Source organism: Protomyctophum bolini (assembly GCF_963924005.1).
Source record: "Protomyctophum bolini genome assembly, chromosome: 19".
Classification (NCBI taxonomy): domain Eukaryota; kingdom Metazoa; phylum Chordata; class Actinopteri; order Myctophiformes; family Myctophidae; genus Protomyctophum; species Protomyctophum bolini.
The window spans coordinates 7,653,749-7,725,837 of NC_137880.1; the positions used below are offsets into that span (position 1 = coordinate 7,653,749).

The 72,089-nt window shown below is 42.7% G+C and overlaps 3 protein-coding genes across 5 annotated transcripts; 2 read left to right on the forward strand and 1 right to left on the reverse strand.

The window, feature by feature from the left end:
• Window positions 1-11,639: 11,639 nt before the first annotated feature.
• tnfaip2a (tumor necrosis factor, alpha-induced protein 2a) lies at window positions 11,640-27,728 on the forward strand. Of its 3 annotated transcripts, none has more exons than XM_080790443.1 (15): window positions 11,640-11,695; window positions 12,246-12,441; window positions 13,286-13,405; window positions 14,564-14,862; window positions 15,656-15,783; window positions 16,187-16,351; window positions 17,289-17,403; window positions 18,222-18,344; window positions 20,051-20,145; window positions 20,528-20,620; window positions 20,824-20,950; window positions 23,585-23,710; window positions 23,921-24,076; window positions 24,522-24,643; window positions 25,459-27,728. In XM_080790443.1, the coding sequence occupies exons 2-15, from the start codon at window positions 12,276-12,278 to the stop codon at window positions 25,634-25,636; spliced, it is 2,013 nt and encodes a 670-aa protein (XP_080646569.1). In that variant the 5' UTR covers window positions 11,640-11,695; window positions 12,246-12,275; the 3' UTR covers window positions 25,637-27,728. The 3 variants fall into 3 exon arrangements, with proteins under 3 accessions (XP_080646569.1, XP_080646567.1, XP_080646568.1); XM_080790441.1 differs by having other exon boundaries at window positions 13,286-13,384; window positions 14,507-14,862; XM_080790442.1 differs by having other exon boundaries at window positions 11,663-11,695; window positions 12,249-12,441; window positions 13,286-13,384; window positions 14,507-14,862.
• Window positions 27,729-38,278: 10,550 nt separating this feature from the next.
• On the forward strand, window positions 38,279-46,564 carry LOC308334531 (extracellular calcium-sensing receptor-like; the record flags this gene model as incomplete). Its single annotated transcript, XM_080791329.1, has 9 exons — window positions 38,279-38,481; window positions 38,929-39,208; window positions 40,764-40,850; window positions 41,450-41,719; window positions 42,203-42,409; window positions 44,398-44,673; window positions 45,111-45,338; window positions 45,436-45,559; window positions 45,651-46,564. The coding sequence occupies 9 exons, from the start codon at window positions 38,279-38,281 to the stop codon at window positions 46,562-46,564; spliced, it is 2,589 nt and encodes an 862-aa protein (XP_080647455.1).
• A 2,159-nt stretch (window positions 46,565-48,723) lies between these two features.
• On the reverse strand, window positions 48,724-62,192 carry ckbb (creatine kinase, brain b). Its single transcript, XM_080790863.1, has 8 exons — window positions 62,094-62,192; window positions 57,608-57,821; window positions 54,344-54,498; window positions 53,343-53,475; window positions 51,855-52,026; window positions 51,259-51,382; window positions 50,854-51,043; window positions 48,724-49,145 (listed from the first exon to the last, which is right to left on the reverse strand). Exons 2-8 carry the CDS (start codon window positions 57,798-57,800, stop codon window positions 48,967-48,969), a joined length of 1,146 nt encoding a protein of 381 aa, XP_080646989.1. The 5' UTR covers window positions 57,801-57,821; window positions 62,094-62,192; the 3' UTR covers window positions 48,724-48,966.
• Window positions 62,193-72,089: the final 9,897 nt, after the last annotated feature.

Genomic DNA, 72,089 nt, shown 5'->3' on the forward strand with positions numbered 1-72,089 from the left:
CAGCTCACAATGTGCCACACTATTTTCAGAATTTGGTTAAAATTGTCATGATTTTGAGGCTATGAGAACCTCTTTGTTTACCCCCCCCCCCCTCTTTTTCCCCTCTAGACCAAATATCCAAATAGCCGATGCAAAAGCTCACAAAGTGTTGATTTGCAATACATTGTGAGCTTGTAGATTGCCTACTTTTTGTGGATGTGGTTAGCCATTTTGTAAACTATAAACTATACCATGACACTCTGTAAAAGGACAATGCTCTGTGCAGACAGGGATCTGGAGACTCTTTGGGGGTGTTGCCAGTTCTAAACATTGCCTGTGCAGGTTGACAATTAAAACGTTTGACTTGGAATATTGATAGTCCTTTTCTATTACAATCTATAGGCATTTAGCAGACACTCTTAATCCAGAGCGATCTAAAGTACGCAAGAACAATAACACATGGTAATACATCAAATACATAGAAACAGACAGTCATCAAGTAGGCTATCATAAGCAAGCCAAGAACCTAACATCTGTCAACAGTAGAATATCTGTACAATTAAACTAGGACTATACAGAGTGTTAGGTCTACATACTATGCTATCTAAATTAAATAAGTCTAGCCTTTGCAAACGCCTGTATGGTCACCTGCATGGCGAGTGCTGCAGGCTAAGATGGAGTCTGAATATTTGAGTTTTCAGACCATTTAAAGGTAGAGTCAGTGATTTCACTTAATTCAAATATCACTTATTTTTTTGTTTTGTTGTGATAATCCTCTCTACTATAGAGTGTGCTGACCATAATAAGGAGTTCCTCCCTGTCCCCAGTTAACCCCTGGGGGTCAAAAAACCTTAGGTTTCGTTTTTGTTCTCTATCCTGATTGGATGAAAGCTTGTGTCCCAAGGCAAAAACGAAACCTAAGGGTTTTTGACTGAAATCACTGACACCCCCTTTAAGTTTAGATTTGGATTGCGTCACCAATTTATACATTGCATTTAGCATGGGATTCGGCTCATATGAAAGCCGAGACATAATTGAATGTCAAACACCAGCTCAATGTCCACACGGAACGTTGAGGACGTGCGCGCTTATACCTCAAAGTAGGTGCTGAAGGAGGCCAGCACAATCCGATGACAAGGGAACTCCTTTCCTCCACAACGCAGAGTCACATCACATAATTCCCCTTTGAGCCAAAGCCTGTTTAGACTCTCCAACATCTTGTTGGGATTCTCCATGAACACAAAGTCATCCATGTTGTCCAAGTCTATGCAACAAGAGAAAATGGAATACATTGTCAGAGAGCAGCCATTGTTTGCACTTTGTTTAATTAACAGAATAATTAATTACAATTGGGACGACAAAAACTAACAATGGGAATCCAAACCCGGTTTTGAATCCCAGGCATCAATTACAACATTGAGACAGTTTTAGCAAGTCAAACAACCATGGAAGTATTAGAAATCTAGTCATTTAATTCAATTGGAATTCAGTGAATTGTCAACCTTTTCTGCATGAACAGTGCATTCTGCCATGACGTGCAGCCCTCACTAAGCCACTGTCAGAAGAACTAAAGTCTTCATTCTTTCAGTATTCAACATATTAAAGTAGTGAATACATGTTTTAATCATCATAATATGTCATGTAACAAAGTAGTTCTAAATTGCAGTATTGGTACTTTTACGTAGGTAAAATAATTGAGTACTTTTTCCACCACTTTTCAATCATGTCCAGATATATTTCTACTTGCAAAAAAGAGATTTCTACCTTACTACTACTATAGGACTTAAATAAAAGTTTGATGAAACTGTTATGCACATTTATAATAATTATATAATAAATTAATCATTTACATTTGGGGGATATCTTTCACAATAATGAATAAAACATGTTCTATACATTCTAATGATGTCTTTCTTTTATTATTTAAAGGTCAAATGTCATAGGTTCAAAATTGTGTCCAGAATTTTTTAATTTGTGTGAATTTCAGCCTCTGTGGGGGGTAAGCAAATATCATGACCAGTGGCATTGCAATGGCATTGCAATGAACATCAATGATGACGTTTAGGTGAAAAAATAACAGAACACAATAATAATTAAGTAATTAATTAAAATAAAAATGTTACCGAAAAGCAACGCTGGGTCTTACAGGGTTTTAAGTCAAATCTCTCAATGGTCACACGGAAATAACAAGCCCCCACCCGTCTGTGAACATTTCTCCAAGTTAACTGCCTATACACATTAAAATTGGTGGCCACACCCCAAACAACTATTGGGCAGGAAACCTTGAATATACTGTCTACACAGAGCATACAGCAACAAGACCTGACAATTAAAAAAACATACTCTCAACAAAGCCCATAAAAACGAGGACACATACACAACAAGCATAGATAGGCTTACCGAGAGACAGGCCATGCAGCAGTCAAACATCCCCACCTTCTCAACAACACACTCCCTGCAGTGTTGCAGGGCCCACAGCTTTCAGACCTGCTACCTGCCTGCTCAGAAAGGCTTTAAATACCCTTGCCACTTAACCTCTGCCTCCCTCTAGGGGCAACACTATTTTCAAAGTAGTGTAACAACAGGTTAAAATACCACGTTGTTGTAAATACAACCAGTAGGTGGGAAATGGTGCAGGATTTACTTGGAACGCCTTTTTTTTCCCAGGAAGGTTATGGGGACTTGAATGAATTTAATGTTTTTGTCAAAGTTATTACAAAACATGGCAAGGTTCTGATCCCCCTGACAGAAGTATAGGCTAGGATTACATGTGAATATTCCTCCGAAAAGTCAAATGTTGGGAGGACAAAGATTGTCCCATAGCCGCAGGCTGTCACAGGGACGTGAACAAACAGTCTCACAGAGAAGAACAGTTTACTTGTATACAGAGTGTGGCAAAATGTTTCATTTAGACGAATATGAAGAGACACTGCAGGGCCATTTTCGTATACACGGACAAATGTGCCCATGGCAAAGACCGCCGTGTCCGTGGCAAGTCTTTTGATTTTCTGTTTTACACACCATTATAAGGTTCTTATTTTGATCATGACACCCACTTACTGAATGTCAATCTCCAGGTTTTTTTTTATTATGACACTATGGCATATTTGGAGTCCAATTTAGTGGTTCTCAAATGTTTTATTTGCAAGGACCCCCTTAACTATGAGAGTGAAGGGTCCGTTTGGTTCTATTTGAACACTCAGAGTTACAGACCTGTTATTCAGTTATCTATTTATGTGTTTCTGGTAATATTATTGTCCACTCATTTTGCATGTCTGTGGGCAAAAAATATATATATGTTGACAAAAATGTCCACGGCAAGCCAACATGGCAATGACCCCTGAGAGACACACAATGATCCATACAGGGGGAAACCCCTTTCTTGTACAATATGTGGTAAATGCTTTGATGAAAAGGCTTAAAGTAAACACACAAAGACTCATATAGGGCCCCTTTCTTGTACCGTTTGTGGTCAAAACCTTTCAGAAAAGGGTTAACAATTAATACACAATTGCAGGGGGAAAGCCCTTTGCTTGTGCAATATAGAGGTTTGTCTCCAATCTCTGCATTCATGTGAGGTTGCATGCTCACATCTAGCAACATAGGCCTGCACATCCACACTACTTTGCCCCCCCCCCCCCCCCCCCCCTTCTATCATCGCACAAGATGACACATCTTTCTACTAAAAACAGCTCAAAATGACAACTTATGCAAAGCTCAGCCAGTCACAGCACCCAGTGTTTTGGGAACCAGTGTAATAGTGTAGCTCAGTGGTGAATATTGCAACATCTGTGCTTGATTAAAGTTCCAAGTTATACAGCTGTCCACAAACAAAATGATTACACTACAATTAAATGACGTGATAATGACAACAATAACATTCTATAAACTTTGTATGTTGATTGGAGGTCAGCATTTCTATCATTCTATCATTCATCAAAAGTGAAAGTGATGCCAATCCTATTGTTCACCACGACTTGCTCTTGTTATAGTTGTGTGTTGACTCGGCCTCCCACCAAGTCCGCTTGTTCCCACCAATGTTGGCTTGTTTTTTTTTCCCCTGAGTCGTGAGTTGCAGGTTTTTGGGCTTGTGTGAATCACAGTGAGTGACAGAATCGGTCTGGTGTCTGTGTGTCAATAGTATAATAAATCACTAAAACATTAATATTTAATAGTATTATAATGTTTTGTGCAATAAAAAGGTCAGTTTAGACGACAAAAGTCAATGATCTGTTTTATTGACATTCTTCATGATACAAGTTCTTTTTGGAAATAGCTGTACAGCTCACAATGTCATGTGCCACACTATTTTCAGAATTTGGTTAAAATTGTCATGATTTTGAGGCTAAACCTCTTTGTTTACCTCCCTCTCTTTTTCCCTCTAGACCAAATATCCAAATAGCCGATGCAAAAGCTCACAAAGTGTTGATTTGCAATACATTGTGAGCTTGTAGATTGCCTATGGTTAGCCAACCGGTTAGCTATTTTGTAAACTATAAACTATGACACTCTGTAAAAGGACAATGCTCTGTGCAGACAGGGATCTGGAGACTCTTTGGGGGTGTTGAGACGATAATGTTTTACATCTCCTCTGTCTTTTTCAGGATGAGGCAGAGTAGAGGAGTGTTTACTAATGAATGGCACTGTTTAGGTACATGTCAACCACATGAGATGCATCATGCACAAAACATGATCAGTACTATATTCTAAATTTGCTTCTCAATGTAGGGTTTGGAGACCTCTGCTGGGGGCCTTGACAGGGTTCCAAAGGGTTCCCCTGCTAAATGGGGAATACTTAATCTTCATGATTCCAATATATTCAAGTGGACTATTTAGAATGTATAGGCTATACAGTATACACAATGTTATAATGGATCGACAATATTGGACTGAATTTTGGGCCCCAGAGATAAACATCTCCAACTAGCCAACAACAACCAAGTCTAGATACTAGAATGTGTACATTTGAGGATACTTGGAGACATGGCAACACCTCAGTGTTTGTAGATTATCTGTGGCCTACTGTGCGAAGTGGGCCGCGGCCCTGTACATTTAAAATGCAAATAGGACAACACAAAGGTGTGTGTGTGTGTTTCAATGTGTGTGTTTCAAGCTCCGCCCCAATACCAGCCTCACTTGAGACAATAAAAGACTGACCTTCAGTTCAGAATCAAACACAACAACTGGCAGTGAGTGAGGACAGACTGTCTTTCCACAGCTACAGGACAGGACAGGAGCCAGAGATCTTCACATAGGCCTCTACACACCTCTTCCATCAGGGTTCGAAAGGAATTAAGGCAGAAGTGTATAGAAACGTGGCAAATGGAGTCTGTACGGCTTAAGATAAATGAACACATGGTGTCGGTGGGAGAGGACATATTGTGTGTTTTGGACAAACCGCAGCTGAAGCTTCATGTCAGAGTGTTTGTGTCGGAGCGCCTCAGTGCTGCTGCGGTGTTCGTGTGCAACCTTTTCCAGAGAGAGATGGAGACACTAGAAACACTGCTGGAGAAACAAAACAAGCTGGACATTGATATGTCCACTGATATGGACATCAATCTACACACTGCAGGTAGCCTATGTCTGTTATGCACACACACACAGTTAAAGTCCTTATAGCGACCGTATGTTGCATTTTCTATGAAAAACTGCATCTCCCGTCGATCAGTCAGTTAGTTAGTCACAGCACGTCTTAAAGTGTGTATTCCTTCATTACAGACCAGCGTGTGGAGTCCAGTCTGCAGGTGACGGTCAGTACTTCTCCAGCCAGAACTGTTTATATTAAACAGGAACCTGAAGACATGCACATGGATCTCAGTAAGTTTCAAGCACTCTAACATTTTGTTGCGAAAGTGGGCAGATACTGAGGGTGTAAAGATGAACCGATGTGTGTGTGTGTGTGTGTGTGTGTGTGTGTGTGTGTGTGAGTGTGTGTGACTGCTGTACATTGTGATGCATGGTTGGACCCCTGGATTTATTCTAAATGTGCCATAAATGGGAGGATGGTGGTTATAACATGGGCCTATGAGTGGAACTACCTGTAGGCCTATGGGTTGAGGGTTCACTGAGGCTTTACAGTTAATATTACTTCAGTATTAACTAACTGCGACATACTCACTGATCTAACATTTACAAGTCATGACCTTCAGAAAGAAATAGGGACCTCCTCTGACTCCGGCCGCCTCACATCTTCTATGAGAGCGCTGCAATGTAAACAACGACCACACTATTTACAGTGCCTAGCAATGTAAGATCTAAAATGAGTAGTGGGGCAAAGACCAACCTATTGATACTGTTTCTCAGTCTCTGCTCTGCAATTGGGTACTGCAGTGGCGGTACAAGATTCAAACCTTTTTCAGAGTCTTAATTGCATCTCTTTTCCCTAGACTTTCTGCATGTCCCTGTGTGTAAAGAGGAGGTTACACCCGAAGAGGAGATGAGCCCCAGTCTGGACCAGGAGGAACCTCTACAGATTAAAGATGAACACGAGGAGCTAATTGAAAGACCAGGAGAGGCTAATGGGTCAACTTCGACATTACTAGCACTGAAAATTGAAGATGATAATGAAAACAAAGAGACAGAGCCTGTAGCCAGCACCTCACGTGAACACATGAAAACGCAAGCTGATGTAGAGGACTGTGGAACATCACAACCAACTGGTGTTGTTGGTGATGACCTGAAATCATCTAAACAAACTCACTCTATGAGTCACACGGGGAGCAAAACTTTTAGCTGTACAGAGTGTGACAAAACGTTTAATCACAAGGGACATCTGAAGAGGCACATGATGATTCATACAGGCGAAAAGCCCTTATCTTGTACAGTATGTGGTAAAGGCTTTGCTTTGCAGAGTCATCTAAAAACTCACATGACGATTCATACAGTTGAAAAGCCATTTGCGTGTACAGTTTGTGGTAAAGGCTATGCTAACACAAGTATTCTAAAAACACACATGATGACTCATACAGGCGAAAGGCCCTTCTCTTGTACAGTATGTGGTAAAGGCTTTAATCAGAAGGGTGGTCTAAAAATTCACATGATGACTCATACAGGGGCAAAGCCCTTTTCTTGTACAGTATGTGGTAAAGGCTTTGCTGAGAAATGTTCTCTTGATACACACATGCGGACTCATACAGGCGAAAGGCCCTTTTCTTGTTCAGTTTGTGCCAAAGGCTTTTGTAAAAAGAGTAGTCTAAAAACACACATGATCGTTCATGCAGGAGAAATGCCCTTCTCTTGTACAGTTTGTGGTAAAGGCTATGTTAACACAAGCTATCTAAAAGCACACATGAGGACTCATACAGGCGAAAAGCCATTTTCTTGTAAAGTTTGTAGTAAAGGCTTTGCTGACATGTCTAATCTAAAAAGACACATGAGGAGTCATACAGGGAAAAGCCTGTTAGTATAAATTAGTCATACGCAGACACATGACACATTCATACACCAATGGCGGCAGAAAATATGCAAGGCACAAACCAGCACATCAGGAGCAATTAAGGGTTCAGTGTCTTGCTCAATGATTCAAATAAACATATATATATATGGCACATAATCACTTAGTTTGATTACGTGTTGTCATTGTACAGAGTGTTGTGTCTTTATAGAGGTGTTCTTATTACCTCAAAGATCCCATTTTATCCCTTGACAAATTATGTTTTGTTGAATAAATTAAGGTTTCACCACTACAGGTCCTCATGTGTGTTATTGTCATTCAAAAACAGACATCTTGTTTCATCTTGTGTATGGAGCTTGTTTTCAACATGACGGGGTTCATTTTCTTTCTATTTTTGAGGGGTGATAGCCCCTCCTATAAACAGCTATAGTGTAGATTCTGTCTGAACACAAATATGAAATGCCGTTGACAATGAATGGAGAATGTATACGTCATATGTGCCTGAGCGAACACCATTCACAACACACACATTTATGTTATAGTTGTTGTGAAAGATTATGCCACTTCAATGACACAGTTACAATCAGTTACAATTCTTACTCCTTGCTTTATGTGTGAAAATAGACAACTTAATGTAGTGCCTTGATGATGTATGAGTATAAACAGTAACACCTCCTCCCAGTTAGTTCTGCAGTCAGGCGCCATTTCAATGTGAAAGGCTCATAACAAAAGACACCTATAGATGACGATACCAACCCTAGCTGATGGGCCATCAGCTAGCTATATTTGCATAGACACAAGTTTCATCATCAACATGCTGACTGTTTTGTCTTTGCCAAAGAAAGCAAGCCAAGTGTTATGGACCACGGTCCTTCTGAGTATTTGTTATTGTTGGTTATTATGATGGTGATTGGTTAAACTGGGAAGTCTTCTGTTGATTCTGTATTATAATGTGTTTCTTTCTGTGTTTCATGTAAGGCAGGGGTAGGCAATTAAGTTTGGCCTGGGGCCAATATCTGACCAGGGCAACAGGTCAGAAATTGTTCAATTCCATTAGTTTCTTTATTTTGGCAACATAGGTGGACTGTTTCCAGAGAGAAGGCACCTTCTGCAGGGAGAGGGATAAATTAAAGATATAATAAAAAATGGGGCCTAGCTGGTCAGCACATGTATTTAGCAGGCACCCGTTGAGTTTATCAGGGTCAGGACTTTTCCTGGGTTTGACACCTCTTAAAGCACTTGGTTACGTCAGTTTCATTAAAAATAAGGCCCTGGCTCACAGCTCTCCCCTGATGTTCTTCCCGGCTAGCTTCAATTTATACTGAACTCTCCCTCACCTGCAGCATGTCTGCTCTTAAACAGCTGGGGAAAACCATCCCCTAATCAGTAAGTGGTAATACATTTACTCAAAACAAGGCCTATGAGTAATCTTACACATTACTATACTTTAAAGGATTATACTATTCAACTATTTTGTCACAGGCCCAATTAATTTACAGTGCCTAACATAAATAAGACCAAACATAATACAAACATGAACAAACACCCCTCCTCCTCTACAATACTTGGCACCCTCCAATCTAGAGAAGAGTGCCAGGCCAGCACTGCAGAGAGTGACAAATGATTCAACCTTAGTGTCAATAAATACACATATAAACATATTTAAACCTCTTTCATTGTGTTAATTACTAAAAATGCAATTTATTCAATGTATGAACCATCACTTTCAATCCAGTTATAGTTTGTCGATTGATCAAGTTGACTTAGCTGTGTGGTCTGTGTGCAACGTCCTTGCTATTATCCATAGGGCACGGGCTTCCCCGTGACCAATTTTTATGGGTCATGACTCCAGTAGACCAAACAGAATTTCTTCCAGATTCGGTTTTGGACCAATAATGGTTCTGTTTTAGACTAGGCAGTGGTTTTCTTTTGGACCAGTAGGCTAGAATGTGTTTTGGATGAGTAGAATACGTTTTGGACCAGCATAATTTGTTTTGGATTTGGACATGTATATAATGGACCAGTTTAATAACATTATTTTATTGTGATTGTATTTGTTTCAACTGGATTGTTTGGATTGGTAGATATTTATTTTTCTTTCGTTTTTTTTGTTACACCTCTTAGTTCTGTCCATCAGGGGGCAGCAAAAGACCACTGGTGAGAATGACACGTATACACTTAAGCCTGACATGCTGTGAGCTTGTCATGGTGTGAGCTTGTAGATCTGCTGCCATGCAGTGAGCTTTTAGATCTGTCATGTTGTGAGCTTTTAGATTTTCTTTTGGTGAATATGGATGCTAGGGCTCAAGTGACACCATACGGTACAACTAGGGCTGCAAGGAGCCTTGAATATTTTATTAGTGATTAAAACATTTTGGATTATTCAAAAATTCATCGTTTTTCATAACCCCATAACCCTACTTCATAGCTATAGTGTCTCGCCCCAAAAAAATGAAAAATAAATAAGCAAATAGCCAAGCTATACCCTCACAAATTAATGATGTGACACGAGAGCTTGTAGGCCTATAGTTACCATTTTGATGAGTTCCATGACATCAGACTATATAAAGAGAATGATTGATTGGCAGGACGACTCTATAAACAACATTGTTTTAATAAAGTGGACTTGCAATGTTACTCATGTAGAGATCTTTATAATTATGCCTATAGTTTACACCTAAACAAAACGTAAAGATATAGAATTACAGCAGCGACACAGACACTTAACATGTGGCTGTGATGTGGCTCACATGTCACTACTAGACTGGTGTTGTGTTCTATAGTGGCGCTTCAACAGATCATAGGGTACATTTTGGCCTTTAATGAAATATGTAAGGGACTGTAAGAGAGCTCAGCATGCTAAGATTAAAAAATACTGGAATGAGAGAAGAAGATCAATGCATACCGGTAATCGTTCATACTTCATACGGAGCAACAATATAATAATAATTTGATCCCAAATGGCCAAGAATCAAATGAAATGCATAGTTCTCAAGGTTGTGCCCGGGTTACACATTTGTATAGGTCCTGAGTTTTTTCGGGCATATTTTTGTTTTTGTAATTATTATTTAATTGTAGCCTATTCATTCACATTGAAAAAAATGAATCTTTATTTATTTTAATATAATAATTTCATGAATATATTTTTTTTTAAACAAAGGTGAACAAAATATACAAGCTCACGGTGCATTATGTCACATTGTGAGCTTGTAGAGTGTCTAGTTTTGCTATAGTTTGTTTCCTGGGCTGTTAACGAAGTTTAAAAGGAACCACTGAGTCTGATCTAATGCATAGCCTAATATCTGGGGGTACTGTTGGTTTATTGGTTAAAGAGATCCAATGATTATACCCAGTTGATCATATTATTTTCTAAATCATTCATGTTAAATAACGAGCCATTTATGTAAAGGCATAACGTGATTAAATACAAATTTATTCTACATTTTGAATATATCAGGATATTGATTCACCCATGTTTAACCTTTAATCTATATGACCAAAGGATGACAGAGACACTGTATGCCCATAAACTGTGTTTTCCCAAAACAGCATCAAACGCTCCTCTGATATGAGCTGGTTGATAAGAAATCTAAAAATGGACACTCACAATGGGAGTATCAGAGGAGAGGTCAAGAGGCCTCTGCATCACAAAGTTGTTCCATATTTTCTATATGTTGTAGGCCTATGGTTCGTCTTATGCTTTGTCCTGCAGGCTAACTCTCTGACCAAAATGACCATCGCATAACCCCAGAGGAAAAGCAGAAGTATCGAGGGGAACATACACAGAAATCGTCATCTGGAATCCACCGTGTTTGGCTTTATATGTTAATGTAAAAATGGGCAGGGAAAGCATTTGACCAGTGCGCAGACTTCACAAACTGTCACTTGGCGATTGTATCTGCAAGGGGATATAATTCTGACGCCCATGAGATCTCATGTAGTACATTTCATATTCATTCTATTATTCAATCTGTAATACTTTTAACTTTATGCAGTTTGATTAAATACATGTTAAATCCTTAATACCTTTGTCCGTTCTTAAACTTCACCAATTAAAGGACGCGCAGAGATAGCGTGCTCCAAGAGGGTTTTTCTAAAGTATCTCACTGCACAATTTGTTTGTTGTTATCAAGAGCCTATCTCCAACAGTATACACTCCTCCCTGAGAGTGGCTGTTAGTGTTCTGCATGGAAAGGCTGTGCATGCTGTGCTGCCTTACACCGACAATAAAGGCAACACGATCCCCTATGCCTCTTGTACTGTAACTGTAGAAGCAAAAGTCACTCAACCCAACACTACAGCAAAGCAGCAGCACGCAGAAAGGTTCGTTCTTTTCTTTAACCCAGTCAGCAATCATTTTACATAATGCCTATAGCAACATACGTTTTTCCACAAAAGCTGTTAGGATTTAGAATAAGTATACTTTTGTACCTAAAAAATTACAACACAAATTGAATAGAATCATTTTACTAAGTAGGCTTATGTCTGCATTGGGCCGAATGGAAAAGTTATTCGTACTTTTTACTTAGGCTAAAGTCTCAATATGTAACTTTTTTAATGAATACAATGTCATTTTGTCTAATTCTGTTGGGGTGGTTGTATGTTTATGTCCCTATACTTTTCTATTGAGACATTTATATCATTTCAAAGGTCATGTAGCCTATCACCTAGACTAGAGACACAGGATCTGACTAATTCTGACTTGGTCAAGATTCAATTAATCCCCTGAGCAAGCAGGCCGGCTCAATTGGTAAATATTTCAGCACTTAACGCAGAGAAACCGCGGGTTCAAATCCAGCGTAGAAGAAGAGGAAAGTTACATAGTGGTGCTTTTATAGAAAGCAATCATTATTGACTGATTCATTTTCAACAGAAGAGCCACAGCTGGTTCCAATAAGAGATAATGACGGACGTGGAAACGGAGCCGCTTGGGAAAGCCAAAGGGATGTGTGGCAAATACCTGAACAAGCTGAAGCTGTCCGAGCTGGTCAAGAGGACCAAGAGACATCCCGCAGAGGACAGGAAGTCCAAACATCACGCCTGTCCTTCTGAGGACAACAGGCCACCCGGTGAGTTAACACACCATAGCCTTCTTTTTTTTTCTTTTTTTTAGGGTTATAGGGTTACTTTTAAGAACCTCAAAAATCATTGGCCAAATTGTCAAATAATATTTAAGAAAGAGGCAACAATTTAGAAAATACATCTACGTGCTTGGTGCTTGCAGATCTGCTATTTTCACTATAATATTTGTCTGTCAACTCCTATAATTCCAAATGCTTGTCAGGGTGACTGGGGTCCCCAATTAAAATATGATTATATTGGGTGGGTGCAGTTCAAATACAGTATAGGCAAGCATTCACATGCATACACTGAGTGGCAAATCGAGTGGCAAAGTGAGATTAACGTCATTTAATGTTGTTTAATGCAATCAGATATAGGACTTTCACTTTTCTGTTTGGATGTATGGGCTGTCAAGGCCAGAAAGTAGTTTTCTTTTAAGTATTCTTTTGCCACAGTATTTCCAGCATAACTTCCACGTATGATGACGATGATGTGTACAGTTGTGTATAGTAGTACCCTCTATAATGATTATTTTTGGCTAGGTCCTCAGTTCAAATATGATTATTTTGGGGGTCCTCAGTTCAAATATGATTATTTTGGGGGTCCCCAGTTCAAATATGATTATTTGGGAGTGATAACCTCAGTTCAAATGATTATTTGGGAGTGATATCCTCAGTTCAAATATGAATATTCTGGGGGGTTTCCCCCATATTTTGTCTACTCTGCATGGCTTTTGTGCCGCACCGGCACCGCAGACCATTTTCTTCAGTTGCTTGATTCAATATTTAAGATATTTGGGTCTTAAGCCGTAATACAAATGAAAACCAAGTGAAACTCCACTGACCTTTGCAGCAGGGGAGGAGGTGCTGAGCTTCGAGGAGAAGCTGAAACAGGGTCTCCTGGAGGAGGCCTGCAGGGAGCTGCTCTGCAGGGAGGAGCAGCTTTTTGGAGGTATAGGCTGCTTGTCACACTGTAGTATTATGTAATGCCCCGGGAATCGAACTCAGGTCAGCCCGCATGAAAGTCCAATATCTTAAGGGTTATCCCTTCTTAGAGTATATGAATAGAGAAGGCACCCATGCAGCGGAAACCCTGAGGCGAAATGGACATATAGGTGCCGAATTTGATATTGCAGCCTGACACATGAACGCGCTACCGTTGAACGAACGCGCACGAGCACGAGCGTGCTGCCGTCGTGAACGTGCACAATGATAGTCAACGGACCAGCGCGTTCATTTGTTTGGGGCAAATCCATCCCAGAATGTACTCTGTTCCTATACCCGGAAGGAGGAGTGAAATCGCCTCATGCGCTTTTGAGCAACTTAATGCAAGTGGATGGGAGGAGAACTCGGACGTCATCTCTCTATTCATATATACTCTAAGGGTTATCCCTATAGACCGGGGGAGATTTTGGACTTTATTTTTAGTGGTGCAGGAGGTGCACGCACGTCCCGGGTCAATTCGACGGGTGCTCGAACAAAAAAAGAACAGACTGCAAAAGGAAGGATAAGTCTGCACGCCGTTTTGAAAGATCCCCGGAAACTGTATTAAACAAGGCGGAGTAAAAACACAACATTTCAGCCTCTGTGGCCTTCTGTGAGCTTGTAGATCTGCATGCTATTTTCAAAAGTTATACTTATACATTTGAAAACTTGAAATGGGACATGCTGCAATAATGACTACTTATACTTTAGGTATACTTTAAGTACATTTTGACGTCAATACTTTGGGAACTTTTACTCATGTGCATTCCGGACTTTTACTTAATGCAACGGTGTTAAGGCCTATTCATAGTCTGGATTTTTGGTGGTGAGGTGACCACCACTCCGGTGGTGAGCTGACCACCGGAGCTGAAATAACGTTGAGCGGTGGTGAGTAAAAACAGAGAGAAGGGCTGGAGCGGTGGCGGTGGTTTGCTCTTCACCGCGGCTCGTGACGTCACGTTGTAGTTCTGTGGTGCACCTAACCACCGAAAATCCAGACTATGTATGAGCCTTTATAGTTCTACATTGAGGCATTGATACTTTTACTTAAGTAAAACATTTGAGTGTACTTTTCTCCACCCATGTGCAGCTCCTCCTCCAGGAAGCTGCCAGCAGGACGAGGAGCAGGTGGACAGGCTGCACAGAGACAACGAGGAGCAGGTGGACAGGCTGCACAGAGACAACGAGCTGCTGCTCCTCCGCCTGTGGACGGCCGTCCACGACTCCTTCTCGCCCCCAACGGCGGGAGGAGGAGGAGGAGGAGGGGACCGCCTGGAGGCGCTCCGCAGGGCCGTGAGGGTGGTTCAGCGGCAGGAGGAGCACGACACGCTCTGGGGGGAGCGGCGCGGTGCCAAGGAGGAGGAGGAGGCCCCCGCGTGGCGTCCACACCGGTGCCTGAACACGCACGACACGCTGCTGCGGAGCACGGTGGAGTCGAGGCTGAAGGTACACACACACACACGGCCCGTTGATGACCTGAGGCCGATTCCTAGACATAATGATAATTTAGTTTAGTTTAGTTTAGTTTAGTTTAGTTTAGTTTAGTTTACTCTGTCCTTTCTCTACCGTTTCGGCCATGGGGCGGCACGCCCAGAACCGGCCCCCTCATGGGCGCGTTCCTGGGGGTCTGGAACTCCCCCCCCCCCACCCCCGGGGACCCCCACGTGGTAATTGGCATTCCTCTACCGTTTCTGACGCGGGGCGGCTCGCCGGAACCAGGCCGGGAACCCTGGGTGTGTTCCTGTGGGTCTGGGTCCGAAATTGTCTCCCGGGACGCTCGTCAGGACTGCAATGCTCTATAGGGCGGCAGTGGCTCGCAGGGGTAGAGAGTGGACTGGACTTTTACTAACTTGGAACAGAAAGGCTAGTACTTTTAACATATAAAAGGGAGTATCTCTCCCACCACTGCCCCGACTGCAAGAACATGCTGTTTTTCTGTGTATACGTGTGGGATTGTTTTGTTGTTTTTCTGTGTACGTGTGGAATTGTCGGGGTGCATACTTAGTTTAGACTAGTCATTGGTTAGACATGGGTTAAGGTTAGGTTTAGGTGTGCTGCCCCGTGGGAGGTTAGGTTTAGGGTGAGGGTTTGAGATAGGTTGTAGTTGTAGGAGTAATGACTGGTCTAACCAATGACTAGTCTAAACCAAAAACTGTCTAAACTAAGTACTGCACCCGAATTGTCATGTTGCATTTCTGTGTACGTGTGTGTGTGTGTGTGTGTTGGACTGTTTTTGCAGACAGCAGCAGAAGAAGACGTGTCTCTGATGGCCTCGGACGCGCGGCTGTCCTCCCCTCTGAAGAGAGAGCTGTGTCAGGTGGGGAGACGGCTCAAGGAGGACCTGCTGACCGTGGTCAGAGACATCAGGTGGGTATATATGTAGGGCTAAAGCTCTATCTATCTATCTATCTATCTATCTATCTATCTATCTATCTATCTATCTATCTATCTATCTATCTATCTATCTACTGTATCTATATAAATTCACCAAGTCTCTGTACGTGTGTAATCCACGCAACTCGAGGACCGTTCGCCCCGCCGACTTCAAATTCGACACGCACGTTCCACACCACCGTGTGGTGTGGAACGATGTCGGGTCGGTCGGACCCACGGTTGTCCAGAACCCCCCAAAAAGGCCTTATAGAGCAACTTAACGCAAGTGGATGGGAGGAGGAATCCGGTGCCGTCTCTCTATTAATATATACTCTATGAGGTGTTACCCCGAGGATATTAAATGGTTGACCGTTGCACCCCTTATCCCGTATAACAGGCCGTGTTACCCCGAGGACATGGACGTGGTGAACCTCTACGCTGGACTGTACCACCAGGTGTTCTCCAGCAGGCTGACGCGGCGCGTCCACTCGGCTGCAGCGCCGCCGCTGGAGCCGGACGACTGTGGATACCTGCTGGTCTGGGTCAACCACATCTACCCCGAGTACGTTATCCTTATATAACCCATTCTGACCTGAGATCAGATTCTAAAAGAAATGTCTTCTCTACATCCTGACAGTTTTCCATTCTGACCCGAGATCAGATTCTATAAAAAATGTCTTCTATGTCAGTCGCTCTTCGATTTTTCAAAAATTGCAGACCTACAAGCTCGTAGCGCGCCACTCGGTGGCGCGCTATGAGCTTGTACATCTGCTATTTTTCAATAGCTAAAGCATAACATAATGCTAACACCAGAATGGGTTAAGCATGTCATCCCTTCACAATAAAGTGTCTCCCCTTTACCCCCCCATTAATGCTGCCCATTTCACCCAGGTTATTAACAGGAAATATAGGTTTAACTTAACACGTTTGACTCAATTGACTGTTTGGACTGGCTGGTGCGTGAATGTTATAGTCAGTCTCTGTGAGCATGAGTCATGGTTTTGACCATGAAGGGTCTTAACATTCCACTGGACCTTTGTGCTGTGATATAGGGGGCTTATATACTCGGCGAGGAGCAGACCCCTGAGTCATACTAAAATACTTACAAAACACCTGACCTGAGCAATTGAGCATTAACCCCCACAAGCTCTGTGCGTGTGTGTGTGTGCGCGTGAGAGAAAAACACGGTTTACAGACCCAACAATAGAAAAATCTAAGGCAGGATAAACTTTGTTTTTTGTTTTTTGTTTTTTAATCTAACCTGCCACTGTGGTCATATAGTCCACCTATGCTTTCTATGGCATAGGCAGCTCCCGGCACGATCCGCCGGGATAAACTATAGAAAAACGACAGTTTTGTCAAAGCTCGTCAAAAATAGCAGATCTGTAAACTCACCACAGCGTGTTGTGATGTCACACGACGTAGCATGTATAGCTCTGCTATCTGTTGCTATATATGGATCTGACCATGTGTTGCATCTAATCATGTTGCACCTGCAGGGACATCCTGGGCCATGCGGAGCTGTGTGCTCACATAGACACACACGCACTGGGAACGCTGCTTCCTGCTGACGACCACTCACGGCTGGAGGAGCAGTACCTTGCGCACAAACAGGTACACACGCACGCCCGCACACGCACAAACACACACGCACAAACACACACAGACGCACACACACACACGCACGGACGCACGCACGCACGCACACGCACACACACACACACACACACACACACACACACACACACACACACACACACACACACACATTTAACATCTATTTACATTTACATTTTTACAAGAACTTTCTTGAACACAAACAATAGTGGATGCACAAACTTGAAAAAAAGAAAACTCTACAACAAGTGCTTCAGGATACAGATCACGGGGTACAGAAAGCATCGCCTTCTCCATATATGGCGACTGCCAATTATTGCAGACACTGAGCTGAATTTTGCCGATGCCTTCATAGCTCTCGGCTTATTGGGCATGCCTGCAATCTGCAGGCCCCCCATCACCACTGATTTATGGACATTACCGAGGCTTCCAAATATGAACACGTAGTAGTTTACATTTGTAGCCAAGCTGTATAATAGCATCCTTAAGACGCTGGTACTTAAGCACCTTGGTAAGGAATGCCTCTTCCAGACTGCAGTGGTCAAATGTACATGCCACTTTGTTTTCCCATTTCCTGAGGTTTGAACAGCCTCAGAGTTACACAGCCATACCTATTATGCTCCAAAGATGCTTCTATACCACCAGCCAGCGCATGGTTACAAGCAAAAGTCCTGTATTCTGTTGAATACATGTGAATACATATGTTGAAATGTTGAGGTATGTTTTACTTCCCCCGCTCTCCTCTCCTCTCCTCTCCTCTCCTCTCCTCTCCTCTCCTCTCCTCTCCTCTCCTCTCCTCTCCTCTCCTCTTTCAGGACCAAGTGAACAGTTGGGTTTCCACGGCTCTGAAACAGGAAGTGGAGCATTGGCAGAGTGGGCGGAGTCCTGAGATGATTGACGGCTACTGTTTCAGCCCTCTGGCAGTGCTTGTTCTGGAGGTGCATCATTCCTATCTATCTATCTATCTATCTATCTATCTATCTATCTATCTATCTATCTATCTATCTATCTATCTGTCTGTCTGTCTGTCTGTCTGTCTATCTGTCTGTCTGTCTGTCTGTCTGTCTGTCTGTCTGTCTGTCTGTCTCAGCCCTACTCAACAGGTGTTTAGGGTGATTGTAGGACAGACAGACACATGAGCTGCAGGTCATTCACAGTGTAACAGGATATCACAGAGGACTCCACCCGGGTGCCTTTATATAGTTTGACCCCGCATGGGACCATGTGTTACAATGCCACAATGAACGCACACTGCACGCACGTACGCACACACAAACATAATTATGTAGTGCACTGCACGCACAAGAGAAGAAGGGGGGGGGGGGTGTAAGGAGATCAACGCAGAAAAATTAAGAAAGTTTGAGCACTGCAGGGTAAAGGGTTTTTTCTTCTGTTCTGTGTGTTCTTAGATATTTACAAAGCGTTTGACACAAATGGTGCAACCAAAAGGGTCCTCTTGGTTTTTTTTTGATATTTTCAGATAATATACAAACTTATCATTAAAATAAACATTCTCTGAAAATGCACACGGCCCACCCCATCTTACCGTGTGAACAAGATTCTCAGGGATCTGTTCCAGAAAGGGTAAGTGTAAATCGTGTATACAAATGCACTCAGTTACAGACCCCAAAAATCCATTGGAACCTGCACCCCCCTGGATGGTTTATGATATGATGATGTTATGATATACATTTTCAAGATTTTTCAACAATAGCAGATCTACAAGCACTCGGTGCCACCCTCTGAGCTTGTATATCTGCTATTTTTCAACAGGTAAAGTTTTAATATCATGGTTAAAGTGGTTAAAAGCTATAAGGCGAGGGCCGCCGATGCGGCCTCGGGTCTCAATGGGTTAATGTCATAGCCTATACTGATGAGGTTTAGAATTCATAGCAACAATAATTTCATCTTGAATGTAGAAGAAGAGGCAAAATAAATGGTTGTTTAATTATGATATAATATGATTTAATTTCACGGTGTGACTGCCTGTCATGTTGTTAGGCTGGTTTCACATTTAGTTCTTGTCGAGTGAACAGACTCGGTAGGACAAGTCATGTCAAGTCACGTTTCATTTTAACCGTTATAGCCAACGAATGTGTTAGTTAGTTGAGCAGACAACATTGGAACTGGAATACTATATAAAACCAGCTGATAAATGGCTACATTGTCCTGATTGGCTTAAATTGTGTCACCTACTGTACCTGGAAATGTTTCTGTTTATTAAAGAGCTGGAGAGACAGGGAGACCTCTGTTACGGAACAAACACTCTATAGCAGTGGTTGCTATCAGTATAGTGATTTAACCTTTTGACAAAACACGTTTTTGTTTTAACCAAAGACAATCACTTACCCTATACCTTTAATATTTTTAAAGCAAAACTTTCCCTCTTACAAACCAGTCCCCCTAACAAACCAGTCCCCCTCTATCAAACCAGTCCCCCTCTAACAAACCAGTCAGCGGGCATATATCCAAAAGCTGGACCACCAGAGGAATGTCCAATAAATATCCCTTTAAGCACCACTGATATGTATCGCAACATGACTCATATATGACTATATTGCTCTGATCAAAACAGTCTAGTTTTATTTAATTTGACGATATCGATATTTCACTTTGATTAATGCATTATTTTGTGTCTGTCCAGGCTGTGAACAGTTCAGTGACCGAGGCCAGGTGTGTTCTCAGAGAGCAGAGCCACACACACAGGATCACTGCACAGCTACACTGCTTCCTGATGAGGTACTGAGTATTATCTACTGTCATCTATTTAGGCAGGCAGAGGGTTCCCAGTTCGATCCCCGGGGTTCCCTCAGAGTTAGTGCCGAAGTGTCCTTGAGCACCAAGACAATTTTGGTGGTTAATACCTCCACCATTGTTCGGGGATCGAACCGGGGAACCTTCCGCTATACCCAAGCGGCCACTATATATACCACTGATCCACTGCCATCCCTATAGTGTCCAATTCGGTGGCCAGCTAGCTTCAAAAGTTAAACCCCGACACCCAGTGACTGTGTTTCTATGGGTGCAAATTGCATGTGTGTTGCTGATCATGTGTGTGTGTGTACGTAACCGCATCGTATCAATATGTAACATGTATGTAAAATGTGTGAACGCGTTTCAGTTACGAGAGCCGTCTGGAAGAGTTTGTGAAAGAAAAACATCCAAACTGTCCCAATGTGATGAAAGCAAACCTGGTCTGTGTCAAACAATTCAGGTAGTAACGCACACATGCACGCACACACACACGCACACACACACGCACACACACACACACACACGCACACACTCACGCACGCACGCACGCACGCACGCACGCACACGCACACACACGATTCACACATTATGAATAATTGTATGCGAGTGTGACGAATGTTCGTCTGTCTGTCTGTCTGTCTGTCTGTCTGTCTGTCTCGTCAGAGACTACGTGGAGCAGACGGCCGTCTGTCTGCCGGAGGAGGTGAAGACGAGCTGTCTCGCCGCCCTGTCTGTGCTGGAGGACTGTTGCTACGGATACTTCACCGGTCCCGTCCACCTGGAGCTGAAGGTATACGCTGGCTGAATGCACGGTCAGAGATGTACTGAGAGGACCGATGGCCCCTTGAGATGACAGCCGCTCGTTTCGGAGGGGGGTCCGAGACACTATAAAGTGAAACGTTATACATATGAGGGTTGTCCCGGTCCGATCACGTGATCGGAAAATCGGGGGCCCGATCACGTCGTTTGATCAAATTATCAGAATCAGGACGGGAAGCAAAAAAAACGTGATCAGGACGTCCCTATAGTGTCAATATTATATCCATATCATGATATTAGACAGAAGTAAGTAAGTATGATATTAGACTGGATGTTTTCTGTGATTTTGGGATATTGTACTTTTGTGACATGGCATAAGTATGTTCTTAAAGAATATATACATTTCGGATGGGGAAAAATCGGTATACCGGCAGATACTCAAAACCAAACGGTCGGAATCAGATCAGGAGCAAAAGAACGTGATCAGGACTCCCCTAATTACATAGGCCTACAATACAAATAAAATACACAATTTGTATACATGCTACACACGCCTGCGCACGCCAACGCCAACGCCCGCGCACGCACAGGTACAGCTTAGCTTGCTCACCCTGCACACCTGCAGCCCTCGACTCATTTGAAACAAAACAAGAACGGAGAATACAGTATAGCCTACTATATATGATCTGTGTCAAAGTTTGAAATGAACATAAATCCAAGCAGTGTTAAAAGCAGTAGAACAGCTTGGTTTTTGGAGATGTGAATACAGGGAAGTCTTGAAGGGGGGCCATAACAGAGGTAATACATCTGAGTGAAAGCAGAAGATTGTTCCAGTCAGATGGAGCTTTGTAGTGGAATGCCAAGTCTGCGTCCAACTTCAGAACATATTCCTGTGGGAACAGTGAAGTATAGGGATGTTGTGAATTATACTGTGACTTACAGTTTTTCCACGATTGCTAACGCACGTTTCTCAACACAATAACGGCTTTCTCAAAACGGCACACACAAAATGCAAACCCCCGACACACTTTTTGCAAGATGACTACTCTTTGCCATCAAATCTCTTATTATTATTAATAAGATTAATTAATTAATTATTATTATTATTTATTATATATCCGTTCCACGAAATGGAAGCTGGTAGTGTGCACCGAGCATTTACAGAACAATGAAGTCCACAATTTAAAACACAATCGTAGAAATGGAACACACCATATGAATGGCAATGAGTCTGCGGAATGAGCCATTTCTCCTTTTGTAAAATGACTAAGTGTAGGCCTATACTTTTTTCATAGTCAGACAAAGGCAGACAGATATGCAGCCAAAACAGGTTTATTTCATTTTTACTGTAAAGTTAACCGTCTAATGCAAGATGAGGGAGTGTGAAGCAGTGCAAATTGTGCTCTCGATTTTTGCCTGTTAAAGGGACACTTCACCCTTTTTGCAAAAAAATATATGTTAATGACGTTTAGAAGCTTTAGAACACTTTCCTGGGGGTCTTTATGTGTGTAATATGTGGTTTTAGATATTTTAGATTGTAGCAGTGAGCCTGTTGTCTCTGATGTCATGGACACTGGGCTCACTTCCTTCCTGGACTACATCTCATGTGTCAGTAAGACAGCTCTCCCCCCTATCCACAAGGAGGAGCAGTGCACCAAATAATTATGGGAATTGTAGTCCAGGAAGGTAGTGAGACCAGTGTCCATGACATCAGAGACAACAGGCTCACTGCTACAATCTAAAATATCTAAAACCACATATTACACACATAAATACCCCCAGGAAAGTGATCTAAAGCTTCTAAACGTCATTAACATATATTTTTTTGCAAAAAGGGTGAAGTGTCCCTTTAACAATCGTGGAAAAACTGTAAGTGGATGTATGGTGATGTGAACGGTTCCAGAGACGCTGCACCCAGTCTCGTCCTCTCGATTCCTATGACTAGAAGCTCGACCGGCCGTAAGCGCCAAGAAAAAAAGGCACTGTAATGTGCCTGAATAATGCGTTTTATATTAACTGTACACTACAGTATGTGAAGACATTGAGCGTGGGATAATAAGCCTATAGAACCTTGGCAGAGTACTTATGAACAGTCTGTAGTGGAAGTGTGGAGGCGAGTGGAGTGCTGGTAAGCTCGGCCCTATAGCAACCAGACTGATATACTGATATTCTGATTCTGGTTAGTGGGATGTCTTATCTGCCAGGTATAGTCTGGTGACCAGCGGAGAGACGGGTGACTAGCCAGGAATGTAGACGGCACCCTATAGGTGAGCAGTCAGCGCCCCATAGCCTGTGTCCCCTGTGATCTTTCCCTATAATGAGACTGATCACGGACGTAAGTCGGGACTTGATCACCCACGGCTGGGTCGCCTGAGTGAGGGGTATATGATGTTCGAGAGACCCAAAACCCTGATGATGACCCTTATTGGGATACATCACTGAGGGATATGTCCCACGTGCATCCGTGCAATGTTTTCCAGTCAATGCCTCCGGAGTCCCACAGGGCTCGACTGTGCCCGTATTATTCTGTATAGTCTGTATAATATGTGGAAACCCATGTCGAATCGAGTCGACTTGCGAGGTAAATGACTGTGTGTGTGTGTGTGTGTGTGTGTGTGTGTGTGTGTGCACGTGTGTGTGTGTGTGTGTGTGTGTGTGTGTATAGGTGTGGTACAGACAGCTGTGGACTCCGGGTTGGATGCAGGACGGAGAGAAGGTCGTGGACGGACTGCTGAGCCTTCTGCATGAACACCTGTCTCACCTCTCTGAGATCAAACCCACCTGTATGGAGGTGAGACCCTCCGTCTGTCTGTCTGTCCGTCTGTCTGTCTGTCTGTCTGTCTGTCTGTCTGTCTGTCTGTCTGTCTGTCTGTCTGTCTGTCTGTCTGTCTGTCTGTCTGTCTGTCTGTCTGTCTGTCTGTCTGTCTGTCTGTCTGTCTGTCTGTCTGTCGTGTGTGTGTAGTATGTGTATTTGTATACAAATGGTGTATTTTATTTGCAGGTCTTAGTGTCCCGCCTTCACTCGGCGGTCTCCGTGGAGTACGTGAGGAGGATGATGAAGAGGAAGTTGAGGATGAAGAGCAGACAGGAACAGGAAACGGCCGCCAGGCTGATGCTCGACGACGCCCACAACCTCGACCTCTACTTCACTGATCAGGTGACGCACGCCACGCACGCACGCACACACACACACACACACATGTCACACACACACACACACACACACACGCTCGCACCTACCTCAAACTATCACCTAACCGCAAGCACGGAGCACCTGTAAGGTCTAAATTGTGCGTGTGCACCCTCTCAGAGTTACACTACACCAGTAAGGGTCCATATGGTTCCATTTCTACACTCTCAAGAGTCACACACTCGTAAGGGTCCATTTGGTTCCATTTGTACACTCAAGAGTTACACACCAGTAAGGGTGCATTAACGGCGCCAGTGATTTATCTTCCGCGCTTCCTAATCGCAGCCAGCTTGGCTGCTGGCTGTTACAGGCTCCATTGCATTGTCTTGATAAGTAATCTATAGCTACTGGCTGATATGGGTTGATAACATTTGAAGCATGTCTGTCTGTCCGTCCGTCCATCCGTCCCCAGAGCTCCAGAGAGACAGGTATGTCCGCGGTCCTGTCCAGGTTGGCAGAGGTCATCAGACTCCAGGACCCAGGAAGTATACAGCTGGAGGTCGCAACACTGGCCAGAGACTACCCTGACCTCAGGTCTGTCTGTCTGTCTTTCTTTCTTCACAGGTCTGTCTGCAAAGGCAGACTGCAAAGGCATTATGGCATGTTCGGTCAGATAACTCACGACTCTGAGAGATTGAAGAAATATTTTATTATAGAATGAGAATACATTTGATGTATATATTATCTTGGCGTTCGGCTCTGCTATGTTTTCTCCCTGCTCGGCACAATTACACGGGTGCAGTAGCCTACTTAGTTTAGAGCAGTATTTGGTTTAGACTAGTCATTGGTTAGACCAGTCCTACAATTACACAGCCATCATTAAACCTTAAGGGGTGCATACTTACTTTAGACTAACCATTGGTTAGACGTGCGTTAAGGTTAGGTTTAGGTGTGCTGCCCCGTGGGAGGTTAGGGTTAGGGTTTGAGATAGGTTGTAGTTGTAGGACTAATGACTGGCCAATGACCAGATAGTACCAAGTACTAGATAGATAAACAATAACAACCCCCCCTATGGGGAACAGAAATAGCAGAGCCCACCGGTGGTGGTGCTGGGGTGGCGGTGGGAGCAAACAGCGCATAAAAACCAGGAACCATATGCAGAAGGAAGGCAGGAAGAATGCAGTATTAGGTTAGCTTAAATACCCCGCCCGATTGATCACCTATAGCATCTGTCTGACAGTAGAATATCTGTACAGTGAGGCTATGAGCAGGTGTTGTAGCACCAAATTCTGGGCCTTGGGACAACACAACACGCACCTTTTTTCTGTTATTTTTTTTAAATATAGAGTGATATATGGCTACATAAAATGCTATCTAAGTATGTATCGTTGTCTTGTTTATTATTGCAGTGCTCGTCACGTGTCGGCACTCCTGTCCGTCAAAAGCACCCTGTCCTCCGCCGACCTCAGATCAATCAAACTCAGTGTGGAGGAGGTCCGCCCATCGCTCTCCTCCACCAATCACGGCCTGCCGTTCTTCTCCAAAGTCACGGTCAAAGGGACAGGCAAACTGGGTATCAAAACATGAAGAGACAGATGAAGAGTCTGTCTGTCTGTCTGTCTGTCTGTCTCCAAATGTACGTAGATCCTTAGATGGCTTTGTTACAGTACTTAAAGGAGAATTCCATGCTAGAAGGCTTTCTTACCTTTCTTTGTAGTTGTTACAAAGAGGTCCAGGTGTTTTTTTTTGTGCAAAAACTCCTTATTGGCTATTTCCCCTACCATAAGCCCTCAATGAATTGAATGGGGCTATGGGGCTAATTCGCTTATTTCCATCTAAATAAGTATAGTAAAGTGTGCCGCTTGGGATATTATTTACATTATGAAGAGAGGATATACAAAAAAAAAATATGTGACAATTTTCACCTATAATGGCGTGTGCGAAATTGTGACCCCATGGTGGAAGTGGTTAAGTAGATTCTAAATATTTGTGTTTAGCTGTTTACTATGAAAAGCACTTTGCTTTGATACTGGGTACATTTAATGTGAGCTATTATACTATAAGTGATGATTATGAAATTAACTGGAGTCACTTTGTAAAATATATAAGATTCATAATCATTTCACATGAGTAAAAACTCATGTGAAATGAGTATGAATTATTACCGCAGTGACTTTGTAAAATATATTTACTTTTTACCCATATAAGATTTTCATGTTCTCCCGTCCTTTACAGAGCTGACAATATAATTATTGTGACGTCACGTGTGCGCCTATGGCTTAAATATCAATATGAATCACCATTATCAGTCTTAATGTGTTCTTTTTAGTCTTAATGTGCCTTATTGTTTTGTGACAATTAAGCTGTCATAATGTAGTCTACATACGCGCACGCACGCACACACACACACACACACACACACACACACACACACACACACAGATGGTATGAGGTTATGAACATCTGTTTGCTGCTAGCGAGGAATGTTCCACATTCTCTCACAACAAAGCTGCGGTGATTGAAGTCCGTGTGCTATACGTACTGTTGAATTCCAACTCCATGACAACAACTTGTTTATTTTCGGACCGCAATGCTTATATGAAACCATTTTAAGATGACTCCATGTTATTCTCCATAGATAAATATCTTCTGTGAACCAGGGGATGAGCGATTGACGTCAGGACTTCGGCGCTCGATAGCAATAAGTGGGCCCTAACAGGTCCATTTGTACACTCTCAGAGGCACGCAAGTCTGTGAAATGAAAATGTTTGAGAACCACTGTAGCCTATCTAGGACTAGTGATGCAGCTGAAGTTTATTCTTTTGTGGAAATGTGCTGCCCTCTGGTGGTAGAACTCACGTAGTTATTATTTAGTCACAAGCTTGTTACTTCTCATTGGTTCAATACTTACACTGCACGCACGCGGGCACACACAAACACACACACACACACACCATTTTTACTTTTATGTTTCCGATCTACAAGCTCACAATCCATCGCGATGTAAAGTTCAGATGAATTGAAAATGGTGGACCCTATTGTAAACAAGTGTAATGCATATGGTGCATAAGTGCATATCCATAAGTGTTGTCCTCACTGATCACATCCATAGGGTTTCTCTCCAGTGTGAGTTCTCGCATGGCGTTGAAAGGCTATTCATGCGAGAGAAGTGTTGTCCACACTGATCACATCCATAGGGTTTCTCTCCAGTGTAGGCTATACTGAGGAATTTTATGTTCAGGTTTGTAGATTGAAGGAGTCAAATAATGTATTAATTATGGCCTTAACAGGGATCACAGAGCGATACAGAACGGAAATACATCGGATGCAACTGTATCCCAAGGTCATCAGGGTTTATGGTCTCGCGGACATCATAGGCCTACCCCTCACTCGGGTGACCCAGCCGGGGTGATCAAGTCCCGACTTGCGTCCCAGTAGCTACCGTACCCTCGATCAGACCCTATAGGGAAAGACCAGGGCCACACAATCCGTTGGCACCACTCCGGAACTACTATTCTGACTGAGAGGTACAATTACAATTAGATACAAGGTTCTCCTTTTGCTTTTGGAAACACTGGAGGCAGTGTCTATATGTTTTTAATTGACTGTATGGAGTGAAAATAGTCTGGTATGTAGGCTATCTCTATGATGTATTGTTTGTTTCGGTGTCTTGTTTTGTATATGGACCATAGTGTCTGCAATAAAGTTCATCCTCATCATATTACATTCTAAAAATAGCCCACCACCACCAGGGATTAAATCTCACAGTTTGAGAGACAGCTTTGTCCGCGGCGTAACCGTCTTTAAATAAATACATTTTGTTCTGAAAGGGGGAGGGACTGCGACGCTCTATATTTCACAATATCACAATACACCAGGAGGCATCAGCGTAGTGTTGCTGGATCAGTACGACACACGTCACTAAGCAGATTTACTCACACCTGGTTATATACACATCATCATAACAAGCATATCCGGTCTGGGGTTTGTTACTTCACAATAATTACTTCATCAATAATAAAAAATATATATACAATTCAGAGCATAGATCTCAACAAATATCACTGCCAAATATCACTATAAAATCAATTCAGCACTAAAGGTCTTTTTTTTTTGAGGGGTCAAGGAGGTCGGGTTGAGGGGTCAAGTACCCCCTTTGACCCACCGTGGCGCAGGGCCTGAACATAACATACATTTCAGCTTGGTTCCAACAGTGTTTAAATATACAATGTTTGAACCCCTGAAGTCTGTCATTTTTATAATTGAATGTAACAGGTAAAAATCATGTACTACTACCAAACCTCACCTGTGACAGTGCAAATTGGGGATACTTGGAGACAATGACAGTTATAGTGTGTAGATTATCTGTTCTGTACTGAGTGGACCATCTGCATTTTAAAAACAGCAAGTGTGTTGGTGTGTGTGGGCATTAGTTAAATGCTTTTTTGCTGTCCTGTTTTGTAAAGAATTATTTTGACTGACATTTCACTTCCCCAAATTAAGGTTTAAAAAGATAGGTTACTATACAATTAGTGGAGGAGAGTTTATGATTAGACAAGACATATATTATTTTAGAAGATAGATGACAGGGGCTCGTTGCAGGCCCGGCGCCAGGATGAAATGACTGAGTGGTCAATTGAGATTTTTGAGGGGGCAAAAAAGATATATACGTATATAAAACGACGAAATCAGATTGCGTTGTTAAATCAAGCAGGCAGTATCAGTTGTATGACTCATATATTAGAATGATAGCGCTGCCCCAACAGGGGGTGCTTTGCCCTTTTGCGATGAAAATGCTTCAATCTGGTGCACGTTGAGATACAAATGCTATTATTGCCATTTGCCAACATCAGCAGTAGGCGACAAAACAAAACATTGGATAGGGCAGGGGTGGGAAACTTTGATGATGGAGAGGGCCACTATATTTCAAACTCACTCCAGAGGGCCACAATGCATAGCCTATAGTCAAAGGTATAGCTGATCTACAAGCTCAAAACGTGTCACAGTGCAATGCATTTTGAGCTTGTTTGCTATTTTTTAAATTGGAATCCTGAATTATTTTCACCTATTTTTGAATTGGAATCCGGAAAAGTAATCTTTTTTTTATTTAATTTCAAATACATTAACTTTATGATTATGAACTGAAATGCAAATATTGGACATAAAAAGACTAGTAGGCTACTAGTAGGCTATTAACACATTAGACTGAAGTAATTAAAGCGGGTCATGTTCGCATGTTTGGAATTGCAATTGGAACAGCTGAAATCAATAACATTAACCTGCAGACCACATTAAGTGAACTGCGTCAGACTGTGCTCAAAGAATACATTCTTCAGCGTGTCCACAATAGTCCACAGCCCACTTCGCCACTCTCTCTGATCCACTGCATCAATAGCACCCCTCCCCCCCAATGGCAGACACTCATGTGACGTCAGACACATATAGGCCTACAAATTCAGTTGATCCGAATAAACATGTGATAAATTCCTGTGCCTCAGGAATGTCGTACTTCCTGTTCTTTCCAGATGGGAGATGGCCATGACGCATGTTCCTTGCATGCCTGTAGGCCTACAATCATTTTTTTTGTTTGTAGCAACAAAAAAAACGTGAACGTGAGTCTGACACGGGTACAACGGCTATTGCATAGCCGGGTGGGGAATGGATCTCCAACATTGATCATTACCGACTCACGGACTGCAGTGCTCTACAGCCGGGCACCGGTCTAGTAAATCTAAAATAATTAACAGACACTGTCGGAGTCAAATAATAATAGAAAACATGATTCATTATCATGCAGGAAACAAATAGGCCTACAAAATCACAGCTATAAATAATAAAAGAGAAACTCAATCAAATGCAGTGGGGGAAAAAGTATTGTTTAAATATAATATGACAGAATGCCTGCTGTTTTTTGGGAGTTTTCCCATATGTGGTTTATAATAAGCCTCAAAGGAGTAGTTCATCCAAAATGAGTTATTTTCTACAAAACACTTTCCATTGGAACACCTCTATACTGGAGACTGATGTTCTCAATTGAAATGTATGTCAAACTGTCTGTTAAAGAAGCTCCACCTCTCCCACACTCATACAAGTAATTGACAATATTATATAGGCCTACAGTACATACAAGTCACAAAGTTAAATTAAGTAATAATGTAAGTGAGGCATGCACTGACATCTTCATCTTTTCTCTGCTGTCTGTGTGCAGCCATACTCATCATCATCATCAATGCAAAGAGCTTAGATCAGTTCAGACAAAGAGGTGTCAAACATGTTCAGTCTTCTTCAGGCCTGGACTGGCCACTCAACATACCAGACATTATGTCCGGCAGGCCTCCCCGTAGTGGGCTGGGTGATGGGTCGGTCTGAGCCGCATGTTAAATTAGCTGTCTTTTTCAGTGTAGTTTTCTGTTGGTTGGTTTTCACATCATTTAACGTTACCTATACTTGTGACCTTGGTTATTATGAATATTATAGCCTTTCAAACACAAGTTGCAATTATCATATTAGATAATACAAGGCCCATGGATGATTAAAGGCCACTGTTTAATTAAATGCAACAATGTTTATGGTTGTGGACACAATTCACAAAAAGCATGTTTTTAGTACACTGACCTCATGTGCAATTATTTATAAAAATGTGTTAGTTGTGAACATGAATTACTTATAGGTCCACAGAGCCTACTCTACTTTAATGTGTATATTTCTACTTTAATGTGTGTTAATGTGAGTAAAGATTTTAAATACACTGGAACAAACGACCAGAAAACAGCATATAATGCTGCCACCCTTATTTCTTTTAAATCACAATTAAGGACTTTTCTGTTTCCAGCTCCCTTTCATTGATTGTTATTTTTACTTATTTAGTTTCAGTTCATCATTATGATATACATATAGTGTTTCCTGAATTGCCTTGTTGATCTTTTGGTATACAACTACTTATTATAATAATCATGGTTCCTATATTTTAAAGTCTATATGCTTTGACTCTGTCTGTGTCTGTTCTTCTGGATTTAAACTCACTCCTGCTTTGACTTTTATGATGAATAAAACAAAATTATTAATCATAATTTGGATACAGTTTTGATTAATTAACTATTCATCTTACTAAGCAATCTCAAAGTTAACAGTTTATTTCTAGAATGTTGCATAGAGCATGAGGAGGAGAGAGAGGGGTGGAGCACATGCAGCAGTTTGTTGTGGTTGGTGGAGAGATCTATTGTTCTTCTCTTTGGCCAATCAATCCAAGCAGTTAATGAATGGTTCCATCTCAGGCTATAAGAAGAGTTTGCAGTTGTCAGTTCTCTCACAACTCCTCCAGGATATCAATAATTTCTGATCAGATCTGACTGTGGACTCCAGGCTTCAGGTGAAGATGAACTCTCTCAAACCCACCAGGAACAATTCTGCTCAACAGGATGATCATCAAGACCACTGTAAGTTACTTTGTCTATATGGATATACAGCATGTCATGAGGATGTTTTATTTAGTCATGTTTATTTGTTTTATTATTATCATTGAAGACAACCTGTTTTTTGCACAACAAATTAGAATGTTTAACTCCTGCTAATTTAAGTCGATAAAGTACTGCACGTTTAAATAATATTTTTGTATTTGTTTCCAATTCAGTGCTGCATCATCAGTCTGGCCCTGATCTACCAGAGGAGAATGAACAAAGTAGCTTGGCTAAGCAAAAACACCACTGCTGTGATCAGTGTGGAAAGCGCTGCACTACAAAGTCAGAACTTAAAATACACCAGCGAATTCATACTGGGGAGAAACCATACGGATGTGATCAGTGTGGACAACACTTCTCTCAAATGTCAAGCCTTAAAAAACACCAGAAAATTCACACTGGAGAGAAACCCTATGGATGTGATCAGTGTGGACAACACTTCTCTCAAATGGCTAGCCTTAAAAGCCACCAGAAAATTCATACTGGAGAGAAACCCTATGGATGTGATCAGTGTGGACAACACTTCTCTCGGATGGATCACCTTAAATCACACCAGAGAATTCACACTGGTGAGAAACCCTATGAATGTGATCAATGTGGACAACATTTCTCTCATTTATCCGCACTTAAAACACACCAGAGAATTCACACAGGTGAGAAACCATATGGATGTGATCAGTGTGGACAACACTTCTCTCAAATGTCCAGCCTTAAAAAACACCAGAGAATTCACACTGGTGAGAAGCCCTATGAATGTGATCAATGTGGACAACACTTCTCTCAAATGTCCAGCCTTAAAAAACACCAGAGAAGTCATACTGGAGAGAAACCCTATGGATGTGATCAGTGTGGGCAACACTTCGCTCAAATGGATCACCTTAAAACACACCAGATAATTCACACGGGTGAGAAACCGTATGGATGTGATCAGTGTGGACAACACTTCTCTCAAATGTCCAGCCTTAAAAAACACCAGAGAAGTCATACTGGAGAGAAACCCTATGGATGTGATCAGTGTGGGCAACACTTCTCTCGAATGGAACACCTTAAAACACACCAGAAAATTCACACAGGTGAGAAACCCTATGGATGTGATCAGTGTGGGCAACACTTCTCTAGAATGGACAGCCTTAAAACACACCAGAGAAGTCATACTGGAGAGAAACCATATGGATGTGATCAGTGTGGGCAACACTTCTCTAGAATGGACAGCCTTAAAACACACCAGATAATTCATACTGGAGAGAAACCATATGGATGTGATCAGTGTGGACGGCACTTCTCTTTACTGTCCAGACTTAAAAGCCACCAGATAATTCACACTGATGAGAAGCCATATGTATGTGATCAGTGTGGACAACACTTCTCTCAAATGGCATACCTTAAAAGACACCAGAAAGTTCATACTGGAGAGAAACCCTATGGATGTGATCAGTGTGGACAACACTTCTCTGATTCATCCAGTCTTAAAAAACACCAGAGAATTCACACTGGTGAGAAACCCTATGGATGTGATCAGTGTGGACAACATTTCTCTCATTTATCTGGTCTTAAAACACACCAGAGAATTCACACTGGTGAGAAACCATAGGGATGTGATCAGTGTGGGAAACACTTCTCTCGGATGGATCACCTTAAAACACACCAGAGAATTCATACTGGAGAGAAACCCTAGCTCAGATCAGTTCAGATAAAGAGGTGTCAAACATGTTCACCCTTCTTCAGGCCTGGACTGGCCATGACTCAACATACCAGACATCCGGCAGGCCTCCCCGTAGTGGGCTGGGTGATGGGTCGGTCTGAGCCACAATTAGGTGTTTGTTTCAGTGTAGTTGTCTGTTGGTTGGTTTTCACATAATTTAACGTTACCTACTTGTGACCTTGGTTATTATGGATATTATAGCCTTTCAAACACAAGTTGCAATCATAACATATAAGATAATACAAGGCCCATGGATGATTAAAGGCCACTGTTTAATCAAATGCAACAATGTTCATGGTTGTGGACACAATTTGTCAGACTGTACAAACATGACGGACAGCAGAGTCTCCATAATAAGCAATCTTTGGCTGAACTACTCGTTTTAAAAAGTCATTGTTGTTGGTTAGCTATTTGACACAATTTGGGTGATTTTTCATAAAATGTGCGAACAAATGTGTTAATTGTGAACATGAATTACTTATAGGGCCACAGAGTAGGCCTACTATATTTCTACTTTAATGTGTGTTAATGTGAGTAAACAAGCAGAGTCTCCAGTAGGAATCCTGGTGGAGAGTGGGGAAAATATGTATTTTTTTTAAATAGAAATAAAAGTTTAAGGTTTTTAAGATTTATTATACAAACCAGCAATGTTTCATTTTTATGCACCAAACATCTGGAACAAACTACCAGAAAACAGCAGAGAATGCTGCCACCCTTATTTCTTTTAAATCACAATTAAGGACTTTTCTGTCGCAAGTAATCATTTTGGTATACTGCATTGTCTTGGAACATATACCGCCTGCACTTCTCAACTGCAATAGTCAATTTTTTTTTTCCTCAATCATATTATTTGTTTCACTGTAATTTGACCTGCATATTTGCTGTAGATTGCATTTAACTACATTTAACTACTAAAACAAACTGCCTATATATATATTAGTCATGAGATGGATATAAAACATGCTACTTTGAAATACTTTTTGTCTTTTCCCAGATGGGCATTTTTGTGAATGTGAAACGTGGTTTAAGTGAAGTCACAAATAAAGACAACATTTCAATGTCAAGTTTTTTTTTGTATAGCCTTTGTTTATATATGTACGGTGTGTGGTAATCTTAGTCAATAACATGCAATACCCATTGGAAGGCAATAGCACACCTTGTAATGTAAGAGGAGCACATTTTGCAAGATACATTAAGGTGATGTTCCTTCACCAAAGCTGATTGTACCTGATTTGGAGCAATCATGTGCAAATTAAGTGTCTATAGGGACTTGTGATTGTACATTCTTTAATGGTTCAGCTTGAATAGCAAGATGGAGATGAGATACTCATCCATACAAGGACATTAATAGTTGTTGGGGTTTGAAAGGTATTATATGCAAACACACACACACACACACACACACACACACACACACACACACACACACACACACACACACACACACACAAATTAAAATGTACACTTCAACCTGTCTCAACGACCCATCAGCACTAAATGTGAGTTGGCCTTATCAAAAGGTCTGAATTATGTCCCAACCACACAATGTGATTAATTTGAAACTAAAGTTGATTTAGATAATGCTTTAATTCTAATGCTGGGGTTAATTTATAGCCAACTATTTTGGCTAGCACCAGTCTCTCAAAGCATTGCATGATCACCGGCGTGAGAGCGACCGGCCAGGTGATGGCTGAGGCTTTGGGGACAGGAATGATGGTATAGTGGCTTTTAGACAGGTCGGGACAGTCGCTTGCTTGAGTGACAGATTGAAGATGTCTGCAAAGATTTGCGGCAAGCTGGCCCAGCACACGCCTTCAGTGCTCGGCCTGGAACACCGTCGGGTCCAGCTGCCTTGTTGTTGTTGATGTTCTGGAGGACCTGTTTGACCTGATATGGCTGAGAACTCAGTTGGTGTCCACCCTCTGTTGTGATGTTAATGTCTGGACCTGCGTTGCTGCTGTTCTCAAACCTGGCAAAGAAAGCATTGAGCTGGTCTGGGGGAGGGTGGGGTCTGTCAGGGGTGGGGAACCAGGGGTCTGTTTGTATAGTCTGTGAGATGTCTGATGCCTTGCCACATGGTGCGGGAGTTGTTGTCTCTGGAGTTGTCCTCAATACGCTGTTTGTATTGTTGTTTTGCATTTTTAATGCCACTTTTCAGGGCTGCTCTGGCTCTGCTATAAGCCTCCCTATCCCCTGATCTAAATGCAGTGTCCCGGGCTCTGAGCAGTAGTCCATGGTAAACCATGGTTTCTGGTTAGGGAAGATTTTAATCTGCTTCTTTGTGCACACATTGTCAGTGCAGAAGTTTATGTAGGATAGTACAGTGGAGGTGTACTGCTCAATGTCTGGATGTTCAAAGAGCTCCCACACTGTATCCTCAAAGCAGTCCTGCAGTGCTGATGAGTCCTCCTCTGTCCAGCTCGATCTGCACTGTCTTGATCTGGGTTTTAAATCTGCAGATGCGGGGCTGGTAGGCTGGAATCAGGACAACAGACATATGGTCAGATTTAGTCTCTGTCCCAAGTTCAGGCGAGGCGTATGCCTTATAGGCTCCAGGTACATTTGTGTACACCTGGTCCAATATTTTATTTCCCCTGGTCTTAATGTGTACATTTTTATAGAATTTGGGTAAAGACAGTCTTAAGGTTTGTGTGGTTGAAATCACCAGCCACAATTAAAAATACCCTCCGGGTGTTTGTTCTGTTGTTTACTAATGACGTCATGCAGTTTGCTCATAGCTACTTTAGCGTTAGCTCGGGGGTGGACATACACAGCAATAATAAAAGCTGCCGACATCTCCCTTGGCAAGAAGAATGGTCTGCATTTGATGATTAGAAACTCTAGATTCGGGCAACAATGTCTTTCAGTAGTGTTTGTACACCAGCTGTTATTCACAATTTCACATAACACCATGTGACAACAGCAGACTATACCCAGGTGGGTGGGTGTGTTTACCACAGATGACATGATGTGATGTGGCCCAGGGCTGATGCAATACTGGCTCAGCAGGTGCAATATGTTGGAAGATAATTAATTGTCCCGTCTAATGAGGGGAATGAGTCACCGTGGGAGATCGTTTCAAAACATGTGCAAATGAATTAACGACTTGTAAGTGCCATAATAGGCATGGGCAACAATACAGTACATCACAATGGTAGTACCCCCAAATGCACATATCTTCACTGTCTGAATGGAATAAAAATGGATGAAGTCGAAGGTTTGACTAATAGATCTTAATTACTTTGTTGTGGTACTTTAAGGTTTATTTAGCATATTTAGAGTTATTTTTGCTCTAAACACATTGATTATAGTCCTGGATCCGTTTGGCCTTAGTGATGACACAAAAGAATGAGCAGACAAAATTGGAACTGGAACTGGAACGGAAACTGCCCATAGATCCGAAGTCCCGTTAGTCCGAACATGCACTGCTCCCGTGCTTGCGCTTATAGGTTTAGGTTTGCTCCCGTGCTTGCGGTTAGGTTTAGGTTAGGGTTAGAGATAGGGATAGTAATTTTGGAACAATGAACTTTCTGACTAATGACACGGCACCACTGGAACACCTGTGTGAAGTGAGGGGCACTAATATATTAAAGTCTAACTCATGTTTAGGCGCAGGGTGATGTAAAACAAACGGTGCCAACACAAACATTAAACGCCATTATTAACAATAAAGAAACAATATGACGTAATGAGGCACGTTATGATGTAAATATTCCATTTCCATTCATTGTCAATGCATTCACAGAACAAACATTGACCTAAAGACAAACATTAGACCTGCACGTGTATAGGAGTAAAGAATAAGCTCATAAATAGCCACTCTATCCTGATTGGCTGACATTTTACTTGAAAATGTATTTTCTGTTTATTAAGGAGCTGGAGACCTCGGTTATTGAACAAACACTCTATAGCAATGATCAGAATATAGTGATTTAACCGTTTTGGAAAAATGGCAGGTCTATAAAGGCCGTCCCCGCTCTCCCCCCGGCTGCTAATTCCCACCTGGAACACAATGGAATGGAGGTCCTCCGGACAGGCCATATAGAGAGTGGCACATTCGGAGCTTTCTGCTGGATATGACCAGTTCTATAAGTCGTCCTCAGACGAGCCCTCCACCTTAGCTTCCAGTCATCCCGGTTCTCCATATACATCTGGCCAGTTTGTTGGTACTTTGCGCTCCTGCGTCTTTCTCGAGTGCATCAAAATGATGTTAATGTAAATGGTGCATTTATATAGCGCCTTTATCCAAGGCGCTTTACATAGATTGTGCATTACATTCACCCATTCATACACCGATGGCAGCGGAAACCATGCAAGGCACCAACTAGCACATCGGGAGCAATTAGGGGTTCAGTGTCTTGCTCAAGGACACTTCGACAGTAACTCTGGGGGAGCCCGGGTTCGAACTGGCAACCTTGCGGTTCCCATCCAGGCACTCTACCCCTGAGCCACCGCCGCCCCCTTAATGTGGGACGTACGTCTTGATCGATGCCCATGGGTTGGTTCCCACAGTACCAATTTCATCATACAGGGTCTTCTTGGTATAACATGTACACTCTTGCATAGTGACCAGCTGTAACTGCACTGTTTAATATTTCATACAGTACTAATTGGTTTCAATAAATTAACCCAGTATACATTTTACTGGGTTCAAACTACACACAAAGTGTGTTTTTATTCATTATGATCTGTTTGAAAAATAGAAATATATAGGCCTCTCTCTTAGCTATATTGGAGGCATATATATTCTAGTCTATTAGAGGATTTATGGTAATTGATAGAAAACATGACCTCCCAAATAAACAAGTCAATGAAAAGGAAAATATCGTATCAACGTACGCTATATAAGCCCCGCCTCTACGTCTACCTCTGCTCCGATGGGTGCTGTAAAAGATTACGTAATGTTACGAGGTGGCATGGCATGGCACGCCACTGTGTATAAAAACGGAACAAGTGGACAATGGTATATATCTAGAGAAGAGGGAGGTAGGTGTGTTAGTTTGGACAGTCATGATGAGGGCCTCTCTAGACATTATTATACACCGGCTTTCAAACCCGTACGTGTACGCCATGTTGTTGTTCTCCTTCCTCTCTCCTTCCTCCTCTACCTCGTCCTCCTCGTCTTCTTCTTGCGAGTTGCAGGCACCGTTTAATCCCAACAGAATGCACAAGCCCGGAGACTTGGTTCTGGGTGCCGTGTTTGACATCCACCTCTCCTCGGTGTTCCCTGACCTGTCCTTCACCGCCGAGCAACAGGACCCCGTTTGCCATGGGTGAGTATGACGAGTATGACACTTGCAAGCAAGAGAACGGCCGGTACCTAGTTTTAATGTACTGTACTGTATGGTATGGCAGGGTATAGAGATCAAGTGCCATGTTTTTTTTAATTTCTTGATAGTCAATGTTGCCATTACTACCATATCAAGTGACACCACACCCAAATGTAATATGTCCAACACATTTTGATTGTCCATTTTCTTTTTCATTAGAAAAATCAGGATCATTAGACTCAACAACCTATACAGTAGCTATATCTACCAGACTCCCTCCCCTGCAGTCAGAGTTATAAGATTTAGGAGTTTGAATGAATGTAGAATTATATGTGAAGGATGCCATTTGCATACAGATACAGATGTGAGGGCACTTCATTTAACTGGTGTTTCTTTATAGATATATATATATTTAACATTTGTGTGTAGTTTCTTCATTGACGCGCTCAGACGGGCCCAGACCTTGGCCTTTGCCATTGCCGAGATCAACGGAAACCCCCGCCTGCTGCCCAACGTGACTCTGGGGTACACCATCTATGACACCTGTTACTCGCTCGCCGTCGCGTTCCGCGCGGCGCTGTCATTGGTCAGCGGGAGAGAGGAGCGGTTTCCATTGGCTGAGAGCGCATGCGTCGGGGCCCCTCCTCCGGTGCTCGGCATTGGGGGTGGTGGTACCTCGGCGCAGTCTATTGCCATCTCTAGTGTGTTGGGTTTGTACAGAGTGCCCATGGTGAGTTGGACCCGCTTTTATAGCATTTGGTTATTTGTGTGTGCAAAGAGTCCAGTATTTATAGGCAGCAGGATAATGGCAAAGGGTTCACAGGTGTGTAATGGGAAGCAGTAAGCACTGCAGGGCTGATGAGAGTTGGGGACAGGTGTGCAGTGTGAGGGAATGGAATGAGGGAGTGGCCAGGGAGGAGACATGGTCTGTGGAGTGACAGACCATGACAGGTTGTGTATCAAATATACTATGGTGCACATTGCACAATGTGTAGTATTTTTTTTTTAAAGCTTGAAAGACATAAAACATAATATAACACGTATGCACAGTACACCATATAATCGCTGAAACCTATAGCTATCTCCATTTTTCGACGTTTCAATTTGTTTGAATAAATCTGTGCTCTATATTGAACACCCTTTACGTCTGTGTGTGGCTTTTACAAATATTGAACCAGTGAAAAGTTATTACAAAATCTCTTCCGACTATATATAAATAAACAAACGAACAAAAAAGATTTGTGTCATTGACATTTCATATACAATCAGATTGTTTATTCAAGCATGCTAATTAATTGCCTAATAAATCAATCAAAGTTTACAATTTCACACTCAAGAGAGATCTCAAGAGAGAGAGAGAAAGACAGAGAGAGAGAGAGAGAGAGAGAGAGAGTGGGGGAGAGAGAGAGAGAGAGAGAGAGAGCAAAGGCACAATTCTATTACACAAGCTCTTGGATGGTGCTTAAAGGCTCATTCATACATAGTCTGGATTTCCGGTGGTGAGGTGACCACCGGAGCTGAAATAACATTGAGCGGTGCCGGTGGTGAGTAAAAACAGAGAGAAGGGCAGGTGCTTTGGCGGTGGTTTGCTCTTCACCGCGGTTGTATAGTTTGGTGGTCACCTAACCACCGAAAATCCAGACTATGTACTGTATGAGCCTTAAGGGTGCAGTCGCACCCTTGTATTTCTTTATTTGGTAAAGTGAGTGTAGCGTTTAGCAGAGCGGGGGTTCATCTAGGTGAGACTAACAGGTCGAGGAGACAGCATTGTCAGTCCTATCACATGCTTTGCTTGCAGGCCGACATTTGTAAAACAAATGTAAATACATAATAAAGAAAGAAAATGTACATTGCAGAACATCTGTGACCGTTTCTGACTAATTCTTATGTGCAGTTCTATCCAAGTCTCTTGCGCTTCATCATGTCCCCCATCACCATTTTGTAGCTTGTGTATTACCTGGAAAAGGTCAAAATGACATATTGGTTGTTCAGTTTGACCCAGCAGTTTTGGAGATATGGCTTATAGAGTAATGTCATGCATAAAACAGCGAGTTGAGAAAACAGACCTGAAAGGTTCACTTCTGTGGACTCTAACATTACACCTAGCTATACATGTTTAAGCATTTATTTCATATATGCATGTTGATTTCAGCTCTGACATTTATTTCAGACATGCTAGTCTAGAGTCTGCCTGTGCTATTAACTTAATTCTCCTCTCCTGAACAGTCTTGTCGCCATGACCGTCTCTTTGTCAAAAAGAGTCACATTTTGTGTGTCTTTTTCAGATCAGCTCCTATGCCATGTGCTCCTGTCTGAGTGACCGGAAGCAGCACCCTTCCTTCTTTAGAACAGTCATGAGTAATGCCATCCAGGTGAACTTCTAAGTACTGTGATTGATATATCACATCACCTCTAATATATGATTGTGGATATTACTGCTGGAGCCTACTGCATATGCAGGTCTCTGTTCACAGAGATCATCATAAAAGAGAATTATTACACCTTTATATTGTGGAATCAGTGTAGGAAGATTAACTGATTTAGATTAATTTGCCAAAGGTCAAGGATGTACCACTATGTGAATAATTTAGTCTAACCCATTTAGGCCTGAAGTCGAAATTTAAAACAAATCCTGACAGTTTTCTGAAAGACCTACGTTTCTATATCAGTGGTGCTCAATATTTCATGTCAAGGACCCCAAGAAATATATCTAATTGCCCCCCAGCCCGCATCTGAAAATATGTTGTTCCAGGAACCCCTCAGAAGCAAAGACTTGAGTTAAACACGTTCGCTGTGAAAGAATATATATTCAATGATTTGCGCGACATTTTCAAGATTTTTCAAAAATAGCAGACCTATACAGGCTCGTATGAGCTTGTAGATCTGCTAATTTCCAATAGCTAAAGTATAACATATAATGCTTATAAAACACCAAAAGTTAATTGTCCCTCTCCATTCTCTATCCACTCAGGTGCTAGCTATGCTCCAGATTATGAGACGGTTCGAGTGGAGCTGGGCAGGATTGTTGTTCACGGATGATTCCTACGGCCGCGACGCGGCCCACATCTGCCAGTCTGAGCTGGCCCGGTCCGGTTTGGGTTGCCTGGCGTACGCGGCGGCTCTGCCCTGGGACAACGACCCGGCCCAGACGCAGAGGATCGTCTCTGTGATGAAGACGTCCACAGCACGCGTCGTTGTCGTGATAGCATATGGAATCCATATGGTAAAACTCATGGACGAGGTTCGCGTCGCAATCCATGTTAATAATGTATGGGAACTCATTGATTATAAAGGCATCGGAAATGAGTGATATTGAAGTAATAATAATAATAATAATAATAACAATAATTATAACATTAATTCATGAGCTGCTTTTAAAAAACAGTGTTTACAAAGTGCTTTACATGCACAACAATCAATTCAAATCGTTGGGAAAACAAAACAATATAAGACAAATGAAACCAAAGCATATACATAGACGGACCGTATACATAATTGAAAGACATACTTGAGATAACCAAGTCTGCAAGGTAACTTAACGCAATCGAATCTAAGGAAAAGGCTTTGGTTTTCAAAAGTGAGATGAAGAGTAAAGCCATCCTTTCATATAAAATAAGGTTGCTATGTAATTGCAAAGCATTTTGTTTGATTGCAACGCAATCAAACAATCAGTCTTGCGTCAAAGTAAAATGCTCAGTAATTATTAGTATATGATTATTTACAGGTGGTAAAGCAGAAGGTGACGGGTCTGCAGTGGATAGTCGATACGAGCTTCATAGAACACCCACAGCTCCAGACTCCTCGCTACATGCCGTACCTGAGAGGCACCCTGGGTATTGCAGTCCGTCGTGGAGAGATACCAGGCCTCAAGGACTTCTTGTTGAAAATGCACCCTGACAATGACCCTGACAACAGCCATGAGAATAGCATAGTGAGTCTTTTGTTTGGTGTCAACCCGTCCATTGTTACACCATGTGTACAGGTACAAAATAAATACTTCAGTTTGGCACCTGCCACCGGACATTAATTGTAGCAGTATAGGTGATACAGTGATATTGACAAGTAAGACGCGGGAAGCGAATTAGAATAAATTACGTACTATCACGTGTGTGCGTGTGTGTTTTTTTGTTGTTTTCTTTAAGTTCTTTTTTTATTTTTTTTGTACGTTTTTTATTAAGTTAAGTTTTTTTTAAGTTAAGTTTTTTTAAGTTAAGTTGTGTGTGTGTGTGTGTGTGTGTGTGTGTGTGTGTGTGTGTGTGTGTGTGTGTGTGTGTGTGTGTGTGTTTTATGTGTGATACAGCTGCGCCCTCTGGTGGCGTAGGGTTAGTAGGCCAGCTTCTATAGTTAGTGCTCATTGCGTCCACAACAACTAGGCCTATAATGAATAAAACAAGAATATAAGTCCTCAGACTCCTCACTGACTGTTTGAGAGGGCAGATAGACACTAATAACAAATATAATATATAAATACTGCATACATTCCACTAACCTCAGTCATATATTGATGTGATCTGGACTTAACCTTTTAGACATGCAGAAACATAATTGCCTTTATGCATGTACAGTAACATTAGCAAGCATCTTCTTCTTCTGGACACACACACACACACACACACACACACACACACACACACACACACACACACACACACCTCCCCTCTGCAGTGCTCTAAACTGGAAGTGGCTGGAGTCTGTATCATTTCTCTCCAAAATGAATATGATGGAAGACATGGTTAGTGATTATACTGTGGTACGCTCACATTTCATATCACACAGACCATACGGTATAACTGTATGACAGTGTAACATCGTATAACTTTCCCCATCAAAAAATGCATGCATAGTATTATACATTTTTTTAAATATATTGCATTACTGTAAAAGGTTACGACAATCATGTTTTAAATATCCCAATACATCGTGACACCTCATTATGACACAAATATAACAATGCTTCACTCCTAGTATCCTAGTATATCTTGACTGGACACCTTGTGTTACTATTCTCACGCCAGACCTCTGAACAGTGTGTGTGGCATGTTTGGGACTAGGCGTGGCACCTTGGGGCCCTTAATTGCCAGGGGTGTTTCTCAGGCTTTACTTGGGCTCATTCGTTTGTGTATTATTGTCCTGGGAAAGAATCTCTTTAGCAGTCTACTGCCAGTGGCATTGTGAGTGTGGAGCCACTTTCCATGTGGCATCATTCTGAAATAATCCCTGGTTTGGGGTGACTGCGACTGCGTTGACGATACTGTGAGCTTAATAGTCTTGGTTGGAGTGAAAATCACATCCGCTGATGTGTTCAGATGTCTGAACGATAAATTTAGTTTGTTTTTGAGCGGTGCCTCCGCTCTATTATGGGGCTATGTGTGTCCGTCCGTATGTCTGTCTCTGTGTCTGTCTGTCTGTCTGTATGTCCGAGCACGGAAAGCTGCAACTCCTAAAGTGTCCAGTACAGTACAGCACAGAGTAAAGTAGCACAGAGTACACTACAGTGACTACAGTATGAACCATGGGCCGTTCCTGGGGCTCTGGATGTTCCGGGGACACCCCGGGAACCCCCACATGGTAAGTCTGTCATTTCTCGACCGTTTCGGACGCAGGGCGGCTCGCCGGAGCCGGACAGGCCCCCTGGCCGTGTTCCTGCAGGTCTGGATGTTCCGGGGACCTCCACATGGTAACTCCGGGTCATGATGTTCCGGGGACCCCGGCACAGTACACTACAATGCAATACAAAGCACAGTAGAGTACAGTATAACAATAAATGTATAGTTGCACCGCTCAGTTCACACAGGTGTGACTTTTAATCTACAATTTCAACCTGACTTTTAATCTACAATTTCAACCTGATGTCTGTTATTAAATATTCACAAGGTATTACACGTCTGTTTGAGTATAGTCTTCATTTTGTGTCTTAAGGTGAGGCAGTTTTGGGAGCACACATTCCAGTGTAAATTTGCACCCCTTCCGTCAGAGTGGGTGGATGTTGGTGGAAGGGTGTGTACTGGACAGGAGGACCTAGGAACAGCAGAAACCACCCTGTTGGACGTGTCCAACCTCAGGCCAGAGTACAATGTCTACAAGGGTGTGTATGCTGTGGCCCACGCCCTCCATGACATGATGCAATGTGTGCCAGGAAGAGGGCCTTTCGCTGGCCACAGCTGTGCCAGTTTGCAGTCAATACAGCCATGGCAGGTGTGATATTAATTAATTAATGCATGTATGTATGACATTGGTATATAAAGCTTGGAAGATTGGCATTACTGAGATGAAACGCTATTAACCCATTCTGAACGGGAACCCGTTTTGGTGTCAGCATCATGTCATGCTTTAACTATTGAAAAATAGCAGATCTACAAGCTCATAGCGCGCCACCGAGTGGCGCGCTACGAGCTTGTAGGTCTGCTATTTTTTGAAAAATCGAAGAGCGACTGACATTTTTAGAATCTGATCTCAGGTCAGAATGGGTTAATCAGACCAGTGTGTGTCCAGTGAAAACCTCGTATGAATCTGATCTCAGGTCAGAATGGGTTAATGCTTTTCTTATAGTGATATGCAAGCTAATTCTTATGTGCAGTTCTATCCAAGTCTCTTGCTCTTTATCATGATGTCCCCCGCATCACCATTTCTAGCTCGTGTATTACCTGGAAAAGGTCAACTTCACCACATCATATGGTGATCAAGTATTATTTGATGAGAACAGTGATGCCTTACCAATCTGTGACATCATGAACTTGGCGTGGCTTCCTGACGGAAGTGTAAAGGTTCAGAATGTCGGTGTTTATAAGAAGTCACCGTCCGTAGGTGAAGAACTCATCCTCGATGAAGACAGAATCTTCTGGAACTTTGTAACCAAAAAGGTCACTTTGGCTTTCTAAAATACACTATAATGTGAATGTAATTTAATTCAGCCGTTTGGACTGTAAACGAGCAGTTTGTTTCTTAACTCTCGTATAGCCTCCTCGGTCAGTGTGCAGCGAGAGCTGTTCCCCTGGAACCCGCCTGGCCCGAAGGAAAGGAGAACCCGTCTGCTGCTTCGACTGCATCGCTTGTTCTGAGGGAGAGATCAGCAATGAGACTGGTATAGGTGTCAATCATGTAGCCAGGCCTATGTACAGTATAGCTTATATCTCTAGGCTGATACTGTACTTGTATTCCCCTTGCCCCATTAGATTCAACAGAGTGCACCAGCTGTCCAGAGGACTTCTGGCCCAATGCTCAGCGTGAACAGTGTGTCCCTAAGAGCATGGAGTTCCTCTCCTACCATGAGCCCCTGGGCATCTCCTTGACCGCCATCTCATTGCTAGGCACCCTCATCTGCGCCATTGTCTTGGGAATCTTCGTCAATCACCGAGACACGCCCGTGGTGCGCGCCAACAACTCAGAGCTCAGCTTCCAACTGTTGATGTCACTCAAACTATGCTTCCTGTGCTCACTTCTGTTCATCGGTCGGCCCAGGCTCTGGACGTGTCAGCTGAGGCATGCGGTGTTTGGGATCAGCTTCGTGCTCTGTGTCTCGTGTATCCTGGTAAAGACTATGGTGGTGCTGGCCGTGTTCAAGGCCTCCAAGCCTGGGGGCGCAGACATTATGAGGTTTTTCGGTGCCATGCAGCAGAGAGGGACAGTTCTGACTCTTACTTCCATCCAGGCAATAATCTGCATAGCCTGGCTTGCGTCTGCCTCGCCGACTCCTCGTAAAAACAAACAATACCACAGTGATAAGATAGTCTACGAGTGTGATGTGGGATCAACAGTTGGTTTTGCGGTGCTACTGGGTTATATTGGTTTACTGGCACTCCTCAGCTTTGTCCTTGCATTCATGGCAAGGAATCTACCAGACAACTTCAATGAAGCCAAGCTAATCACTTTCAGCATGTTGATCTTCTGTGCCGTGTGGATAGCCTTCATCCCAGCATACATCAGCTCTCCAGGCAAATATGCGGACGTAGTGGAGGTGTTTGCTATTTTAGCATCTAGTTTTGGCCTTTTAGTGGCACTGTTTGGACCAAAGTGTTATATAATCCTTTTGAAACCCGAGAGAAACACTAAGAAGTCCATCATGGGTCGTGGTGCCACAAAGATGTAGAATCATCAATTAAACCACAATATATGTGCCTCTGTATTTTACAGCAATCTGTATAATGGATATAATAATCATAGATAACATCTATAAAAGTAATAATAAAGTTAATAGATGTTAATCATCTATGAATGGATTAACAATTAACCCTGTTTCGACTCTGAGGGAGACAAAAGTCGAAATGTCATTGTGATGACCCAGCCTGTGGGGTTGGTTTGGTTGGATATTAATTGTTGTTCTGTCCCTGTGTAGGAGTGCCAGCCTGCTGAGGTGTGTCTTGGGGATTGACACACCTGGTCCCAATTATCCCCTTGGGTATAAAAGCAGGCTGGCTGAGGCCATTCTCTCTCTCTCTCTCTCCCTTGCACAGGTCACACTGCCTGTTTGATTATGCTTGTTTGAAGTAGTTTCAGTTCGGTTTATTTCTGCACTTGCACATACAGTCCATGTTCACACAGCCATACACACTTTACACTACTGATGTCACTGACCATTCACACCTCATACATGTTGCACCTTTTTAAGCCTTATTTAGTTATACATAAAATAATGTTAAGTTTACTCCTGTGTGTCGTCTCCCTTTTTGTCATGATGTGAGCCAGTTCATGACAGTCATGTTACCCCTGCAAAACAATAAAACACATGCAGACCAGTCTCTCTCATGAAGTGCCCAGGTATTATCATTTCTCTGTTGCAAGTTGTCCCCATTTATAATTTTCTCTGATGCAAGTGCGTCCTGTTGATCACCGACAAGCCATAGCTTCTACCTTCGGCTGGCTGAAGCGTGCAAGATTTTTCTTTACCAACATCCATTAACTATGATATCGGGAAGAAAGTGGTGAAAAGTGAAAGTACTGCAGGTCTGTAGATGTCAGCAGCTGACTGTGGCCAGAGACACCAGGTGGAAAGTCAGGAGTCGTATGAGTGACAGATAGCCATTATCTTGTCACAATAACCTAGCAGTACATGTTCTGCTGAACATTTCTACACTCCATTAACAAATAAAGGCCGATTCTAAACAAGGCAGAAATGTGAAAAGGCTTATGCTTAGTGTATCCCTCGTACGATAGTAAATAAACAGTATTACTTTAATAAGATCAAGCAGCATAGGAGGAAGTGTTTTCTTAATCCCACTCCTGCCCGCCACCGTTTCCCGACATGTAATGTTTCATACAATATTTATGCCCCGCTTTACACTTCGGCCATTTGTGAACTTACTATTTGACCACTTTGCTTATGACATATTAACAGTGATGGAAAACATCCAGACCTCCAATTAACAGTGATGGAAAACATCCAGACATGCGGACATAGATCAGACCTGCATAAAAAAAAAAAAAGTAAAGTATTCAACACATCGTCTAAGCACCACCCGGCTCATATGACTGAAGCTCCAGGCAGCCCCGTAAAGACATCAAGCGCTATTCTCCCGTCACATAGCCTACTTGCAGCAAAACAAGGAAGTGATGTCACTGTGGCTCGCTCTGGTGGTGCAAAGTGTAGCTACTTTTGTGAATTAGGTTAATATTGCTATACGTTTGTAACCGTTTTAGAAAAGCAATAAGCCGATCAAGGCCCCAGCTTACCGGCTATTTTACATGGCTGGGAGGCCCCCAGCCATTGTAAAATACCCGGAGACCTCTCGTGGCTTATTGCTTTATGTGTCTTGCGCAAGGACACTTTGACACACTAATCCAAAGGGATCAAACCAGGATCCTTCAGAGCCCCAACCTCTCGAGACACTGCCACCTTGAAATTGTACTTATAACCACTTTAGTGATGGATAAAGTACTCAGATTTCTCAATGAAAGTATACTCAGATTTCTCAATCAAGTAAAAGTATCAATACTGCAATTTAGAAATACTGTTACACGTGACATTCCGGAATAATAGGCTTGAGTAAAATTGCAGGCATCTATATTGTGCTTACAGAAACAAAGTAGAAAGTACTCATGCAGAATGTCCCATTTCACAAGTTTTCAAATCTATAAAAATCTTTTGGAAATAGCCAATCTACAATACAAGCGGCCGAGCTTGTAGATCGGCCGGAAATCTAAATGTATGAAAGTAAAATGTATTTAAGTTACTTCCCATTGCAGCTTCTTAAGGCACTGAATGAAGGCAGACAGACACAGAGTGGGTTTCCCATTGGGCCAACAACGGTTTATTATGGATTACTTTCTATCCAGCTGTGACAGATGTTTAAACCCTGGTCATGGTGATCAAAGACTGAACAGGTTCTAACAGGATCAGTGTTGGGCTGTCGCACTACGCTAGGGGGCGCTAGGGAGGGGGACAATCTCCATGATGTTTATAATTACATCCGATTATACAGGAGATCAGTGCTGGGTCGGACGACGGGTTAACAGGTGAGAGGGAAGGGGGGGTGAAAGGCCAAAGGTGACAGTTCACTTCTGCTCGGGCATGAGGTCATCGATGTCCTGGCCCGCCTCCAGGCGCTTCTCCATGTCCACCAGCAGCTTGACGCCGTCCACCACCATCTGCACCAGCTCCACCTCCGAGAAGCCCAGCCTGTCGGCGTTGGAGATGTCAAAGGTGCCGCCCACCGCCGCCGTGTCCACGCCCCCTGAGAGTCAAAAAGACGAGGGAGGCAATTAGGCATGAATGGATGGTAACCAGTTAGGACTGAGGCTGATTCAAAAAAAAAAAAACTACTTCTAAATCCTGACCTTGGTTTACTGAAAAGCTTAGTGATATACAACTACCCAAAAATGGGTTCCAGTCTTGAAAAAGAAAAAGGGGGTTCCATTAATGGTTTAATACTCAATTGTATCGATTCAGATTAATCACATGACCACCAACGGTCCTATTCTGGGAGAAAATAGCCAATCTAACCGTTAACAGACATATCAGCTACTGCCATCAGTTAATGTCAGTTTTATTTGACCAAACTGATATTGACCAATACAACGGTGCATGCCTAAACAATAGCATTAGTGATACCCTTCTCAAGCGATATTTTCCGGTGTGTTCAGTTTATTTTCCCTGTAAATATATCCATTGTTGTTGCCAATATGTAATACTGTATGAGACAATGAATTGAACACACCAATTACTTGATTAATTGCTGTCAAGTGTGCTCCCTGATGCTACTTATACTGATAATGTGAGTACACATGTTGTAATTGTTTTACAATGAGCAATCCTCACAAATGCATGCCAACACAGCATCTTTGTCTTGTCAAGTGCTTTACGTTGATAAAAGGGATTGATAGTTACATTGCAGAGCAAAAAGCAGTTTATGGTTAAGGGATGAAATAAAACAACAACCTCTGCATCCATGGGATGCACTACTGTACAGTTTTTTATTCTATGGGATGCACTACTAGTCTGTACTACTGAATATAACCACATACAATTAACTTAGAGTTAAATGCTGCGATTTGTAAAAATGGCAAAATATGACTCTAAACGCTGTTGAAGTGAGACACATCAAATGTCCCTGGGACTCATTCTAAAAGACCATCCCTGCATCCTGGGACTCATTACATTGAAAACCTCTTCACATCACTGGATTGAGAGTTAAATGTGTATCACATTTAGGACCCACAGTTATTAAATCGGATCTTTAGGAGTGACTGTCACACATTTTATCTTTAGGACTGTGAAACAAGTAGGTTCGATTCCCGCTGGGGACGCTGTAGGCAAGTCCTCTCACTCCGCGTTGTCTGTGCCCATACCCTGGGTGGGGTTGGCAAAAGGAAAGTGTGGAGTTTGCATTTTCTCCCCCAACCCTAACCCCCTCACAAAAACTGCAGTAATCCTGGTCTCTATACTGCCTCCCCCTGGCCAGCCTGATGGACGGGAAAGGAACTGGTTTCACCCCCCCCCCCCCGTCAGGTGAAAAGAAGCGACTTGGGCTCCTCATGCATAGAAAGAAGCATGAGGCCAGTACATGCTCTCCCCAGGTTGGCAGGGGGAGTGTAATAACGCCCAGGATTACATTAAATAATCGACAAAAATGGGTTGCAAAATGGTGGGATTAAAGGGGAAAAAATGGCTTTAACCCATTCTGACCGGGAACCAGTTTTGGTGTTAGCATCACGTAATGCTTTAGCTATTGAAAAATAGCAGATCTACAAGCTCATAGTGCGCCACCGAGTGGCGCGCTACGAGCTTGTAGGTCTGCTATTTTAAAAAAATCGAAGAGCGACTGATATTTTTTTGAATCTGATCACAGGTCAGAATGGGTTCATCAGACCAGTGTGTGTCCAGTGGAAACCTCATATGAATCTGATCTCAGGTCAGAATGGGTTAAACGGTGAATAGTTTACCTGTGCCGCGCTTCTGCAGCCTCAGTCTCTTGAGGATCTCTCCGAACTTGTCCTGTTTGCTGACGTTGGGCAGCTTGACGTGCACGCCCGCACGCAGCCCGGTGCCCAGGTTGGACGGGCAGGTGAGCACGTAGCCCAGGTGTTCGTTCCACATGAACTCATGGCCCCTGTCCTTGAACAGAGTCTCGATCTGTGAACACAAAGAGGATCAGTCAAAACAATCAAGCAGTCGGGCTGTCACACAATCACGACATTTTAGTTGACGATTCTGTGTCACGAAACAATTGGATTGTGTTGTTGGCATTGAACATTGCTACGTATGAATCAATTTCTGTCAATTCATTTCTGTCTTTGTAAATGGAAAAAAATTGCACAGGCAAATAAATCTCTGATTTCAGCCTATACCTTTGTGAGTCCGGTACAGAATCGGTTGAAGACCTCCTTCATGTTGCCTCCTTTCTCCATGGAGATCACCCTCAGATGGTCCTCCTCATTCACCCACACCAAGAACGTCTTGCTGTCGTTGTGCCTGGACAGTGAGCGTCAACATCAAGTCTTATTGGACCATCAAAAAAATATTGACACCAGTGTCGGACAGTAACGATTCACTGTCGTACAAGGACTTTCCTGATTATGTATTCTAAATATCATTATGAATAAACAAAAAGAAAGGGGGGGGGGGGTTCGTTCAGAACATATGTTGAACAGTTAAAATGTTTGTCTTTTTAATGTCCAATGTATTTAGTTCATAAAGAAAATAAAAAGTTAATTGAAATGAAAGAAAAGTAACTTTTCAAGATTCCAAAAATAAATAAATGCAGGATTACAATTCAAATATAGACACGTTTTGAGCTTGTAGAGCGCCTATTTTTTGCTACGACAGTAACATGCAATGTGGCCCATCCGGAGCGAGTGTGGAAATATATAGTGTACCCCCGGCATCATCAAAGTTGCCCTGCACCGCCTCCCCTGGCACTGTAGTAGTAGTAGTGTGCTCTCACCAGATGCCGCGGCCGTCGGGCCAGTCGCGGCCCATGCCAGACGCCAGCAGCAGGGGGGACACGGGCTTGTCGAACAGGAAGTGGTCGTCGATGAGCTGCTGCTGTTCCTCGTCCGTCATGTCCTTCAGGGCATAGTACGTCCCCTTCAGGTCTCCGTCCAATGCCGCGAGACCTGAGCCCCCAGGAGAGACGATACATTAACCACAATCTGACCCGAGATCAGATTCATACGAGGTTTCCACTGGACACACACACTGGTCTGATGAACCCATTCTGACCCGAGATCAGATTCTAAAAAATGTCAGTCGCTCTTCGATTTTTCAAAAATAGCAGACCTACAAGCTCGTAGCGCGTCACTCGGTGGCGCGCTATGAGCTTGTAGATCTGCTATTTTTCAATAGCTAAAGCATAACATAGTGGCAGCACCAAAATGGGTTAATGATTGAAATAGTTTTAATTCAGAAATAGCAGATATACAAGCTTGCAGCGCTGCGAGCTTGTAGATATGACATTTTTGACACGCACACACACGGTCCTTTCACTGCCTTGCTAAAGGGCACTTCAGCTGTGTTTGGGGGAGGGGAGAGTGGTGGAGATCCACTTCCCCACCCACATTTTGTCCTGTGAACAGTCGGGTCACAAAAGCACTCCTCTAACCCCTTGGTCAACCACTGTCCCATTCCTAGCACTCACAAGCATCATGGTGCAAAAATGTCGTGATTTGTATAGCTTTGCGAGCTTGTAGATCTTTCACTGACTTACTGGACTTTAAGGTCTTTTCACATTGGTGGCAAGTGTGGGAATATATTCGTAAAGGACCTGCAACTTATTTTCTCTCAATTTGACCTGAATTGGAAAGGAGACTGTGTTTATAGACAGGCATGCTGCCAAAACTAGAGTGCCTCCCCTGTTCTCTGGACAGGGAACACCATTTTTGTCCACCAGAGGGCGGTATCTGACTGTTAGATCAATGATGAAATCAATCACAGACAATGAAAAGAAAGAGGGAAGGAGAGACAGACAGACCAGTGTTGATTTTATCAACTAAACTATGATGAACAATGTTCGCCCATTACATTTTGTTCCACTGACGAAAACTAATTGGAAGTTTAGGAAACACAATGACGACTAAAACTAGCTAGGATTGACTAAATCCAGGAATAAATATAATTAATATACATTTTAGTCTACTAAATCAACTGTCGAGTTAGTCTTATGATATAGTTGACAAAAACAAAAACAATGAAAATCAAAACCAATTAAAAAAGACAATGACTAAAACTAAAAATTCTAAATTTGCCGTTTCAATACAAAGTGTAAAATCAGCCATTTAGACTAAAATACATTTTAGTCTACTAAATCAACTTGAGTTAGTCGATGAATAGCTCATGATATAGTTGACTAAAACTAAAAACAATGAAAATCAAAACTAATAAAAAAAAAGACAATGACCAAAAAAAAAAAAACAACACAGAGACAGACACGTACTTTCTAAGGACATCTGTTCGACGCCGCGTCTCTCCCCGCGGCTGCAGTGAGGAGGCAGACAGAATCCTCGGATACTCCGCCCGGTGCGAACTCTGCTGCTCAGCACGTAGTCTGGGTCCAAGTCGTCTCCTCCCTGGAATTCACACACACACACGATACGTTTACAACAGTGGTGGTAAAAGTACTCGCATGCATTGCTAGAGTACAATTTAGGCATTTAGCGCAGATGCTCTTAATCCAGTGACTTACAGCCCATTTAGACCCGAGGATGATTCTACAAATGCCTTCTAAATCAGTTTCCTGAAAAAACATGTTTCCATGTCAGTGGTTCTCAAAGTTTTTCATGTCAAGAAACCCAAAAACTCTGCAATTGGTTACCGACCCCCACCCCATCTGAAAATATGTCGTTTCAGGGACCCTGCAGAAGCAAATATACATCATATGGTATACACAAAGTAGTAGTAGAATCGTATGCAAGCCATGAACGCAACAGTGGAATATCTGTAAAAGAAAATATGCATGTATATATAGTGCCATGTTTACATAACTATAAGTCTACATAAACTGCCATCTAAGTTACATAAGTTGAGCCTTTGCATACGCCTGTAGGAAGTCGAGGCTATAGAGAAAGTACTACAGCAAGTGCTATGGGCCAAGATAAGAGTCTGAGGAGGTGCGTTAACTGCGTTTTCAGACTGCGGCAGAAGACTGGGAGTGAATCTGTAGTTCCAATGTATACCAATGCTGCAATATTGAAATACTCCCGTTATTACAAATAATTGTAGTGTTTTCTCATTGCCAGGCCAGATAAGTGTGTGTGTGCCCGTTCTGAGAGGCCCAGCCACCAAGGGACCAAAGTCACCCGATAGACTTCAGCACCATGGACAGCTCCTACGAACCCTATATAGGCAGCCGATTTTGGTGTCTCAATGTGATTGAGAAATTATGACATCTGTGCTCCGATCAGATCTGGATTCAGGTGTGTGCGTGTGCGTGTGTACCTGCAGGTTGTCGGGGTTCAGGTCGGTCTTGTGTGTGTCTGTGGGTTTGTATCCTCCATGGCGGTCCTCGATTATAGGGTCCAGCAGGTCCTTGAAGACCTCGTAGGTCTCTTCATCTCCGGCCACACAGCCCACCGTCATGATGAACGGATGACCTACGTGGGAGGGGGTGGACCATAGAGTTATATATATATATATATATAATCTAGAGACCGGACAACCCCGCCCTCAGCTCTTAATTTCAACAGAAGTTGCTCAATGGCATTTGAAGGACCCGGAAGAACGATCTACCTTTGTGTCCAAATGTTTTTTTCACACATTTTCCAGCAACAGCATGGTGCAGAAAACTGTCGCTTCCCCGACAGATCAACAGACAAAGCCACCGTTAGCGGCTTCAGTCTGTCGTGTGACGCGACACCGACACCTCTAATGCCCGAGTTGCACCGCTTCGCGCACTAAACACAGCCGATCTACAAGCTCACAATGTGTCGCAAAGGCGACGCATTGTGAGCTTGTGGATCGGCTGCGTTTGGTGCGCGACACAGGCATGCAACAGAGCATAGACGAGGCTTTGCAGGTTCACTCTGCTGTGGCCTTCTAATCTCGTCAGAGACCAGTGTCAATCCAATCATTTTAATTGGTGCCGATTAGAACCTGCTGGCTACACCAACGTATAGCCTCACAAGTCTTCCACGGTGTTACAACGCTACAGAGAGTCAGTTACCGGCTAAGCCTTCTCAAAGCAGCGCATGGGGAGCTCTCATTTTGTCAAATCCATTTTGGAAAAAAAATAAAAGGATCCTGCACACAGTCTACATGAACTAGATTTATTGAGCAATGTTTCGGTCATTCGGACCAGTCAAATCAAATTTAAAATATAAAAACTAAACTTCAGACCTCCCAAAACAAATTAGCTACAGTCGGTCTTGCAAGCCCACCGTGACCCACCCATTACCAACTTGCTTTTCTGGCTCGGGGGTAGAAGGCAGGGGCAAATGTCAATGGGATTGGTATTTAAGATAGTCTACTCAGGACAGTGTCCTTACTTCTCCAGAGTCAGCGAGTGACACCCACTGTCAAACACCAGAGGGATTGCCTCCGATCTGGTATGCACCACATTCAACACAAACGTGATGTTAAACAGTACGTGGGGCAACGATGAAAACGAGCCCCCACTCGTTTGTGTCATCCCAAGTGTCCATGTACTTCACACCTTTGACTAATAAACACCAACTTGATTTCCAGTAGGAAATCAAGTTAGTCTGGCATGGCCAGACTAATATCACTACGTAGATAGTCTGGAACAAGTTACAAACAGATTCAAAACATGAAAATAAATCTTTGAATAGTGGGCTCCGATATAAATATTAGTCACCCACAACTCTTGTGTGAGCGTAATTTGCGTGACTGCAAAGACAGCAGCCCGGTGCACACCAATACGTCGCAACGCAACCAGTTTGCAGCGGTCTGAATTGACCCGTTGACAGGTCGGTGAGTTATGCAGATCTCACACACGTTCTTCAGAAAACGTCAAGGTCCAAAAGGAGAAATTTTCATTTAGACTAAAGCAGCAATAAATAAAAATACAGCACAGACAGACACCAGTCAACAGAACAAGACATTATTACTTTACATTCTACACTACGCATCATACAAATCTAATAAACATCCTAGTGGACATTCAATCAAATCATCCAATGTCCGAGGGGAATGAAAGGTCCATCACGGCTTAAAAACAAATCAAATTATTCACTTCCACCCTAGCGTTCCCATTGTGGATGGGAACGGTCACTGGAAATAGCTGATCTACAAACTCACACCACCTGCTATTCTCAGCATGTAGATCGCAGCTTGCACCATTTCCCAGCTTGTAGATTGGCTAATGCTGTCGAAGAGATTCAGCGTAGAGAATATTGATTCACTAAAAAAAAAACACCACGATAGCCGTTCCAAGGAGTTGAAGTGTATCGTGTTTAGGTTATAATTAGTCATCGGCCAATGATAGCTCATTGATTGATTAGAGGTGGTGGGGGTTTTACTGCGGAAATGGGTTATGTGAAACTCGACTCCGGTGTGAGTCAGCAGAACCTTGGAAGGTTTGACCTTCATCCATGCCCCCCACAGTGACTCAGCAGAAATGCAGTGGTGGGAAAAGTACTCAATTGTTGTGAAAGTATCGATACTGCAATGTAGAATGACAAGTAAAAGTCCAGATTTCAAAGTGTACTTGATTAAAAGTACAAAAGCATTGGCATCAAAATGTACTTGGCCCATTTAGACCCGAGTTAAAAACTTAGAATATATATTCAAAGATTTGCGCCACATTTTTACGATTTTTGAAAAATAGCAGAACTACAAGTTCGTAGCTCTATGAGCTTGTAGATCTGCTATTTTTCAATAGCTAAATCATAACATAATGTTTAACACCAAAAGGTTAAGTACTTATAGCACTCACTATGCAGAATGTCTCATTTCAAGCTTTCATTATGTATACAAATGTTTTGGAAATAGATCTACAAGCTCACAATGTGTCACATCGTGACGCAGCGGAGTAAAAGTAGCCTAAAATATTGGCCTCCGAGATGTAGTGGAGTAGAAGTAAGGTAGTGGAAATACTACAAATACCTCAAAATTGCACTCAAGTACAGCAGTTAGTTACTTTCCACCACGGCAGAAATGTGAAGCTGGCAGCTTTTAAAAAAAAATAGCAGACCTACAAGCTCGTAGCGCGCCACTCGGTGGTGGTCTACGAGCTTGTAGATCTGCTATTTTTCATGCTCCATCCAGGCATACACATTAGATTAGAATTCCTGAGATAGATCTAGCTATCCAGTCACAAACGTTTGCGTTACCAGGATTGTGAGGACATCAACATTTTAAGATGCCATCGTACAATAGTCAAGAAATAGCCGAAAACAAATAAGCAGATCTACTACACACTTAATCTTGCAGACCAGCTATTTTCTGGTGCGTGACATCAGCGATGCACAACAGATTATAAAATAGGGGAAATCTCTAACATCCGGATCCTAAAACCAAACCTCTAAATGCCTAATCCCAAGCTCAATTGTAAGCCTATAGCACACACACACACACACACACACACACACACACATCAATGTGTACGTACATGCCTGTGTAGCAGTGTTGATTTTGACAGAACATTTTTTTATTTTAGTCATGAACTTGCTGCAGTTCCACTTTGGGCCAGTAGCGTCAGCGTTGCAGACGGACGGCCCCTTCTGGGGGGCTTAATTGGCTTACCTGGGTTGTCGATCCCGGTCTGGATGACGTCGTCCAGCGTGAAGCCGCTGGGGGTCTCCTTGTCCCGCAGGTCGGCGTACAGCTCGGGGGTCAGCACCTTGGCCATGTGGTTGTTGTGTTTGGAGAGGTCGGGGTACTCCTGCTCGGCGCTGTAGTTCATCTTCAGCTTGTTGTGGGTGTTACCGAACGGCATGGTGGCGCTCCCAAGATCTACCTGCACGCACACAACAACAGGGAGGGCGGTTGATGAATATTATTATTTTCTTACAGTACAGCCTACTTTTTGAGCCTTAACCGCTTCAATGACTGGACGTGTGTGTAATGTATGCACGTCTGTTTAGAGCAGTGGTTTTACCACCAGTGGTCCGGGACCACCAGTGGTCCTTGAAGCGGTTCCAGGTGGTCTCTTAGTAACCAAATGGACTCTTATAAATCTTAAACTCTTGAGGGCACAAAATGAAACCAAATAGACACATACAGGTCTATTTTTGGTGTCATTTTACGCTCTCAGGAGCTAAATTATTGTTAGACATCTGGCATTACTTCATTTACAATAAGAAGTCAACACAAATACAAGAATTGTTATTTTGAGCAACGACAACAAAATATTCTTGGAGGCTAAATGTCATCAAATGGTGGTCCGTGGCTCAAATGACGAATACATAATGAGCCTTGAAATGAAATTAGAATCATTGTCTTTTTTTATGTCTAATGCATTTGTATTTAGTTCATAAAGTTAACATAACTGCAGTTGGAATTAGGTTACTTTTCAGGATTCCAATTAAAAAATAGCCAATCTACTATATATTTTGCTATGACAGCTCTATGCAATGTGGCCCTCGCCATTGTGAAAGTTGCCCATTCCTGGCATAGATTAACTTATAAAAAGGCCTAAAAAATGTGTTTTAAAACATCAACTTTTCTTAGCCATATAGGTGGAGTCTAGACCAGGGGTGCCCACACTTTTGTGTTGAGCCAATTGATCGCCATAGCAACCCCAGCTTAGGCCTGATTAGGTAAAATCCCAACACCTGCTAAATCCTCCAAACCTCACCTCCACTCCTCTCAGTCATGCAGCTACACAGACACATCCCAGGCACACTTTGGTAAGTCTATAGCCCTGCCCTGTTTAACTTTGGATGACAATATTGCCTTTCCAACAGGGTCCTATTAACGATTAATCAGACCCATCCCTAATGTTGACCTGACCTCATCAAACCCTGTAGTGTACACTCAAGACAAGCTCCATATATGGCCAGTACAGAATTCATGCCATATGTTGCTCATTCATTCCCCCCATGCCAAAACGCCAGCACTCGCCCAGCAGTCTGGTATGACTATATACACGCACACACCCTACAAACCCTCCCGCACGCTCAGATCAGACGACGCAGAGAGGCTGAAAGTACCTTCGCTAAAACGCGGGGACATCATCATGCCCATGTGAAGTGAGGGGCGCTCTTAACATCATACATCACATTCCGTGCTCAACCAATCAAATAAATCACAAATGTCATTCCGGCCAATCACAATTTGCGTCTTAGATTTTCCGTCCTCATTTTTGTCTTCAACATTTGCGTTTTCACAAACACGAAAAGCTGGGCATAGGAGGGGGCTAATAAAATAAATCCCGCAGTCAAAGACAAGTCTTGTGAACAGACATTGATAAACCCCTGCTTTTAGCATAACAAATCAAGACACACAATTAGACATGCTTGCGGTGCATTCCTTTTGCCTTGCACCACGCAAGCACTGCTGAACAGTGTATTGCATGTTGGGTATGTCACTGCTGCATCTACAGTACTATAATCTGTATCTTAACTGTTGTGTCTTTTGTGACTCAATTCCCCTCGTGGGATAAATACAGATCTTGTTATCTTGCAGTATCTTAACCGCCCTGCAATGCAACAAACATCACTTAATCCTCTGCACAGTTGCTTATCGATATAACCTCTCAAGCCTGTTTTGTGCTTACAAATATGAGCATCATTTAGCATCATTTTTAACAAACAACCGTGACTTGTATTTGGCTGCACAATTTTGTTGCGTGTTCTACATTTCTCTGAATCATTAAAATTTCCCCCAGAACTAGCCGATAAAACAAGCAATGGGTTAAGCTAGTACTGTAGATTGTCTGGTTACAAATAGCCAAAAACTATAGTAAAAAGTTTTTTTTTAATAAATTGCAATTATTTGAGATGGTCTCAATTATAATAGGCAAACATTGCAAAAAATAGCAGATCTGCAAGCTTGGCTTGTAGATAAGTTATTTTTTAAATTAAGTTAAGCGTTCAATTATTGTTAATTTACGAAGAACCCTTTGTCAGCCTTCTGATTGGTCCCTGACTGACTAACCAGCAGGCTCTTCTGCCTTTTTCCGCCTAGTTTATGTTGAATTTGCTAAAACATTTTTGGAAAAAAACTAAAAAACAAACACGATATGCTCAGTCACCATGCTGCACCTGTGATGTTCGTTTTTACGGACAACGTTTAAAATAAGAATTGAATGCACAGAATATCAATACGAAGCAACCGAAAAACCCGTTACTTCAATGGTAGTGGATTGGAGATAGAGGATTTTTGTCCAACCATGAAACGGCAACCAATGGGTGCGAAGAGCTTGGGGCACAACCACAGGCGGGACTTGTTATTTTGATCAACATTTGCCTGTTATCTCCTATGGTACCAACATCAATACAGCATGGAATTGAAAAGCCAACAAAATAACTAAATCTCATCAAATGGTGGTCCATATGGCTCAAATGCCAAATAAATAATGGACCTTGATATGAAAAAAAAGGGTTGAAAACCACTGCAACAAAACAATGTCTGTAACCGAGTGTACAAATGGACCAGCAGTGACTCAGTTAAATTAACACCGAGTCACATTACAGCTATAGAAGGTCCTGGTTTTGTGGAGTGTTCCCTCCTCCGCGTCATCAGTGCCCATACCCGAGGCGGGGTTGGCAAAAGGGCCTTTCTGTGTGGAGTTTGCATGTTCTCCCCATGCCCCCTAGGGTATAGGTACCCTCACAAAAAACATGCAGTAACTCTGGTCTCTAAACTACCTCCCCCTGGCCAGCCGGGGCACCTGATGGAGGGGAAAGGAACTGGTCGGAATAACGTGCCCCTTCCACACACACTATACGTCAGGCCGGGGGAAACTCTCCCGTATAAGGTGAAAAGAAGCAGCTTGGACTCCTCATGCATAGAAGGAAGCATGAGGTCAGTCCTAAATCTACACATTGGATAAATTGATTGTTATTTTGATCAACGTCTGCCTGTCGTCATTGGATAAGATTTGGTCCACAATTCCATGCTGTATATTGATGTTGGTACCATATAGGAGAGACAACAAAATATTCTTTAGTTTTGGGGCTGCTCTGAGGCTAAATCTCAACAAATTGTGGTCAGTGGCCCAAATAAGGGACATGAAAAGGGTTAACCACTGGCCTATAGGGTATATAGGCCTATTCTTATCCTTAAACAGAAACGCTTAAATCAGTATAATGAACCATTTGGTTAAATAATCGCCTTAAGACACACACACGGGGTCTCAAATCCCTGGGGGAGATCAAGCCGACAAAGGCTCATTATTAGGCCTACAAGGCGATGACGCAAGGCAAATAAACCCCCCCCCCCCAAACACACACCCTTCATGATGTAGGCTATTTCTTATTTATTCTATATAAAGAAAAAGTCCAATGACGTTCCACCGCAGCTCCCATCCACCCATCGACGGACAATACACGCGCTCGTGCGTAATTACGGCCCATAATTATTTATAGTTATAGCAGCAACAAAAAAGAGCCAAAATGCTGTTTATGATGCATTCCATCAGATGGAATGCATCATTGCGGTGGGTGTGCGTGTGCTCGCCTTCCATTGTCTGCAGCAGCGCAGTAGGTCTAGGAGACCTTGCAGAGCAGACACACTGCGGGAGGAGACCTTGGGAAAGGTCGTTGGAGTGGAGAAGATGCCGGTATAATGACGTTCCGCAACACTACAACGGTGCCGTTTAAACCTTTTTTTTACGAAAAGGTCCAGTTGGTTTACAATATAAAAGGTCTAATAAAAGCAAGGTCTTAATAATGTGTGTCGTCGGTCGGTCTATCCATCGACGGGGCCGGCCGCCCTGCTCTGTTCAACGTGACGCATTAACCATGCATAATTAATAATCATTGCGTGCACCTGGGCTGTCACCCCATCTTGTCAAAACCAAACAGTCTGTCTATCTAGCCATCCTGCGAAAATAAACCCTATAGACATGGCCATTAATTTATCCAAGCAGGAATGAATGAGTCAAGGGAAATAAGAAGAGCAGCCATGATACAAGCCCACTGTTAGTTGTATCCACTTATTCTAGAGTCATGTCCTTAAATCATTCACAATTCCCCTTGCGTGTCAACTGTATGGGGAAATAAAGTAACCTCACATTGTTTGGCACTCTGCAGCGTTCTTAATACAACCATGTCTGTCCTCCTACCTTTCTCCTGACGCAGAAGGCTCGGTGGTGTCTGAGTGCAGACACTAGAAGACGGACAGACGGACGGACGGAACGGGACAGCAGGACGGAAATTATTATGACGGCTGTGCGGAATTAAAGAGGATTGAGCTGTGCCTTTTATACGGAACGCAGCGCGCCTCCCATTGGTCGACTATTTGTAGGTCCATTCATTCTATTGGACGGGCGGGCGGAGCTGGAGACCCTGCTGCAAGGTTCTCCTTTTCTTCCGCGTCCACGCCACGGGTTCACGTGGTGTGATGTCTCCCCCCCTTATTAGACCCCGTCCGTGGTCTGTCTGTCTGCCCCCCTCCCTCTCCGGCTCTCCCAACCCCCCCCCCCCCCCCCCCCCTCCCTCTCTCTCTCTCTCTCTCTCTCTCTCTCTCTCTACCTAGTCAATTTGTGCAGTACCACCATCCAGTGAATGTACATAAACCCATCCTTGACCACTGACAAACCACAGTCTTATACTGTTGTACTGGGACAGGGGGAGGAGAGGTATGGCAAGCCGTTGTATACATAATAGTAATACATAATTCCTTCTAGGAAGAACTTAATTTCTCCTAGGAAGAACTTATAATTCCTTCTAGGAAGAACTTAATTTCTCCTAGGAAGAACGTAATTCCTCCTAGGAAGAATGAGGTTATGACTATCTGAAAGTTTCTCCTATAGTAAAAACTCTGCAGTTACGGATATCTGAAACTAAAAGCCCAATACACATGAATGGAAAAAGTGAAGTCATTCCTAAGAACTTCATTTCTCCCAGGAAGAATAGCAATTGTTGATATAGGAAGAACTTCATTTCTCCTAGGATTTTGACTAGGACAATTTTTTATAGGACAAATTGTAATGAGGTACATATCTTGAAATATAATTTCTACTAGTATGAATGAAGTTATATAGATAGCTGTACTAGTTTTAACCAGTCAAAATGTATCTGAAATGACAGTTGTGTATAGGAATAATGTCATTGTAGATATCTGAGCCATACATTTTGACTATAGGAAGAACTTAGATATCTAGTAGGCTATACACATCAAGTCTATAGCTATTAAATGTTAAAACGGCCACTTATATTATTTAAATGATTTAAAGATATCTTAAATCGATTTTGATTAGGAGTAATTAAATTCTAGATATCTTGAAATACTATTTCTATACTAGTAAGAATGTTATTACGGATATCTTTAATTACAATTATGGCTATAGTGAGAATGCAGTTTTGACTAGGAGAAACATGGTTTTGGAGAGGAGAGGAGAGGAGAGAGGAGAGGAGGGGAGGGGAGGGGAGGGGAGGGGAGGGGAGGGGAGGGGAGGGGAGAGGAGAGGAGAGGAGAGGAGAGGAGAGGAGAGGAGAGGAGAGGAGGGGAGGGGGGGAGGGGAGGGGAGAGGAGAGGAGAGGAGAGGAGGGGAGGGGAGGGGGGGAGGGGAGAGGAGAGGAGAGGAGAGGAGAGGAGAGGAGAGGAGAGGAGAGGAGAGGAGAGGAGAGGAGAGGAGAGGAGAGGAGAGGAGAGGAGAGGAGAGGAGAGCAGAGGAGAGCAGGGGAGGGAGAAATAGTGACTGGGCACTTTCCTCTGCAGCTCTCTCCTCTGAATTATTCATAACCTGTAGTGTGTGTGTGTGTGTGTGTGTGTGTGTGTGTGTGTGTGTGTGTGTGTGTGTGTGTGTGTGTGTGTGTGTGTGTGTGTGTGTGTGTGTGTGTGTGTGCGGCGTGTGTGTGTGTGGGGGGGGGAGGGGTGCGTGTGCAGCCTGTGTGCCTTCTCTCTAATTGAGAAGGAGCAGCCTATATTCCCATATGTCATTTATCCGTTTGCCTTCTTCTATAGCACACCTTCGACACTATTAACGCATGCCTTTGGAGATCCAACGCACAATGTTATTGCGCAACATTTAACCAGAAGTGCTGTCATGCAATATACATGACATTTTCCACATTCACGGCCCCTCCCCTTTTCACACACACACACACACACACACACACACACACACACACACACACACACACACTGGCCAGGGGCACACCTTAGCGCACGGCCACGGACAGACAAAGCTGTGGTGTGCCCCCAGCCACACACACACACACACACACACACACACACACACACACTGCACTTGAACAACTGGCCACCTAGGGAGATGTGGACAACAAAACCAACTGGGCACTATAGGGAACACCTGAACAACCGAGCACCAAATGGGTGCACCTGGACGAGTGGGCACCCAGATGAGTGGGCACCTGGACATGTGGCCCCAGGATCAGTGAGGGCCGATCTCTAGATGTGAGGTCACTCAGCTGCCCAAACCTCTAGTATATTATCTCCTTTCCTCCTCTGTGTGTGTGTGTGTGTGTGTGTGTGTGTGTGTGTGTGTGTGTGTGTGTGTGTGTGTGTGTGTGTGTGTGTGTGTGCGTGCGTGCGTGCGTGCGTGCGTGCGTGCGTGCGTGCGTGCGTGCGTGCGTGCGTGCGTGTGTGTGTGTGTGTGTGTGCGTGCGTGTGTGTGCGTGCGTGCGTGTGACTGACCTTGAAGCAGACCATAACTCATGTCACGGCTGACCTACACCAGGCTTTTCAAAGCGCGTGTGAGGTGAGCACAGTGCACACACACACGCACTGTGTATCATGCCTGTGTGTATGCAGGGCTTGCGTATCCGCACGCCTGGTGTAGCACGTATCATTGATATCAATTGGATCTTTCAAACGTGCTTTACACACACGCAACATATGCACGCTTTGAAAAGCCTCGTGTATAGCTCGGCCGTCAAATTAATTGTCAAATCACAGGTTTGCAGGTGTGTAAATGAATGAATGAATGAATACATTTGTTTTAATTGAAAAAGAAAAAAAGCTGGTCAAAATTATTTGTCATACGAGCCCCAAGCATCATTACAGTTTCAACAAAGAATGGAAACAGATGGAGAAAGAAAGGAACAGAAAAAGAAAACAGATACATTTTTCAGGAAACCTACAGTAGCATATATGCTGCAATGGATCGATGTATAGTTCATATTTCGCCACTGATACTTTAAATTGGTTATAATATAAAACCCACCCCAGATACATTGAAACACTTTCAGATATGCAAGCTCACAACTTGATTGAGCTAGTAGATCGGCTATTTTTGCTACTTATGTGCATGTATAGCACTGCGTATGACAAAGTATGGCATTAATAAAGAAATGAAAAGACACAAGGTTTCTGCCTAACAGCAACAATATGAGGGAAGATGATATGCAGTGATGTTCTGGCCAGTCAGCATATTACCCAACATGCAGTGCTTTGTGTTTGAGGTGAGCACAGTGCACAGTGATGGAAGAAGTAGGCTACATAGATTTGTTTTGTTTTTCTTACTTGTAACTTTCTTTCTCTACCCCAGAAGTGCCGAAATGGTTACCAGTGAGCTAATAGAGCCTTCATGCCTGCTTGCTCTGGGGAGAAATTTAATATAAAAATAAATTAAAAAAAGTGAAGTGAGGGGCTCTTATCAGCGTACATCATCATCGCCGACTTCTTACTGACAATTGAGTTGAAAGCCTCATATATACAGCATATCAATGTTTGTGTTGTCTGTAAAATTGTCCATTCATTGTCAATCGTAATTTTATGTTTGTGTAGGACAAAGTTTGTGCACACACACTAATTGCTGAACATAGGAGGGGCTAGCGCCCCTCAAAACAGAAGCTAAGTACAGTAACATTTTGGGGGATGGGGTCCTCTGATAAATTGATCCGATGGCGATTGGGCTATCCCCAAGAATGAAACCAAGCTGTTTTGATGCAGAAATTACTGCCCATTACTGTCCATACCAGCTAGAAGCTGCATACAATCACTTTTTTTACAGGAGGAAAACTAATATTTATGGCATATGCCATATTCACCATGGAGTTGCAATCATGAACTTATCCAAAGTTCCTATCTATATTCTGTAATCAAGGAATGTCTGACGGGATGACAAAAACTAAATGTGATGAACAAGAGACTTATCTCTGGAAGTCCCAAGAGATAACCCACAGGAAAATACCTCATTAAAAAGAAAAAGAATCCTGCACATGAGATTGAAGTTCAATTTTTTGGGGCACAGCTTCAACAGTGAGAGGTCAACACACCAAAAGCTCTCTGAACAGCCATAGGAACCTGAACTATACAACTATTAGTATAAAACAGTATACTTAAATGTGCAAATTGTGATGACCCATCCTGTTTGTGTCTGGTATTAATACTGTTCTCTGTTCATGTGCAGGAGGAGGGGACCAGGCTGCCTGCAGGGGTGTGACTAGATGAGGAGGCACACCTGACTCCAATTTGGCTCAGGAGTATTTAAGCAGGCTGGTCAAGACCATTTGCCCTCTCTCTCCTGCCTAGGAAACAATGTTTGTTCTTCACTCCTTTAAGTTAGTTTGGCTCTAAGTTGCTGCACTAGCTTGCACATACACTACACTTTCACACATCCACACATGCACTACACTACTGATCCAACTGATGACTCACACCCCACTTTCACCAAAAAGTATGGTTTCTTTGACTAGTTTAAAATAAATGCCATGTTTTTTGGCATTTACTCCTGTGTGTCGTCTCCCATGTTTGTCATGGTTAAGTCCGTTCATGACAAAATATTAAGAACAATGTCAGATTTTATAATAACAGTAAAATGTTTCGAGTAAAACTAGATTATATAATATTTTAACACAAAATGAATATCAAAGTGATATCAAACTTTTTTGTTTGTTAAACTAGATGAAATCCAGTCCATTTTTTTGACACAATGAATATCAAAGTGATATCAAACAGATCTGTAACATCTGAGTGCTTCACTGGCAAAGTGGAGGTTAACAGAAATGATGTATAAAAACGTTGACTGACAGCTAGCTAATAGTGAAAATGTGGAATGTGGAATGTGGAAAGTGTGACACATTATTTGTTAAGGGAAACACCAGTTGGAAAAACACCATGGATGCGTTATGAACTTGTGAAATGCTATGGTATTGCATGAATTTGACCCAAGATGAAGCAAAAATGAACAGTACTTTGACACCAGGCAGCATCACAGCATCACCACAGTATGTACAAATACAATTATATGTACAGAAAGCTCTCACAGAGGACAGGGGAAAAACCTGAATAAGGGTGCAGTCACACCAAACTTTAATTCTACCTATGTGGGCGTATTCTGCCAATGCTTTTCAATGAAAACGGAGTATGGGTTGGTGCCAATTGCGGATGTCTGCAAAAAATAAATGAAAAAAACACTCACAATTGAAAAGCATTGGCAGAATCCTCCCTCATATAGGCAGACCGCAGCCTAAACCGACAATACTAAAATGTCAAACATAAAGGTATACAAAAGTGAGCTTTAAAAAGACTCTTTTGCCGTTTTGGGCAAAGAAGTATAATACAAATGAAAGTGACCTGTCCAATGTCCATGAGAGCCTGCATGTGTGAAGGAGACTGTATCCGTGTAGCTCTCTTCCCTTCCCCCCCGTAGTGGCAATGGGTTTAAAAGAGCTTCTGCCATTATTTTTTAACTCTATGCCACCATGTCAGTTGATAAGATGATGTTAAAGTGCACTGCACTCATAAGCCAGGGAGGTGGAAGGAAGAGGGGTCTCGGGAAGAACAACACCTCTCGACAACCGTCCCTGTTGGAGGAGCAAGCAAGGACAGAGAGAGAGAACACATTATGGTACTTGAGTCAAAGTATATGTAATGGTGGACTGGGTTGGTGCTGTAGGAGGAGTCGGTGGTTTATGGACTATAGAGCAGAGTCAGCAAAGTCTAGGGACTCTGGGCATCATGGTCTGCATAGTTCTGGGAAACATCAGAAAATGAGGGCATCAACATGATGTTCAATAATACTCAGTTGATACAATACAATATTGAGTTGGGACTCGAGGCGATGTGATGTACAAAATGAATAATCCATCTATATATCCAATCCATCAATCCGGACAGACAGACAGACAGACAGACAGACAGACAGACAGACAGACAGACAGACAGACAGACAGACAGACAGACAGACAGACAGACAGACAGACGGACAGACAGACAGACAGACAGACAGACAGCAGGGCTCTGACATTTAATACATTGATTGACTGATACTTCTGATGTGGGAAAAGGAAGTGTCTCACGTGACATTTCATTTCATCCCTTGGGCTCATCGCATTTCATTCCAACATGACATTTCAGCATTAATTCATAAACAGCAGGGCTATATAACAGACTCCTCTCTATTGCATTGTTGTGCACGCTCATGAGTCATGCCTCCGGGCGAGCGTTTTATATGACTCCGCAACTGGGGTACCCGAGTTCACAGTCACACCCCTGACGACAACAAAACTGTATTTACACTGACACACACACGTTCATCTGTGGAGACAGGCAAACGATAACATCTCTGACTCACCTCGACAGGTTTGAACAGGCGTAATAGGCCCTACTGTATGTGCAGAAGATTCAAGATGTTTATTGTCACAAGGATGGGTTTTTGGAGGTGCTCCATAATATCCACACAATAACAATAACTAAACCAACTACTAAACCATCTAAAGCAGGTTAGAAACCATTTTTAAATGTATTTAGAACTAGAACTGCACTCTGCCGAGTGCATACTTGCTTGTTGCACACTAGTAGGCCATAAATGGCCTACTAGTGCGCAAGCAGAGCGCGCAAGTACTTTCGAGAGAGAAAGTAGTCTGCGTAGTCAGTTCTGTAGAAAAATTCTCTTCTCTGAAATGGTATGGATTTCTGTCCTTTATCCTATATGTATGACTAGCTCTCAGTGATGACGTAAGAGATATGGTCATCTGTGTAGTCTGGTCCCAGCAGACCAGGCACAGATTTACAAATTACAAATCACATTGTAATTGTAATTTAATTAGCAGTATACCGTGGTTACTTGGTTCCAAAAAGTGAAGCCAAGTTTTTTTCAACCGTAAGTCTGTGCCTGGTTTGCTGGGACCAGTTACAACATTACGTCATCGGTGAGAACTGGGACCAGAGTACATGGTGTGTATATGTATGACTAGCTCTCAGTGATGACGTAAGAGATATGGTCATCTGTGTAGTCTGGTCCCAGCAGACCAGGCACAGATTTACAAATTACAAATCACATTACAACTACATACAGAGTATGTATATGTATGTATACTTGGTTCCAAAAAGTGAAGCCAAGTTTTTTTCAACCGTAAGTCTGTGCCTGGTTTGCTGGGACCAGTTACAACATTACGTCATCCTTGAGAGAGTACATGGTGTGTATATGACGTAATGTTGTAACTTGTAACTAGTCCCAGCAAACCAGGCACAGACTTACGGTTGAAGAAAACTTGGCTTCACTTCGAAGAGACCAAGCGAAATGATTACTTGCGCGCTCTGCTTGCGCAAGTAACTACATACAGAGTATGTAGTTGTAATTTGATTAGCAGTATACTGTGGTTACTTGGTTCCAAAAAGTGAAGACAAGTTTTCTTCAACGGTAAATCTGTGCCTGGTTTGCTGGGACTAGTTACAACATTACGTCATCCTTGAGAGAGTACATGGTGTGTATATGACGTAATGTTGTAACTTGTAACTTGTAACTAGTCCCAGCAAACCAGGCACAGACTGTATGTAGTTGCTCTAGTTACAGAGTATGTAGTTGTAATTTGATTAGCAGTATACTGTGGTTACTTGGTTCCAAAAAGTGAAGACAAGTTTTCTTCAACAGTAAATCTGTGCCTGGTTTGCTGGGACTAGTTACAACATTACGTCATCCTTGAGAGAGTACATGGTGTGTATATGACGTAATGTTGTAACTTGTAACTTGTAACTAGTCCCAGCAAACCAGGCACAGACTGTATGTAGTTGTTCTAGTTACAACTACATACAGAGTATGTAGTTGTAATTTGATTAGCAGTATACTGTGGTTACTTGGTTCCAAAAAGTGAAGACAAGTTTTCTTCAACGGTAAATCTGTGCCTGGTTTGCTGGGACTAGTTACAACATTACGTCATCCTTGAGAGAGTACATGGTGTGTATATGACGTAATGTTGTAACTTGTAACTTGTAACTTGTAACATTACGTCATATACACACCATGTACTCTCTCGACGTAATGTTGTAACTAGTCCCAGCAAACCAGGCACAGATTCACCGTTGAAGAAAACTTGGCTTCACTTCGAAGAGACCAAGCGGAACGATTACTTGCGCGCTCTGCTTGCGCAAGTAAAGATAACGAGCTGCATCATCTTGTTTTCCAGGGGGTCCTTTTTGTTGTTCATATTTAGTAGTCTTAGGTCACATGACATTCCCACCTAATACTTTGGTAGACTCGATGCGTTTGGGCGGAGGAATTGGGATTCTTGCATATTTAATTTGCTGCGGTTTGCCTTCACACTGTCATCTGCAGCAATTGGAAACGCAGCAGGGGGGGACCTTTATCAATGTGTTCCATTCATAAACTAGCCTACACAGTGAAATCTATGGTGATAAAATTATACTCATAACGTGCATGTGTCGTGCCGTCTGGGACTGGACCCCCCCCCCCCTCCTCTCTCTCTCTCTCTCGCTCTTTCACTATACGCATGCAGCCATGCACTGTTCTTTTGGGCATGGAGGCACAGCGCTGAGCGCACTGATATAACAGACAGCAGCGCAAAATGTTTACAAGTTTATCGAGATGAAAGTCCCTACTCCCCAGTCCCCACACAGTGACAGCACTCCATGTTTACGGCACGCACAGACAGACAGAATATTCTGTAGGCTATAATACACTGCAGTGTTTTCTTAAGCAATTGATTAATGTATACTCGTCCTCATTTCGATCAGGGCTTCAGTCTCCTCTATTCGACCACGTCTATCCACGGTAATGGGACATCTTTGCGCTGCGTAAAATATGCCTTCTCCGTCTCCAACTGTGTTCAGCTCCTCACCCGCCACATTGTTCGCTTAATTTCCACTGCGGATTGCATTCACACCTGCACCGAATCGCAATCAAGTGCGATTGGAAGCGAAGCGAAACCCCCGTTTTTGCTCGGAGTAGAATGCGGTACTTTGATACGCATATAGAATTTTAATGAGCCTTCACACCTGCCAAACTAAGTGCACTTTCTGAAAATGCGCAGCAGGATTCGTTTTAATCGCAGCAAAGCTCTCTGGTGTGAATGTGACCTTATATGCTGCATGGTGGAGGAAAGTGTTCTTCAGTCTGCTTGAGATTCTGACACCCCTTCCCCGATGGCAGCAGTTTGAACAGACCGTTACGGGGGTGTGTGGGATCTTCTATGATATACTGGATTTACTGAGACAGCGCTGAGGTGTACAGCGACTCCAAATTGGCGCAGTTGACATCCGGTGATGCGCTCGGCTGTGCGCACCGCTCTTCTCAGAGCCTTAAATTTGGGCTGTATTTCATCAATGCTCTTTGGCCACTCAGAATAGCCAAAGAGCATTGATCACGCCTCCAGGTCTTTAGTTTACTCAAGTTAGGTAATAAGACCTGGTACTTAAGACACGCAAAACACAGCCCACTTTATTTATTGTCCCTATGTCTGTGCAACTCCTATACCAGCTAGTGTTGTATTTAGTTGACTACCTTTTTTCACTGAGGAAAACAAAATAAAAACGTAGGTACGATGACTAAAACACTAAGACGAAATATACTGACAATTTCGTCAACAAATAAAAACTAGACTAAAATGTTAGGGCGGGGACTAGTGGAGAAGCGATCCAGTATAGAACTAAAAGACAAGTCATTTTATGTTATGGTTGTATGCAGATCTACAAGCTCACAACGCGTCGTCCTTTTCGTTACTTCCTTACCAATGTTAGACAGGGATGTGAATTATCGATTAATGCATTCATTAATTCGTTAATTGATAAGATTTGATAAGGATTTAGATCTAAATCGATCCAACGGAGTCTATCACTGCATGGGAACACTCTGCCACAGTTGGATTTCAAAGTGTGTGTGTGCATGAAAGGGTGTACAGTATATCTCTGAGAG

Bases quoted from the DNA above. Each gene is read 5' to 3' on its own strand.
- tnfaip2a (XM_080790441.1), top strand. From the start codon at position 12,276: ATGACGGACGTGGAAACGGAGCCGCTTGGGAAAGCCAAAGGGATGTGT. The intron at 13,385-14,506 runs GTATAGGCTGCT...ACCCATGTGCAG, and splicing joins GGAGGAGCAGCTTTTTGGAG to CTCCTCCTCCAGGAAGCTGC. The intron at 24,077-24,521 runs GTGACGCACGCC...ATCCGTCCCCAG, and splicing joins ACCTCTACTTCACTGATCAG to AGCTCCAGAGAGACAGGTAT.
- ckbb (XM_080790863.1), bottom strand. From the start codon at position 57,800: ATGCCGTTCGGTAACACCCACAACAAGCTGAAGATGAACTACAGCGCC. The intron at 53,476-54,343 runs GTACACACGCAC...TGTGAATTCCAG, and splicing joins TGAACCCCGACAACCTGCAG to GGAGGAGACGACTTGGACCC. The intron at 51,044-51,258 runs GTATAGGCTGAA...TTGTGTTCACAG, and splicing joins TCTGTACCGGACTCACAAAG to ATCGAGACTCTGTTCAAGGA.